General features: G+C 43.4%; 2 long non-coding RNA genes across 2 annotated transcripts; one reads left to right on the top strand and one right to left on the bottom strand.

Annotated features, from left to right (window-relative positions):
• Positions 1-6,693: 6,693 nt before the first annotated feature.
• On the bottom strand, positions 6,694-48,887 carry LOC140850102 (uncharacterized). The gene is made up of 4 exons (XR_012132856.1): positions 48,432-48,887; positions 48,243-48,348; positions 8,580-8,657; positions 6,694-6,943 (listed from the first exon to the last, which is right to left on the bottom strand). It is a non-coding gene; the product is annotated as an uncharacterized lncRNA (long non-coding RNA).
• A 9,030-nt stretch (positions 48,888-57,917) lies between these two features.
• Positions 57,918-64,871, top strand: LOC140850103 (uncharacterized). Its single transcript, XR_012132857.1, has 3 exons — positions 57,918-58,041; positions 58,135-58,359; positions 60,946-64,871. It is a non-coding gene; the product is annotated as an uncharacterized lncRNA (long non-coding RNA).
• Positions 64,872-72,089: the final 7,218 nt, after the last annotated feature.

The following is a 72,089-nucleotide window of genomic DNA, read 5'->3' on the forward strand; positions in this document are numbered from 1 at the left end:
ATGGCATCCATTGTGTGACGTGGTCATTTGCCATGATTTCGAGCCTGGCGCCACAGCATAAAGGGCAGTTAGGACTGCTGCCTCTCACTGCAGAAGTGCCCAGAGAGGTTCAGGCTGCATCCTACTTTAAGATAATTTTAAGGAAAAAGAGATACTTAAACATTTTTCTTAACCTTCACACCAAAGGCATACTCTCCCAAAAAAGAAGTATAAAGTAATTTGAAAATTGTTTTGGAAGATTTATTTTGCTGGGATGCTTTTCCTGTGGCTGGACATACTACTTGGGGCTATCAATGAGGTCATGTAGCATTGTATTTGTTTTGAGTTCCTTCCGGAGAGTGACCAGCTCTCGATGATTACCTATGCACTAAGCAGGCTGAGTCCCATAGTACACTAGCTTTATGCTGGTCTATGTGTTTCCAGAAACCACTTTTTCCTCTCTCTCATTTTAGTATTTATGGAAATGAATGTGTTGCTGCTAAAGATTTGAACTAGTAACTGTAAAAAGTAGGATTATAATGGTATCAAAAGCTCGATTTGTCACCATGGCTCTCCTCTTATTCATCATTTTTCTATTTAGCTGCTTCTTTTAAATCTTAGAAAAGTTTATTTGCAGGAACCATGTACTCTCTCAGCCTTAGAAATTAAGAGAAAAAGAATAAATTCCTTTTTATGCATAATTTCTGAATGACATGGAGCATAGGAATCAAATGATATAAATTATATTTCCTTTTTCAAAGGAAAAGTTTATTGAGGAAAATATACTTCTTTTCCTCACCCACAATTGTTTTGACTGTTCAGTGAATTAAACTTTTAATACAAAAAAAAAAAGTGATGTCTTGTCTTGCAACCAAAAGGATTTCAGGTGCTTTATCAAGCAGATAGTAAGCTCTGAATATTTTTCAAATCTTGAATACACTGAAAATCACTTTGAGCAGATATAGGAAAAGCTGAGGTCACAACACTATTATATTTTAATATCTTTTAAACCAAATGCTTTTCCTGAAATGACTTAAAAGACTCTTTCTTTTGACAAGACAGCATTGCCAACACTGTATACCCCTGCACATACTGGAGTTGGTTTGGGTGAGGGAGGGTGTTGGCCAGGCATAGACTCTGTGTGGACAGGGGTGGTGGGTCACCTCAAACAGGCCTACAGCAGGACCCAGGGAGCTTGGTCTTTACCTGAACAGGTAGGTGGCTCCACGAGGTGGGATCCTGATCCTCTTGTGGGGCACAGAGCACAGATCACCATGTCTGTAAGATGAGGAGGTTGGCAGGGTGTGCATTGGTAGACCCAAGGCTGCAGGCCCAGTGACCAGGACTAGGTTGCCAGGCCTGGAAGATGGACCTTATTTTGGTTCCTCTGGTGGGAGAGTGGGTATGGCTGTGATCTCCTCCTCCGTCTGCTGAGGACTGTTAGCTCAGGTAGCAGGATGTGCCTAAGCTCGGGGACACATGCATCCATGGGACAAGCTGTGAGCTCCTAGGAGTGTCTGGGGCAGGCAGCCATGCAGACATTAAAGCTCCTAAGGCCAGAAGTCTTTAAGTAAGGCCATGCAGAGTCCCCCTGGGAAGCTTCTTATGAATAAGGGCTTTCCATCAAGGGACATGGAGCCTCCTCCATGGGGTCAGTAGGGCATCTGTTGGTGCCAGGAGCATTTGTCATCCCACATTCTAGGGACAGGGCTGGCCATCCTGTTTACCATCCCTGTGAATTGGAGCAAAGCCACACCATGCCCTGTACCTGGGCTTCTTCGTCTGCCCAGTGGCAGAGCGAGGCCTTGTCTGGGGGCTTCCAGCTTTCATGGACACTGGAAAATCAGAAATAAAATGTTGGCTGGTAGAGTTGCTAGCCCTAGAATTGCTTGTTTAATTCAATCTTGGACTAGGGTAGTTCGTGTTTTTTATTGCAAATGGATACTTTTTTTTACAAATTGTGTTAAAAAAATATATATATAGACAGTGGACCTTCAGGAGGAAGGGGTCCCCTACTCAGGGCAAATTCTCTATGACTCACAGAGACTGAATAGAGGCAAGGGAAAAAAGTTGGGGGTAAAGGAGGTTATCACATTTATTCTTATGGTGGTCACATGCAGCTTGGTTCATGTAGCTGGCTTGAATGCACTCCCCAGGCTAGCTACAGGTTCTGCTCCCCAGCACCATCTTAGTCCTCTAGGCAGTAGGTCTCAGTGTCTCCACTCTCTCTGCTCTTCCTGCAGTGCACCAAGCTCCCTGCTCTCACTTTTGGGTTCAATTCTCCAGGTACCTCGGGATGCCACAGCTATCTCACCCCTCTCCCCAGCTGCCCAGGCCCCTGCTCCCACACTCCAGGAGCAACTCTGTGGGTGGGTCCCTGGTGACTAGTGGACGCCTGACCAATTACATACCAAGACACAAGCAGAGGAGAGAATGGGCAGGTACTCCTTTGACTGACCAGCAACTCTGTCGCTGGTAAACATCCCATTAATGTGCAAACATGCTCTTATTATATACACAGTGGGTACTATTAAGACTGGGCAGGAATCCTAGTCAGAAAGTTCCATTTTCTCCACAGTTCTCAAGGATGGTTTGGTTCATTACTGCCACTCCAAGCTGAAGACATTGGCACCAAACATGGTGGCATGACCTCCCAAGGTCAGCCAGTCTGCTGGGGTCAAGCTCAGACAAGAAGCTCATCTTGCACATCCCAGTCTTTCTTCAGGAAAATCGCAAGGCACATCCTTAACTGTTCTCCTTGCATTCTTTACCTCATACCTGTGACACATTTAGGAAAACCTGGAAGAGCTGAGAAATGGGCTCACACTGTGATTTATAAGCTTGGCTTGTAGGGAGAGGAAAGCCTATACCGTTAGCTACTATATTGTTATTTTAAACTCTATGTGTTTCCATTAAAATATAATTTTAACAATTTTACTTCTGTGTTAATGTCATAATGCAGATTCACATCTGTCACAATTGTGAAACTATCCAATTGAATTAAGTATGTAAAACCCCATTTATGTATCCCTGAAGCTAAAATACAGTTTCCATTGACTTGGAGAATGAAATGTGTCCTTTGATTTGATCTCATAGGCAGAGCGCAAACTTCGCTTCACTTGCATTTTGAGCTGCCTTCTTGGAATTTTCTTTCGAGTAATTCTCAATCCAATTATGCATGGGTGCTTTCTCAGTAGAATCTTTGAAGTTTAATTGGAGCTGCAATTCTAACTGAATGAACTCACGGATTCAAAGACTTTGGAAAATATGTAGTGGGGCCCAAAAGGCAACTTGTAATGAGCCTGATTATGTGGCAGGCCAGAAACAAAGGCAGGGCCTGCAAGGCCTTTGGGACAGCAGTGCCAGGGAGTTCACTGGGATGCGTGCTCAGTGCAAAGTGTGTCAGACCAGATGAACAAAACTGAACAAAATTGAACAGAATAATCCCCAAGTGCCCTTGCTTTTCTCATGCCTCCCAGTCATTCCCTGTGTGTACAGGGCTTTCATAGACCATCTATGTGAACCTTGTGATTTCATAAATTCATCATGAGAACTTGCTGCAGGCAGGGGCCCTGGGTGGCTCCCTTGAAGCCTGGTGCCCTCTCCAGACCTCCTGGATTCTCACCCACTCTCTTCTCTCTGATACCCTATAATTATCTTTTTAGTAAGTCCCACCTCCAACTTGGGAAAAGAACAGCACTGAACCCCTTCTGCTGGCTCTCTCAGATAAGGATTCACAGGGAAAGGACTGGGGCAGGGGACACAGCAGGCAAGGCCGTGGGCTGTGGCTCCAAGTGGGGCCTGGGACTTCATGGCTGGGGGATGAGGAGCACCATCTTGGGGAGCAGGTGCCAATGACACAGGGCAGCCTGCAGCAGCATGTGGTAGGACTGCTGGAGTTTTGGTTTTCTGGGGAATTCCTGAACAGCAGGAAACAGGGCGCTCCATGCCTGCTGGGGTGGACAGCTCTGCAGGCATATCCCTGGCCCTCCCTGTGGTCACAGTTTACCCACAGCTGGCCCCCAGGGAGAAGTTCCACCCGGTGTGAGTGCTGGCTCTGTGGAGCCTCAGCCCCTCTTCTGTGGGTGGTGCTGTGGCAGCACTTCTTTCCAGGGCTCCTGGACTGCACATTCAGCGCCGTGTGACTCAGCTCACACGCTGAGAACCTGCTGTCAGGTTGTTAGCTGCCCATGGTTACTGACACACACACACCATGTGAAAAGCAGTTCCCAGCAGACATGCTGTGCCACCCCTCACAGAGGGAGGGATGGAGCCAGAGGAAACCTGAGGAAGCCGGACATAACCTGACATAACCTGATGGAACCTGATGTAACTCGAGGGAGCCCATGTGACCTTCATGTGCACCCTGTGGGGTAGACATGCACATGTCCAGGAGGCACAGTGACCAGGGCAGGCCCAGGCCAGGTACAAAGCCACCAGGCATGGAAGGCTGTCAGCAGGGGGCCGGTGGCTCAGCCCCTCACCTGCTGGCATGGCGGGGCCTCCTTCTCTCTCGAGCTCTCCATGTCCTACCTGGGTTTAAGTCCAGGCACAAACCAACAGACCCAGCCGCACACTAGAAAATGTGCTCATGCTAGAGGAGATGTTTTCACACAGACAGATTTACCAAAGAAACTGCATGGCATTCAGAGTTCTCCTAGTTAAAGACCCCAGTAAAAGTCAGGAAAGTCAAAGTGGGCAGGAGAGGGTAGGCCAGGCTGCTGTTAGGAGGACTGGCTGAGACACTAAATCAGTGAATCTATGCAGAGCGAATTCAAGACTGCAGAACGACTGAGGCCAAGTGAGAAACTAAGTATTAAAATTTAAAAATGTTTCTTGAAAATAGAAAGTATATAATATAGAAATAGTATTAACTGTAGTCCAAAATTCTGGATTATACCAATAAACCTGGAAATTTAGGAATTGAGAATACAATCTCAATTTCTAATATGCAGAAAGGGTATAATATTAATGCTCTGATTTTTCTTCATATAAGGGGAAGGATATTTTTCTTTGCCCCTCATTCTGAACAAGAAGCACTGAATCAAATAATACAGTTTCAATTTTTAACATTAAAGCTATTCATTAGTAAAACTCACAAAGGTTATTTCATTTCTGAATTTCCTGAGAAGTAAAAAAGAGCAAAAATACAATGTATATGAAGTAGTAACAAATCAGTTATAAATATCCTTCAAAGCACTCCCTTCATTGTATACCATAGGTTTTGGTATGTTGTGATTATTTTTTTCTTGTCTCAAAGTATTTTCTAATTTCCCTTATGATTTATTTTTGAACCATTAGCTATTTAAAAGTGTTACTTAATTACCACACATCTGACTTTCCCCAAATCCTTTCTGTTATTGAGTTCTAATTTGATTCCATTGTAGTTAGAGAGCATACTCATATGATTTAATTCTGTTTAAACTTATTGAGAGTTGTTTCATGGCCTGACACATGGTCCATTTCATGTGCCTGGAAGAAGAATGTGCCAATGGGTAGAGGGTTCTGTAGAGGTCTGTTGGGTAAGTGGCAGTAAGTCTTCTATTTTCTTGTTCTTCTGACTAGTTGTTCTGTCCATTCCTGAAAAAATGGGGTGTTAAAGTGGGATTATTATTGTGGGATTATTTATTTCTCCCTTCATTTCTGTTAGTTTTTGCTTCATGCATTTTGAGATTGTTTTTCAGGTGTGTTATAACTGTTGTATCTTCTGATGAACTAGTGCTTTTGTCACTAAAAATGCTCTTCTTTGTTTCTAGTAAACTGCAAAGTTGTTGAAAGACTGTATCTTAATTGTTCTCACCACAAGAAAGAAATGATAATTATGTGACATGGTCGAGTTGTTAGTTAATGCTACAATGGTAATCGTAATGAAGCATGTAAGTGTACCGAACACAGTGTGCACCTTACTCTAGTGTTATAGGTCAATCATATCTCAATAGAAAGCTTTTTATGCTAAAATTTGTCTTATCATTATAGTAACTACAGCTCTCTTTCGATTATTCGTGCATGGTACATCTTTTTCCATCCTCTTATTTTCAACTTATTTGTGTGTGCCTTGAAATCTAAAGTGTGCTTATTTTAGACAGCACACAATTGGATCATTACTTTTGAAATCCATTCTGCCAGTCTCTGTCTTTTGATTAGGGTGTTTACTGACATTAAATGATATTACTGATAAGGTAGGATTTAATTTTTTCCATTTGCCATTTGTTTTCTTTATGTCTTGTGTCCTTTTTATTCCTTTATTCCTTGATTCCTGCCTTCTGTGCTAAATAGGTATGTTCTGGTGTACATTTTTAACTTCCTTGTGTATCTTTTACTAGATGTTTCAAATTATTTTCCTAGTGATAGATCTTTGGATTATAATTACATCCATAAAATAATCTAGTCTGGACAACAGTTTAAGTTAATAGTAGCTTAATCCCAATAGTATATCAAGACTTTGTTACAATATGTATCTGTTTCATCTTTTGAGTTTTGTGCTGTTATTACCATACAAATGACATCTTAATAAACCCATCTGCACTGTTTATATATTATTGCTTTATGCAGTTGTCTTTTAAAACAGAAGAAAATAGTTATTGTTCTCTGGCATATTCTTGTTACTGTTTATAGTCCTTTTATTTCAGTCTAAAAGATTCTCTTACATGACAATATGTGATAAAAACACATTCTCTCATATTTTTGTTCATGTAGAAAGCATAATTTATTTTAAAAGGTGTGTTTACGCAGATACAGATTTCTTGGTTGGTAGTCTTTTCTTGCATTTTGAAGACGACTTCTGGCCTCCACGTTTCTGATGAGAAATTGGCTGTTCATCCTAATAAGATCGTTTGTCCATGGCAAGTCACCGCCATCTCGCTGTTTTGAAGGTTCTCTTTGGCATTGACTTTTGTCAATCTGGCTATGACATGTACAGGTGTAGATCTCTTTGAGTTTAGTCTGCTTGTGTTTTGTTGAGCTTCTGGAATATGTAGATTAATAGTTTTCATTAAATGTGGGAAGTTTTTGGCAATTATGCAAATATTTTTTTGCTTCTCCCCTGCCCCCACCCCCAATCTCTGCCTGGGACTCCTATTAAGCACATGATGATTTGCTTGCTGGTATCCCTCAGGTCTCTGCTGTTCATTTCTCATTATTCCTGAGAATTTTATCATCTGAACTGACCTATCTTCATGTTTGCCAATTCCTTCATTTCACTTATTCAATTCACTATTGAAACCATTTAGTAAATATCTCATTTCAGATGCTGTAATTTTTAGCTCCAGAATTTCTATTTGGTTACTGGCCAGGCATACAACCTAGATGTCCAGGAATACATTGGAGCTTTTCAAAGTTTGCTGCAATCATCTAGTTTTCTATGATTTTCTTTTTAAATTCCTAGTTGGGCCCTTGTTTGCCCCACCTGATATCATGGCCTTTGGCAGTTGAGATGGTGCAAGCAGTAATTGTTTTGGTAATTCCCTGTGAGTAGGTCTCCCACCCCTGCTGAACTGAGCTCTGAGTCAAATCAAATAGCATCATGTTCTAAAATGTAGATTTTCCAGGCTGCTGCAAGTTCAGACAAAACATTGATTGTGATCTGGGGATGGTATGTTTCACAAAGCTCCCCAAGTAGTCATACCTGTTGTCTGCAGTGCTGCGAGGTTCTTGCTACCTCATCACTACAGCCCCAAATTAAAGCATTGTTGCCCCTGTCATCCTGCTGAGGGTTCATTATTTCTCTTAGATGGGTGATTTTCAACTTGTTCTGAATACTGTTTACTGACCAGCATTGTGGAATTGTGAATTTTGTTTGTTTGGCTGTGTGCTTGTTGTTTTTGTGAAAAGAGTAAGTTCACTGATGTCGTCACTCCTCCGTTCTGGAAGTTGATCTTAAGAGGCATTACTTTATAATTGGAAACATTTGGTAATTTTTAAAATGGCTATTAATAAATCAAAGGAAGTTCTTCCTCTCTCTAATTTGCTGAGTTGATATTCATTGTTGTCATAGAAACCAGCATGGCCTGTAATTTATTGAGATCACATATGACTAGAGTGACATGGCACTTATGGTGCAGGGCCAGTCTTTGCTGGGTTATTTCTGTCTTAAAAGTTTCTGTGTTTATATTCATTAATTTTACTAACATCCCTTGAGTAATGTGGAGCCTACATATGTAATAAAAAAATCCAGTCCTTGCTTTCAAAAGGCAAACATCTGAGGTAAAAAAAAAAGCATTCAAATAAAAGTTGGCAGAGGAATTAGAAAATTCTTGACTAATGCAACTTTTAAGCTTCTGTACAGAAAATTGGAACCCTGGCATTATTTTCTGCACATGGAAACATTTAACTCCATTATAAATAAAAATATATTCTCTTAAAATTATGAACACAGGCATCCAGAATTTCAGCACCCAGGTAACCATGCATGACATGGCTTGTTTGTGTTTGAAAATATAAACTGTACAGGTGCTTTAGACTTGTCCCTAGCATTTAAAACTTCCGACTCAAATCACACTCTTTTTCCAAAATTTAAATGCCATTAATACTTTCAGATTAGATGAAAGGTACACACCAGTATATATCTCAGTATTATTTAGGTATGCATGCATAATACCTACCTTTCCAGGGAAAGACATGAGAGAGAAGAAAGCCTGCTCCAGGCTTATGTTCTGCTGTAAAGAGACAGAATGTTCCGACTAGAAAGTAGAAAAAATGTTGAACAGAAGAGAAGCCATTAAACACAATCCTTCCCACACACTTAATGAGAGAACAACATGTCTTATTTTGTTCTCAACAGAAAGGAAAAATGATCTCCATAAAGTTGGAGCAGCTTGGTGATAGACTGGCTGCCTCAGAAGCTGTGAGCAACCTGAACCATGAATAGGGCGGCCTCTGTTCTCCCACAGAGCCCAGCTCGTGAGAACACAGGCCTCTGTGTCCTTCTGTATTCTTAAAAAGTGTTGAGGACATCAGACAGCTATGTTATGTTTTATGTGGATTATGTGTTTTGAACTATTAATTAAAATTAACAATAAAACCAATACATGTACACACATAACATATTCTTAATAGGAATATACTTTATAAAAGAAGGGGTGAAGGGAATGTCTCTCACTTCTCCACAGAACTCATTAGCATATGGCTCAATGGAAGATAGTGCCTTACGTCTGTTTTGTTTCCCCCTTTTATGACGTCACATGTCACTGGCCTGTGGAGACCTGTCTGTATGCTTCTGAGGGGAAAAGCTCGACAGAGGCACAGCTCAGGACTGCTGTGACAGTAGCCTGACTCCTTGGGTGCCTTTAAGGTTCATCATGAACCCCAGAGTCCCAGAGTACACCTTGAGGACCCCAACTCTGGAGTGCACCCAGGAATGCGGTGCTTGAGGTATGGGACCAGAGGCTCCCATGAGTGAGTGAACAAAAGTAGCCACATTTTCGTATCTGATGTCTTACATCATTGGGCCATGATGTAACTTGGCCGATTGCACTCATTTAAGTAGCAGGTCGACTGCAGCCACAGGACCTATCCTGAATCCACCTGATAATGAAGCAGTGATGTGCCCCTAGCCCCCAATGAGCCTCAGTGCATGGAGTGTGCTGAACTGACAGCGGCCCCTCTGTGGTGGGTGTGTTCTGTCACCTAACCATGTACCCCTTGGCTCTGGGGACACATATTGAGTCTGGACATACTTAGAGGGTACTCAGGGCAGAGAAACATTGGAAGACTAGTCCCAAACCACCATGGCCAAGTCAATAGAATAGTCAGCCATGATGCTAACTCATTTATTTGAAATTTTAGGAAACAATATTCAACTTGCAGTGAGTATGTCTTTGGGTCCTGCTATGGCTAAGTCATGTCCATCTGGAGTTCATATGTGGAGGCCTAACCAGTGTGTGCACCTCAGAATATGGTATTATTTGGACAAAGGGTCTTTCTAGAGATGATTCAGGTAAAATGGGGTCATAAGGTGGCCCAAATCCCGTATGACTGGTATTGTCAAAAGAAGAGAAGAGATGGAGATTCAAGATGGTGGTGTGAGAGGTGAGATGGAGAACTCCTCCTCAAACCACAAATAGTACAAATGTATACTTAATTAATACAACTAACCCTGAAACAGCAACAAGAAAGAAGGCTGAACCAGACTTCATAGAGACTTTACGAACAGAGCAGACCTCATGAAACAGAGTAGCATATGAGAGCCTTGATCAGTGGGACCCAAGCCCCTCCCCGACACCAGCTCACCAGCAGGAGGAAGAGAAATGGATCAGGGAGAGGGTGGAAGCCTGGGACTGCTGAACACCTAGCCTGGGAGATCTGCTTTGTGAGCAGAAACCTACATTGTGTGGTGCTTTGAATGTTGGGCAGCTGGGACAGGTGGAGAGCTTGAGAGACTGAGATTCTGGCTGTTTGGGAGGATGGGATATACATCTAGCCACTCTGTGTCAGAGGGAAGACAGGCAGTCTGAGAGGCTTCCTAGCAGCGAGAGAGCAGCTGAAGGGGTGGGGTTTGCATGGAGCTTGCTGTGTGGGGGAAGGGTTAGGTGGACAAGATTGTATGGGCACACTCTGCCCAGTAGGTTGGGAACTTTGAGGAGCTTCAGGTACTCCATCCCACTAGCTGCCCAGCTCCGAGACCCCCACTGTGATACGCAGCCTGCTGAGCCTTCCTCCTGGCCTGACAGCACCGGCTTGCAAAGCTGCAGTCACTGTGTGGCATCAGGCCAGCCAGAGGGAGGCCCTGCTTACAACAGCTAGAGACACAAAGCACAGAGGCTTACACCTGTGTGCTTGGCCCACTGGCTCTGACACTGGAGACAGGCATGGCAGACAGGAATCAGGAAACAGGTCTTTCCCCACCCCAGGCACCAGCTCTGCTCCCCTATGACTGCCAACCTCACTCTAGGGGCTGAGCGGCTCCAGAGACTGGAGCTTCTGGGCACTAGTGGCCATCACACAGAACTATGAAATACCAAAAGAACATGGTCCAAACCAAAATCTCACAAACTCCAGAAAAAGGGCCAAATGAAATTGAACTTACCAATCATCTTGAAAGAGAGTTCAAAATAAAAATCATAAACATGCTTATGGATGTACAGAAAAATATTCAAGAACCCAGGAATGAATTTAAGTTGGAGATTCAATCATTAAGAAATTCCATATCAGAAATGAAACATACAATGGAGGGATTTAAAAGCAGATTAGATGTAGTAGAAGAGATGGTAAATGGAATAGAAATTAGAGAAGAGGAATACAAAGAAGCTGAGGCACAGAGAGAAAAAAGAATCTCTAAGAATAAAAGAATATTGAGAGAACTGTGTGAACAATCCAAATGGAACAATATTCACGTTATAGGGGTACCAGAAGAAGAATAGAGAGAAAAAGGAATAGGAAGGGTCATTGAGGAGGTGATTGCTGAAAACTTCCCCAATCTGGGGAAGGAGATAGTCTCTCAAGCAATGGAGGTGCACAGACCTCCCAAAACAAGGGACCCAAGGAGGACAACACCAAGAGATATAATAATTAAAATGGCAAAGATCAAGGATAAAGACAGACTTTTAAAATCAGCTAGAGAGAGAAAAAACGATCACATACAAAGGAAAACCCATCAGGCTTCTCAACAGAAACCTTACAGACCAGAAGTGAATGGCAAGATATATTTAATGCAATGAAGCAGAAGGGCCTTGAACCAATTGGCAAGGTTATCATTTAAATTTGAAGGAGGGATTAAACAATTTTCAGAGAAGCAAAAGCTGAGAGAATTTACCTCCCACAAACCACTTCTACAGTGCATTTTGGAGGGACTCCTATAGATGGAAGTGTTCCTAAGGCTAAATAGATGTCACCCAAGGGATAGACAAAGAGTACAGAATATGATTCATAACATACAAAGAATGGAGGGGGAAGTTAAAGGAGGGAAAAAAAAAGGAACCTTTAGGTTGTGTTTGTAATAGCACACGAACTGAGTTAAATTAGGCTCTTAGATAGTAAGGGAATTAGCCTTGAACCTTTTGGTAACCATGAATCTAAAGCCTGCAACGGCAATAAGTACATACCTACTGTTAATCACCCAAAATGTAAATGGTCTGAATGCATTAATCAAAAGACACAGAGTCACAGAATGGATAAAAAAACAAGACCCATCTATAAACTGCCTACAAGAGACTCACTCCAAACCCAAAGATATACACAGACTGAAAGTAAAGGGATGGAAAAAGATATTTCATGCAAACAATAGGGAGAAAAAAAACAGGAGTTGCAGTACTTGTATCAGACAAAATAGACTTCAAAACAAAGAAAGTAACAAGAGAAAAAGAAGGACATTACATATTGATAAAGGGATCAAACAAGAGGATATAACTATTATAAATATTTATGCACCCAACACAGGATCACCTACATATGTGAAACAAATACTAACAGAATTAAAGAGGGAAATGCATTCATTTTAGGAGACTTCAACACACCACTCACTCCAAAGGACAGAGCAACCAGACCGAAAATAACTAAGGACACAGAGACACTGAACAACATATTAGAACAGATGGACCAAATGGACATCTACAGAACACTCCATCCAAAAGTAAAGGATACACATTCTTCTCAAATGTGCATGGAACATTTTCAAGAATAGATCATATACTCAGCCACAAAAAGAACCTCAGTAAGTTCAAAAAGATTAAAATTGTACCAACCAGCTTCTCAGACCACAAAGGTATGAAACTAGAAAAATTACACAAGGAAAATGAAGAAGCCCACAAATACATAGAGGCTTAATAACATGCTCCTACATAATCAATGGATCAATGAACAAATAAAAACAGAGATTAAGAAATGTACGGTGGAGCCAAGATGGTAGCATGAGTAGTTCAGTGGAAATCTCCTCCCCAAAACATATATATTTATGAAAATACAATAAATACAACTATTCCTAAAAGAGACACCAGTGGATGCAGTACAACAGCCAGCATACATCTACATCTGTGAGAACTCAACATCACATGAAGGGGGTAAAATACAAGCCACAGCCAGGCGGGACCTGAATGCCCCCTACCCCAGAACCTGGCAGGAAGAAAGGAGTCAGAACGGGGAGGGAGTGAAAGCCCTGGACTGCTAGAAAACCAGCTCTAGAAATCCACACCCGGAGTGCAGACACAAGGTGTATGGGGTGTTGGATATTAGAGAAATGGAAAAGCAAAACCTGTGGGCAGGTCCCCGCAACTGGCACCCCTGAGACAAAAGAAAAGTGAGTGCTTTTTGCAAGTCTTAAAGAGACAGGGAACTCACAGCTGGACAAAGTCATCCTGGCACACTTAGCTAGCAGCTGGGAATCTTGGGAAAGTTTAGGTGCCCTAAATCCCTGGGCAGCAGTGAAGCTCTGAAGCCCCTCATGGCACAAAGCAGCCTGTCAGTCATTCCCCCAACTGGCGCGGACCCTGACACACCGGCCCAGTAGTGGGAGAGCAGCAGCACGTGCTGGGGGTAACAGTGCCAGAGGGGACTGGGAGTGGCCCGTGAGAGCCTGCCACAGTGGTGACTGAGTGGCCCAGGACATGTGCCAGTGGCCGCAGTGCCAGAGGGGCCCGGAAGAGGCCCGCATACACCTGCAGCAGTGCCAGAGGGAGCAGCCATGCTCCCAGCAGCTGATTGGAATCCCAGCCCAATGCACAGCCTCCTGGGCCAGACCCAAAGGCAGCTGCTGGCACACAGCTGCCCAGCAGGGGCGCCACTATCACAGAATAGCGCACCTGGCATGACCGCCACTCACCTCAGGGCTCCGCGCTGTTCTGACAGAGACCCCACCCACAGCAGCTTAGGGGACTAACCCTGTGGCTGCTCCAGGAGTGCAGGTAACTGACATAGGCAGCAAAAAGGGCAAGGCATCCAGGAAGCAGGAAAGGACTTTCCTCTCCCAGCTGACACACCCACAACCTGCCTACAGCCACCACTATCACAATGAAAAGGCAGAAAAATTTAGTCCAGTCCAAAATAGTCCAGACAACCCATGAAAGAGGATCTGCAGAGACAGACCTAACCTGTCTCCCTTAAAATGGATTCAAAATAAAAATCATAAACATGCTGATGGATCTGCAGAGAAATATGCAAGAGCTAAAGGAGCCAGTACAGAGGGAGACTACAGAAATAAAACACTCTGCAAGGACTAAAAAGCAGAATGGATGGGATGCAAGAGGTCATTAATGGAATAGAAACCAGAGAACAGGAATGCATAGAAGCTGATGCAGAGAGAGATAAAAGGATCTTCAGGAATGAAACAATATTAAGAGAACTGTGTGATGAATCCAAAAGGAACAATATCCACATTATAGGGGTACCAGAAGAAGAAGAGAGAAAAAAAGAGATAGAAAGTGTCTTTGAAGAAATAATTGCTGAAAACTTCCCCAAACTGGGGGTGGAAATAGTTGCTCAGACCACGGAAGCACACAGAATTCCAACAGAAGGGACCCAAAGAGGACAACACCAAGACACATAATAATTAAAATGGCAAAGATCAAGGACAAGGGCAGAGATTTAAAGGCAGCTAGAGGGAGGAAAAAAGTCACCTACGAAGGAAAACCCATCAGGCTATCATCAGACTTCTCAACAGAAACCTTACAGGCCAGAAGAGAATGGCATGATATATTTAATGCAATGAAACAGAAGTGCCTTGAACCAAGGATACTGTATCCAGCACGATTATCATTTAAATATAAAGGAGGGATTGAACAATTCCCAGACAAGCAAAAGGAATTTGCCTCCCACAAACCACCTCTATAGGGTATTTTAGAGGGACTGCTCTGGAGGGGAGCACTCCTAAAAAGAGCACAGAACAAAACACCCAATATATGAAGAATGGAGGAGGAGGAATAAGAAGGCAGAGAAATAAAGAATCATCAGACAGTGTTTATAATAGCTCAATAAGTGACTTAAGTTAGACAGTAAGGTAGTAAAGAAACAAACCTTGAACATTTGGCAACCACAAACTTAAAGTCTGCAATGGCAATAAGTACATATCTTTCAATAATCACCCTAAATGTAAATGGACTGAATGCACCAATCAAAAGACACAGAGTAATAGCAGGGATAAAAAAGCAAGACCCATCTATATGCTGCTTACAAGAGACACCTCAAACCCAAAGACATGTACAGATTAAAAGTCAAGGAATGGAAAAAGATATTTCATGCAAACAACAGGGAGAAACAAGCACGTGTTGCCATAGTAGTATCAGACAAAATAGACTTCAAAACAAAGAAAGTAACAAGAGATAAAGAAGGACATTACATAATGATAAAGGGCTCAGTCCAACAAGAGGATATAACCATTATAAACATATATGCACCCAATACAGGAACACCAACATATGTGAAACAAATACTAATAGAACTAAAGGAGGAAATAGAATGCAATGCATTCATTTTGGGAGACTTCAACACACCACTCACTCCAAAGGACAGATCCACCAGACAGAAAATAAGTAAGGACACAGAGGCACTGAACAACACACTAGAACAGATGGATCTAATACACATCTATGGACTCTACATCCAAAATCAACAGCATACACATTCTTCTCAAGTACACATGTAACATTCTCCAGAATAGACCACATACTAGGCCACAAAAAGAGCCTCAGTAAATTCAAAAAGATTGAAATCTACCAACCAACTTTTCAGACCACAAAGGTATAAAACTAGAAATAAATCATACAAAGAAAGCAAAAAGGCTCACAAACACATGGAGGCTTAACAACATGCTCCTAAATAATCAATGGATCAATGACCAAATTAAAATGGAGATCCAGCAATATATGGAAACAAATGGCAACAATAACACAAAGCCCCAACTTCTGTGGGACACAGCGAAAGCAGTCTTTAGAGGAAAGTATATAGCAATCCAGGCATATTTAAAGAAGGAAAAACAATTCCAAATGAATCGTCTAATGTCACAATTATTGAAATTAGAAAAAGAAGAACAAATGAGGCCTAAGGTCAGCAGAAGGAGGGAGATAATAAAGATCAGAGAAGAAATAAATAAAATTGAGAAGAATGAAACAATAGAAAAAAATCAGAGAAACCAAGAGCTGGTTCTTCGAGAAAATAAACAAAGTAGATAAGCCTCTAGCCAGACTTACCAAGAGAAAAAGAGAATCAACACATATCAACAGAATCAGAAATGAGAAAGGAAAAATCATGACAGACCCCACAGAAATACAAAGAATTATTAGAGACTACTATGAAAACCTATATGCTAACAAGCTGGAAAATCTAGGAGAAATGGACAACTTCCTAGAAAAGTACAACCTTCCAAGACTGACCCAGAAAGAAACAGAAAATCTAAACAGACCAATCACCAGCAACAAAACTGAAGCAGTAATCAAAAAACTACCCAAGAACAAAACCCCTGGGCCAGATGGATTTACCTCAGAATTTTATCAGACATACAGAGAAGACATAATACCCATTCTCCTTAAAGTTTTCCAAAAAATAGAAGAGGAGGGAATACTCCCAAACTCATTCTATGAAGCCAACATCACCCTAATACCAAAACCAGGCAAAGACCCCACCAAAAAAGAAAACTACAGGCCAATATCCCTGATGAATGTAGATGCAAAAATACTCAATAAAATACTAGCAAACTGAATTCAACAGCATATCAAAAGGATCATACACCACAACCAACTGGGATTCATCCCAGGGATGCAAGGATGGTACAACATTTGAAAATCCATGAACATCATCCACCACATCAACAAAAAGAAAGACAAAAACCACATGATCATCTCCATAGATGCTGAAAAAGCATTTGACAAAATTCAACATCCATTCGTGATAAAAACTCTCAGCAAAATGGGAATAGAGGGCAAGTACCTCAACATAATAAAGGCCATATATGATAAACCCATAGCTAACATCATACTGAACAGCGAGAGGCTGAAAGCTTTTCCCCTGAGATCGGGAACAAGACAGGGATGCCCACTCTCCCCACTGTTATTCAATGTAGTACTGGAGGTCCTAGCCATGGCAATCAGACAAAACAAAGAAATACAAGGAATCCAGATTGGTAAAGAAGTCAAACTGTCACTATTTGCAGATGACATGATATTGTACATAAAAAACCCTAAAGACTCCAGTGCAAAACTACTAGAACTAATATCGGAATTCAGCAAAGTTGCAGGATACAAAATTAACACACAGAAATCTGTAGCTTTCCTATACACTAACAATGAGCCAATAGAAAGAGAAATCAGGAAAACAATTCCATTCAGAATAGCATCAAAAAGAATAAAATACCTAGGAATAAACCTAACCAAGGAAGTGAAAGACCTATATCCTGAAAACTACAAGACATTCTTAAGAGAAATTAAAGAGGTCACTAACAAATGGAAACTCATCCCATGCTCCTGGCTATGAAGAATTAATATCGTCAAAATGGCCATCCTGCCCAAAGCAATATATAAATTCAATGCAATCCCTATCAAATTACCAACAGCATTCTTCAATGACCTGGAACAAATAGTTAAAAAATTCATATGGAACTGCCAAAGACCCTGAATAGCCAAAGCAATCCTGAGAAGGAAGAATAAAGTGGGGGGGATCTCAGTCCCCAACTTCAAGCTTTACTACAAAGCCACAGTAATCAAGACAATTTGGTACTGGCACAGGAACAGAGCCACAGACCAGTGGAACAGAATAGAGACTCCAAACATTAACCCAAACATATATGGTCAATTAATATACGATAAAGGAGCCATGGTCATACAATGGGGAAATGACAGTCTCTTCAACAGATGGTGCTGGCAATACTGGACAGCTGCATGTAAGAGAATGAAACTGAATCACTGTCTAACCCCATACACAAATGTAAATTCAAAATGGATCAAAGACCTGAATGTAAGTCATGAAACCATAAAACTCTTAGAAAAATACATAGGCAAAAATCTCATGGACATAAACATGAGTGACTTCTTCATGAACATATCTCCCTGGGCAAGGGAAACAAAAGCAAAAATGAACAAGTGGGACTATATCAAGCTGAAAAGCTTCTGTACAGGAAAGGACAGCATCAATAGAACAGAAAATTATCCTACAGTATGGGAGAATATATTCATAAATGACAGGTCCGATAAAGGGTTGACATCTAAAATATATAAAGTGCTCACACACCTCAACAAACAAAAAGCAAATAATCCAATTAAAAAGTGGGCAGAGGAGCTGAATAGACAGTTCTCTAAAGAATAAATTCAGATGACCAACAGACACATGAAAAGATGCTCCACATTGCTAGTCATAAGAGAAATTCAAATTAAAACCACAATGAGATATCACCTCACACCAGTAAGGATCGTCACCATCCAAAAGACAAACAACAACAAATGTTGGCAAGGTTGTGGAGAAAGAGGAACCCTCCTACACTGCTGGTGGGAACGTAAACTAGTTCAATCATTATGGAAAGCAGTATGGAAGTTCCTCAAAAAACTCAAAATAGGAATACCATTTGACCCAGGAATTCCACTTCTAGGAATTTACCCTAAGAATGCAGGAGCCCAGTTTGAAAAAGACATATGCACTGCTATGTTTATCACAGCACTATTTACAATAGCCAAGAAATGGAAGCAACCTCAGTGTCCATCAGTAGATGAATGGATAAAGAAGATGTGGTACATATACACAATGGAGTATTATTACTCAGCCATGAGAAGAAAACAAATCCTTCCATTTGCAACAACATGGATGGAGCTAGAAGGTATTACGCTCAATGAAATAAGTCAGACAGAGAAAGACAAGTACCAAATGATTTCACCCATCTGTGGAGCATAAGAACAAAGAAAAAACTGAAGGAACAAAACAGCAGCAGACTCCCAGAACCCAAGAATGGACTAACAGTTACCAAAGGGAAAGGGACTGGGGAGGATGGGTGTGAAAGTCAGGATAAGGGGGAAAAAGGGGCATTACAAATAGTGCACATAATGTAGCAGGAGGGACTCGGGAAAGGCAGTATATACAGAGAAGACAAGCAATGATTTTATAGCATCTTACTACACTGATGGACAGTGACTGTAATGGGGTATGTGGGGGAGACTTGATAATAGGGAGAGTCTAGGGACCATAGTGTTGTTGAAGTGATTGTATATTAACCATACCAAAATTTTAAAAAACTAAAAAAAAAAGAAGACAAGAGATGAGGACACAGATGCACAGAGGGACTGCTATGTGAGGCCACAGGAGGAGGGCATCTATATGCCCAGGAGAGGCCTCAGGGGGACCCGCCCCTCCACACTGTGACCCTGGCCATCCAGGGCCATGACCAGGAGGGACCAGTGTCTGTGCTTTGAGCTGCCTGGCCTTGTGGTACCTGTGGCTGCCCTGGCAGACTGAAGCAGGTCCTGTGTGTCAGATGTTGCTGCAGACATGAAGCCTACCCAGTGGACTTTCAGAGGGACCCCACACTAGCTAGCAAGATGCTCCCTCTGCCCTGAAGGACCCAGGCTCGGAGGGCAGGCGAAGACTTGCTGAGAGTAAGTGGAATATGGTCATTTATATCAGAAGATGTGACCTCAGGCCACCACTTCCTGGCTGACAAGAAAGTGTGCATTAATCAATGTGTCCTGACATCTGTTGTACGCTGACCTAGATGTTGGAATAGAGCCTGGAGTTTGGTCCAGAGAGGTGCCAGGCTGGATGGGGGCCAAGCCTGCAAGCTCACAATGAAGGGCGGTGGACTTACAGCAGGAAGTCCCTGCCACAGAGCACACAGGGCCTGTTGGAGGGGCTCTTGGGAGGGGCCAGAGGGCTCCAGGGAGCAGGCCTTTCCACACAGCCTGAGGATGAGAAGGCGCTTGTGAGGAGAGGTACTAAGCATGCAAAGGCCCTGGAGTATGAGGTGTGGTGTGTCGGGGTGGGGAGAGGATGAGCAGGGTATGAAATGAATAGGGAGCAGTGTCCGGGGCCCCAGGGTTCCGTCAGCCACATGAGTGGAAGCCAGAGAACCACTCCCTCTGTCCAGGCCCTGGGGACCCCTGCTCTGGAACTAACCTTTGTCCTAGCACCTTGATTTAAATCTGCACGTCACTTTCAAATGGTGTCCTTTCCTAGGAGGAGGGCCCACCTGAACCGTTTAGGGACACTGGATGTGGTCTTCTGCACACTGCCGTATGCTGGTGCGGTCCACTTGCTTTGGAAGTTATTGTAGACACAGTGTGGTGGGATTGCTCTGTCCAAAAGCCCTAAACACCCAGGGGTAAGGTGAAGCCTGGTGTCCTGTTCTTCAGGGAAGATTGGACGGCCACATGGACAGTAAGGCTCTCTTTTGGGAGCCTGGATGGCATTGTCACTTCTGTGTGCTCACCTCCCGGCATGCGTCCGGCACGCAGGTGGGCCAAGGAAGGCAATTGGGTTGAATTTGGTGGAACAAACCTTGGGCTGTCTCTGCCAGTCCTGGACTGCTTGCCAGTTTGATGGCTAGCAGTCACTGCTGGATAGAGGCAGATGATAGTAACATAAACCTGTACACGTCACAGATTTGGCTAAGGTACCCCCTGCATTCACACCACCCCCACCCCTGGGATATGACCATGCTTCTCCTCCTGCAGATGCCCACACCCTGTTTCCTGAATCCCTTTGGTCCTGTGGGCTTACAGCTTTGCTGGGCTTTCTTCTTTTCTCTGCTCTGTATTGGTTTGCCCGCCCTGGCAACCCTACTAAATGCCCCCCAATTCCCAACAAATGTTAATCTTTGGATTGTGGAATGGGTCCTGTGAATTCTTGGAAGATTGAAATGATAAATCCCCCTGTATCTTCCATAGCACTCTATTTCCCATTTTTAAATAATGAGTGGTCAAATAATAAAGTGTTTTGTGATATAGTTAAGCTAAAAGTTTCAGAGATTTTCTGTGAAACAAAAAGATACAATAGTGCAATGCATGGTTAATTACAATTATGAACTAGTTGTGACATGATCATGTGCTTTAACACTATATAAGCATGATCTCCACATGAGATCATCATTGGATAGAACAAACAATCAGAAGGGAACATTAATACAAAATACATGCCAAATAAAAATCATTAAAAAATTGAATGACAGTACCACAGATATTTAATGTCAGCATTTGTCATCATTAAAGGTTAAAAAGCACAAAGCAGACGTGACCTTATCCAAAAGCCCTCATCTTTGTTTCATGACCAATGGTCCAGACATGGAAACACTTCTTTCAGTTTTTGTTGGTCGAATGTCTGCCAGTGGAATTGTCCAAAAAACCATCTTCTGGTCAGGCCTTTGGGTGCATATTGCTCCTTATGAGCTCATTTGCATTCTCACTGGCCTGCCCTGGTTTTGGTTTTGTTGCTGAAGTCAGTATTGCTTCTGCTGCTTCAGTCGCTGCATCCATCTCCCATCTCCCATGAGGTGTTTCATAACGACACTCGCATCTCTTTGTGGATTGCTTTTGTTGAAGCACATTAGTGATTGTCCAAAAGAGCTATTTTTCACAGCAGAAGAGCTGTCCTTTTCCACTTCATATAGACAGCAAGCTGAAAGCACTTGAGCATGCTGCTGACAACTTCAAATATTCCTTGTTATATGAGCAACTGAGCTTCAGCTGCCACAAAACAGCTTTATTCACGTATTGGGCTTTGAAAACTCTTGGGCTTTTTTTTCATAATACTGCACAGTGTGTCTTACTGTCCAAAACGACCTGTGGTTTTATATTTGTTTTTATCATCCTTGAGTATTGTCTTCTGCAAAGAAGAATCTCTCAGTGGAGAATGGTTGGAAGAGTTTTATGATTTTTCTTACACTGCATGGTGTGGAAAACTCCTCACTTAAATAGCGAATGGATTTGATGGCACAGTCTGGATCAGTTACCCCGCTGCCACCCTGACTTGCGAATCTGCACTGTGCTCCCTGCTGCTGCTCTTTGTGCGGTGCTGTGTCTTTCAACCTGTTGCCATGACACAAACATGTTGTCACAACCAGGTGGACATCTAGTTAGTTGTAGGGTAACTGCTGAGTCACCAGCAATAACTTTCTGAACTTTCCCATAATTGCTCCCTGTCTCTCGTAATCTGTATTAGTTCTATGGCTGCTGTGAATTACACCCAAACTTAACAATTTCGAAGTAAAACTGTGTGTCATCTCAGAGTTTGTGTGGGTCTGGACCCCTGGAGCAAGTGTGTGGAGTGGCTATGGCGCCAGGTCCCTCCAGAAGTTGCCACTGAGCTACGGGCCGGGGTGGCGAGCACCTGGAGGTTTGATGGGAGGGGGACACTGTCAGGTGCTCTCTGCTGTCAGGTGCATCCCCAGATGTGCCTTTGCATGGGGTTCCTTTGGAACAAGAGGTCTGATAGGGAGGGAGGGAGAGTTCCTGAACTGAAGCTGTGGGCTTTATAATGACCTCTTCGTGGGGGTGACACCCAGCACATTTGCTGCTGGTGAAAAGCAGCTAGGAGCGCACTGCCCATCCTCTGAGGGATCACCAGGCTGTACAGGTTGGCCTCCCGCAAACCAGATCTGGTTTTAATTCAAAGGTTTCTAGTATTTCCTGAGCCAAACTAGTACTTTTTGCCCAGATTTGCTCCATGGGTTCTTCTTAAACCAAGTTTCCCTCGAACCTCAGTGCAGCCTGATGCTCATTCGTGTGTCTGAATCCCACAATTTGTCCTCATATCCCTTCAAATGTTTATTTGGTTATGTCCACATGAAAGCAACAGAGAACATTGTTCTATTTTATTGTTATGGTGATGTAGTAAAGCCTTAAGTGGAAGCAGATTTCATGCCCATGCAGTCCTTTGCTTCAGAACCTTGTCCCCAAAACTCACTCTTTCATTTTTTTCTCCAAATCCTTTTTTAAAGTTAGAATATAAACATGTGAAAAAATCAGTAAAAATGTTAATATGTATATATGGATTTTAAAATAAACTATGCCTTATCATATTATAACTTATATCCCAATAACAACTTAGGGCATTTTACTTGATTTTTTTGAGATTCAGATCTCATGGACAAGGTGGGCAAAAATTTGCAGTGGAGATAAATGGACATAGCATCATTTTTCTGGCTCAGAACAATGTCTGATAGCTCACAGACTCTATCCCCAAAAGCTTACTGCTTAATTGATTGATATTCATAGAAACATGCATATCACTGTTTTCTATGACATTTCTAAACTCCTCACACTAAGTGTGATCTAGCATTTTAAGTGTTAACAGTGTAGAAAAGATGGCAGTAAACAAAAGCACTGAAACACAGCAAAGTGAACAAAAATCTCAACAAAAACAACATTTTGTCTCAGTTTTCCTCTCTAGAAAATAGAGGCAAAAAAAATCCAAAGTTAAAGCAAACAAAACAAAGCACAAAAAATTAAAAAAACAAAAACAAAGAGATTCTAAGAGAAAGACTCTGACCTCTTGCCCACAAAGCTTAGTGTCGTGGATTTTCCTCTGGTTTCTGAATGAACCAAAAGGCCACACTTTGAGCCAGTGACTTTTTGTTCTTTTTCCGTAATTATTGTGACTGTCTGCAACACAAGTGATTTATCCTGTGTGGATAATCATTGTGCAGCTGGTTACGTTTGTTACTGTAAGTGAGCACACAGCTTCCATAGATGCTTGTGTTTTCTCTTCCTAACAGTTCTGCACAAGGAATCATGGTTACAGCTGCCTAGGGAGACAAGCCCAGGCTGACTAACCAGCTGCCCATGGGCTAAACTCAAGCTACTCTTTATAGAAAATGTCAAATGCACCCAGACACACACACACACACACACACACAGAGAAGGCTAAAACGATCCTCCTTTCTGGGTTTTTCTTCAGCAACCATCAACTTAGGGCCAACTTTGTTACTCACTTTCCCCACCATTGGATTGTTTCAGCCATCTCACATATTATTTCATCCGTATGTATTTCTGAATATGCTTTGGATAAGATAAGAGATAAGAGCTCACATATATGTTACAACTAGTTGACACACATTTGCAGGGTTATTTCTCTTTCCTTTCTCCTCCCCTTTTTTCCTTCCTTCTTCCTTTTTCTTCTTAAACTTTTTTTGCAATTTATTTGTTAAGGAAACCAGACTGTTTGTCCTGTTAATTTCTCACTCTGGATTTCACTGCCTGCATCTCCCTGTGTAATCTGACATGCACCCTTTGCCCCTGTACTTCTTGCACACTGGAAGTTAAGTGCAGAGGCTTTATCAGATTCAAATTCAATTTTGTGAGAGACTCTTGCAGCATGGTCTCAGGAGCAGCCATCAGGTGGTGTCTCCTCTCCTGAAGTGAGCAGCGGGGAAGATCACCACATGCATCTCTTATTTCAGAAGACTGCAAGGTGATGATATCCCCCTATTGTTTCTTACTCTCTCCTAGCTAAAATATTCCAAAGTACCTTTATCAGTTTCATTACCCTGAGATAAATTCCTTTGGGAAAAGCAAGATAAACTGATTTTTCCCCTTTATGTTTTAATTTTTAAATAATGAGTTGTCTACCTCATATCATCCAAAAGTGACAAACAAGGATTTGCTGTCAAAAGAATCATTAAGATTGCACGGACTGAAACATACTTGATCTATTTCAGTCAATGTCGGTGTTTATTCTTATTGGTGCTCAAATTGTCTCAACTCTGACAGAAGCTTCCAAGTTGGCTTCTGAGTCTTTCTGCAAGACCTCACTGTGACACAAAGGAATAGAGCTCAGTGACCAAGAAATTAACTTTGAACTAGAAAGCATATCTGCTGGTCTGAAGTACTGATCCACTACCCCCAGTGCAGAAACCTCACCAGGAATAACTCAAAGGTGAATAAAGATCTAAAGATGTGTGCATTTATTCAAAAATATCAGCAAGGCTCTATCTAAATTCTGCACGAGAATTAACATTTAGAGAGCACTTCAAACACTCCATGGAAGAAGAGAATAGACATTATTCTCAAGCACACACAGAGCACACTCCAAGATGGACCATATTCTGCATCTTCAAACATGACTTAGCAAATTTAAGGAATAGAAAGTATACAATGCATGTTCTCAGAACACAACAGAAATTAAACTAGAAACTAATAACAAAGCTAGATGGAAATTTCCTATTTGGAGATTAAACAACATTCTTGAAAATAACTCTTGAATCAAAGAAGTCTTAAAAGAAATTGAAAATACTTATAACTAAATGAAAATAAAAACACAACTTATCAAAATTTGAGGAATGCAGCTAATACAGTTCTTAGAGGGAAAAGTATTGTATTACATGCATATGTTAGAAAAGCAGAAATACATAGATTGATAACCTAAGTATCCACTTTGGGAAACTAGAGGAGGAAGAGTAAATTGAATCTACAGCAAGCAGACAAAAGAAAATTATAGAAATTAGAGCTAAATCACTGAAATTGAAAACAAGAAAATCAACAAAAATAAAAACAGGTTCTTAACACAGATCATTAAAGATGATAAACCTCTACCCAGGATAACCAAGAAAAAAGAGTATATGTGAGTTCCCAGCATCAGGAATGAAATGGGTCATCACTACTGACCCACATGCCATAAACTTGATAACTTCCATGATAGGGGCTGATTCCTTGAAAGACTCAAACTACCAAAAGCAATTCAAGCAAGAATAGATACTCTGTCTGTCCTTCCATCTATTAAAGTAATTGAATAGTAGTTAAAAACATGTCAAGAAAGGAAACATTAGGTCCAGATTGTTTAACTGGTGAAATTTACCAAATGCTAGAGTAAGAAAGAAAATACACAAACTCTCCCCAAAAATAGAGAAGAGGGAGCGCTTCCTACCTGACTTTATCAGGCCAGAACTGCCCTAACACCAAGACCAGATAAAGATGTTACAAAGAACAACAACAAACAAAACTACAGACCAGCCTCTCTCACTAACACAGATGCAAAATCCCTAACACAATGTTAGCAAATGCAGTTTTGTTAAAAAGGCTAACCCAGAAATCAGTATCTGAAAGAGACATTGGTAACTCCATGTTCACTGCAGCATTAGTCTCAATAGCCAAGATGAGTGTCTGTTGACAGATGAATGGATAAAGATGTGGTGTGCACATAAGAAGGAATATTAGTCAGCCTTAAAAAGAAGGAAACCTGCCATTCACAAGGACATGGGTGAACCTGGAGGATATCATGCTAAGTGAAATAAGCCCCATGCAGAAAGGGAAATACTGCATGACTTTCACTTACAGGTGGAATCTAAGAGCCAAATTCATAGAAATGGCAGTGGAATGGTGGTAACCAGGGACTTGGGCAAATAGGGTTCTGGGGAGATGATGTTCAAGGTATAAAATTTCAGTTATAAGTTCTGGGGTCTGATGTACACCAATGTGACTAATCATATTGTATACTTGAAATTTGTGAAGATCTTAAGTTTTCTCACAAACATAAACATGTACAATTAAAGCACTCAGATAAGGAAAAGGGTAACACATCATAATCCTACTGTTTATTTCTAGAATGCAAGGCTGGTTCTGTATCCCTAAATCAGTTTATCATTGAATTAATAGAACAAATAAGACAAAGCATAATTGCAACAAACATAGAAAATGGATTTGACAAATGTAAAAATGTGTAGTAGGAATTCTGAAAAAAAAACACCTTTCAAAGAAGGGAACTTTCACAACTTAACAAAGGGTCTACACATAGACTCCCCTACAACTAACACACTGGTGAGGGAAGTACAACTAACACACTGGTGAGGGAAGGAGCATGTTGTCTGTGAAACTGGGGATAAGGAAGTGATGTCTGTCCCCTCTGCTTCTATGAAGCATCACACTGAGAACAATAGGGCTGTGAGATGAAAATAGTAAAGGATATGCAGATTGGAAGTGGACATAGAACTGTTCTCAGACAACAGGATGTGTGTGGCAGAAAGACCCAGAGAACCTATACCTTATCCAGGAAAAAGGGAGGAAAATGACCTGAGAAATAAATGGTAGTGGAAGGTCATTCATCAGAGATAGCACTGCTCAAGTGGATGAAGTGGTGACCTTGAACTTTACCCAAGACAAGGCAGCACACGCTGAAGGTCACTACACACAACAAGGCAGGACCAAAGTGAGGTGAGGGGAGTAAAGTTGCTTGTGTGTTGGGAAGTGACAAGCCAACCTTCTTTAAAAAATCAGAATGAGGAAGAATGCAGTAGGAGACTCAAGTTTAATGAGAGATAAGGTGGACAAAAATAAGGGACGTAAGGATTAATGAATACATTATCAGGGCAAGTCTAATTAATGTATTAATTTCTGCAGTGATAAAATAGAAAATACACTTTCTTTTCAACTGCCCATGGAAATTGTGATAATAGACCACATATCTGGTCAATAAATTCCACAAACCATAGTGGAAATACTACCATGTTCTCTGACCAGAGTGCAATACAACCACAAATTGATAAAGGGTTTAAACCAAAACCATACTATTTAGAATTTTAAAATACCACTGATAAAAAGCAAAACTATCTTTAAATCTCCCCTTGGAGTCCAAACCTACTTTGAACAATATAGAAAAAGAAAATACTCCATGTAGATATTAAGAACTATAACAGTATTAAGAAGAAAGTCCATATCATTAAATATATCAATTAATGTTAAAGTGGAAAACATATACAAATTGATTGGGAATTTTATTGAAGGACTTTCAGATACAAATAGTGCAATAAGCCCAAGAGAAGAGATTGGAAGGTTAAGAAGGACACAAATCAGTGAGTTATAAAGTAGAAATGTTTTCTTTAAAAACAGAAAACAGTAAAAATGATTGAGCCAACTTTTCCATTACAAAAATAATCACAGACCTTTCCACCTGAAAAACCTCAGAGGAATTCTATCTAGCACACCTTAAAAATTAGGCAGTGTCTTCTGCCTAGCCTGCCAACACCAGTTCACAAACTTGCAGTCACTGTGCTGGCATCAGGCCAGCCAGAGGGAAGCCCCACCTACAACAGGTAGAGATGCAAAGCACAGAGGCTTACACCTGTGTGCTCGGCCCACTGGCTCTGACATAGGAGACAGGCACGGCAGACGGGAATCAGTAAACAGATCTTTCCTCCCCCCAGGCACCAGCTCTGATCCCCTACAAACCCCTAACTCACTCTAGGGGCTGAGCTGCCCCAGAGACTGGAGCTTCTGGGCACTAGTGGGCACCACACAGAAATATGAAAAGTCAAAAGAACATGGTTCAGATCAGAATCTCACAAACCCCAGAAAAAGGGCCAAATGAAACTGAACTCACCAATCTGACTGAAAGGGAGTTCAAAATAAAAATCATAAACATACTTATGGAGGTACAGAAAAATATTCAAGAACTCAGGAATGAATTTAAGCTGGAGATTCAATCATTGAGAAATTCCATATCTGAAATGAAACATACAATGGAGGGATTTAAAAGCAGATTAGATGTAGTAGAAGAGACAGTGAATGGAATAGAAATTAGAGAAGAGGAATACAAAGAAGCTGAGGCACAAAGAGAAAAAAGAATCTCTAAGAATGAAAGAATATTGAGAGAATTGTGTGATGAATCTGAACAGAACAATATTCACATTATAGGGGTACCAGAAGAAGAAGAAGAGAGAAAAAGGGGTAGAAAGTGTCATTGAGGAGGTAATTGCTGAAAACTTCCCCAATCTGGGGAAGGAGATAGAATCTCAAGCCATGGAGGTGCACAGATCTCCCAAAACAAGGGACCCAAGGAAGACAATATCAAAACATAGAATAATTAAAATGGCAAAGATCAAGGAAAAAACAGAATTTTAAAAGCAGCTATAGAGAGAGAAAAAAAGATCACATATAAAGGAAAACCTATCAGGCTATCATCAGACTTCTCAACAGAAACCTTACAGGCCAGAAGGGAATGGCAAGACATATTTAATGCAATGAAGCAGAAGGGCCTTGAACCAAGAATACTATACCTGGCAAGGTTATTGTTTAAATTTGAAGGAGGGATTAAACAATTTTCAGATAAGAAAAAGTTGAGAGAATTTACCTCCCACAAACCACCTCTACAGTGCATTTTGGAGGGACTGCTATAGATGGAAGTAATCCAAAGGCTAAACAGGTGTCACCCAAGGGATAGACAAAGAGTACAGAATATGATTTATAACATACAAAGAATGGAGGAGGAAGGAAAAGAAGGAAAAAAAAAGAGAGAACTTTTAGGTTGTGTTTGTAATAGCACACAAAGTGAGTTAAATTAGACTGTTAAATAATAAGGAAATTACCCTTGAACCTTTGGTAACCACGAATCTAGAGCCTGAAATGACAATAAGTACATACCTATTGATAATCACCCTAAAGGTAAATGGTCTGAATGAACTAATCAAAAGACATAGAGTCACTGAATGGATAAAAAAATAAGACCCATCTATATGCTGCCTACAAGAGACTCACTTCAAACACAAAGACATATAAAGACTGAAAGTAAAGGGATGGAAAAAGATATTTCATGCAACTAACAGAGAGAAAAAAGCAGGAGTTGCAGTACTTGTATCAGACAAAATAGACTTCCAAACAAAGAAAGTAACAAGAGAAGGAAAGACATTACATAATGATAAAGGGATCAGTCCAACAAGAGGCTATAACCATTATGAATATCTATGCACCCAACACAGGAGCATCTACATATGTGAAATAAATACTAACAGAATTAAAGGGGGAAATAGAATGCAATGCATTCATTTTGGGAGACTTCAACACACCACTCACTCCAAAGGACAGATCAACCAGAGAGAAAATAAGTAAAGAGACAGAGGCACTGAACAACGTATTAGAACAGATGGACCTAATTGGACATTTACAGAACACTCCATCCAAAAGCAACAGGATACGCATTCTTCTCAAGTGCACATGGAACATTTTTAAGAACCTCAGTAAGTTCAAAAAGATTGAAATTGTACCAACCAGCTTCTCAGATCACAAAGGTATGAAACTAGAAATAAATTACACAAAGAAAATGAAAAAGCCCACAAACACATGGAGGCTAAATAACATGCTCCTAAATAATCAATGGATCAATGGCCAAATAAAAACAGAGATCAAGCAATATATGGAGACAGATGACAACAATAATTCAACAATGCAAAATCTGTGTTATGCAGCGAAGGCCGTGCTAAGAGGGAAATATATTGCAATGCAGGCCTACCTCAGGAAAGAGGAACAATTGCAAATGAACAGTCTAAACTCACAATTAATGTAACTAGAAAAGGAAGAACAAATGAGGCCCAAAGTCAGTAGAAGGAGGAACATTATAAAGATTAAAGCAGAAATAAATAAAACTGAGAAGAATAAAATAATAGAAAGAATTAACAAAAGGAGAAGCTGGTTCTTCAAGAAAATAAACAAAATAGATAAACCCATAGCCAGACTGATCAAGAAAATAAGAGAGTCTATACACATTAGAATCAGAAATGAGAAATGAAAAATCACTGCAGACACCACTGAAATACAAAGAATTATGAGAGAATACTATGAAAAATTATATGGTAACAAACTGGATAACCTAGAAGGAATGGACAAATTTCTAGAAAAATACAACCTTCCAAGGCTGACCCAGGTAGAAACAGAAAATCTGAATAGACCAATTACCAGCAACAAAACCGAACTGGTAATCAAAAAACTACCTAAGAACAAAACCCCTGGACAAGATGGTTTCACTGCTGAATTTTATCAAACATTTAGTGAAGACCCAATACCCATCCTCCTTAGAGTTTTCCAAAAGAAGAAGAGGGAATACTCTCAAACTCTTTCTATGATGCCAACATCACTCTAATACCAAAACCAGGCAAAGACACCACAAAGAAAGAAAATTAGCAACCAATATCCCTGACGAACATAGATGCAAAACTACTCAACAAAATATTAGCAAACCAAATTTAAAAATACATAAAAAAGATCATCCATCATGATCAAGTGGGATTCATCCCAGGGATGCAAGGATGGTACAACATTAAAAAATCCATCAACATCATCCACCACATCAACAAAAAGGACAAAAACCAAATGATCATCTCCATAGATGCTGAAAAAACACTTGACAAAATTCAGCATCCATTCTTGATAAAAACTCTCAACAAAATGGGTGTAGAGGGCAAGTACCTCAACATAATAATGGCCATATGTAACAAACCCACAGTGAACATTATACTTAACAGTGAGAAGCTGAAAGCTATTCCTTTAAGATCGGGAACAAGACAAGGATGCCCACTCTCCCCACTTTTATTCAACATAGTTCTGGAGGTCCTAGCCATGGCAATCACATAACACAAAGAAATAAAAGGCATACAGATAGGCAAGGAAGAAATCAAACTGTCCTTGTTTGCAGATTACATGATACTGTACATAAAAAATCCTAAAGACTCTACTCTAAAACTAGTAGATCTAATATGTGAATTCAGCAAAGTTGTGGGATACAAAATTAATACACAGAAATCTGTTGTATTCCTATACACTAATGATGAACTAGCAGAAAGGGAAATCAAGAAAACAATTCCATTCACAATTGCATCAAAAAGAATAAAATACTTAGGAATAAACCTAACCAAGGAAGTGAAAGACCTGTACCTTGAAAACTACGGGACATTCTTAAGAGAAATTAAAAACAGGACACTAATAAATGGAAATTCATCCCATGCTCTTGACTAGGAAGAATTATATTGTCAAAATGGCAATCCTACCCAAACCAATCTACAGATTCAATGCAATCCCTATCAAAATACAGCATTCTTCAATGAATTGGAGCAAATAGTTCTAAAATTCATATGGAATGACAAGAGACCCTGAATAGCAAAAGCAATCCTGAGAAGGAAGATTAAAGCAGGCATTTAAAGCTCCCTGACTTCAAGCTCTACTACAAAGCCACAGTAATCAAGACAATTTGGTACACAAGAACAGACCCGTAGACCAGTGGGACAGAATAGAGAGTCCAGATATAAACTCAAGCATATATGGTCAATTAACATACGATAAAGGAGCCATGGATATACAATGGGGAAATGACAGCCTCTTCAACAGCTGGTGTTGGTAAAACTGGACAACTACATGTAAGAGAATGAAACCAGATTACTGTCTAACCCCGTATACAAAAGTAAACTCTAAATGGATCAAAGACCTGAATGTAAGTCATGAACCATGAAACTCTTAGAAAAAAATATAGGCAAAATCTCTTGGACATAAACATAAGCAATTTCTTTATGAACATATTTCCCAAGGCAAGGAAAACAAAAGCAAAAATGAACAAGTGTGACTATATCAAACTAAAAAGCTTCTGTACAACAAAGGTACCATCAGTAGAACAATAAGACATCCTACAGTATGGGAGAATATATTCATAAGTGACATATCTGATGGAGGGTTGACATCCAAATTATATAAATAGCTCATGCACCTCAACAAACAAAAATCAAATAAGGCAATTAAAAAATGTGCAGAGGAGCTTAACAGACACTTCTCCAAAGAAGAAATTCAGATGGCCAACAGGCACATGAAAAGATGCTTCACATTGCTAATCACCGGAGAAATGTAAATTAAAACCACAATGAGATATCACCTCACACCAGTTAGGATGGCCACCATCCAAAAGACAAACAACAACAAATGTTGGTGAGGATGTGGAGAATGGAGAACCCTCCTACACTGCTGGTGGGAATGTAAAGTAGTTCAACCATTGTGGAAAGCAGTATGGAGCTTCCTCAAAAAACTCAAAATAGAAATACCATTTGACCCAGGAATTCCACTCCTAGGAACTTACCCTAAGAATGCAGGAGCCCAGTTTGAAAAAGACATATGCATCCCTATGTTTATCACAGCACTATTTATAATAGCCAAGAAATGGAAGCAACCTAAGTGTCCATCAGTAGATGAATGGATAAAGAAGATGTGGTACATATACACAATGGAATATTACTCAGCCATAAAAAGAAAACAAATTGGTAGATTGCTTTAGGCAGGATTGCCATTTTGACAATACTAATTCTTCTTAGCCAAGAGCATGGGATGAATTTCCATTTATTAGTGTCCTCTTTAATTTCTCTTTGGAGAAGTGTCTGTTCAGCTCCTCTGCACATTTTTTTAATTGGCTTATTTCTTTTTTGTTTGTTGAGGTGAGTGAGCTCTTTACATAATTTGGATGTTAACCCCTTATCACATATGTCATTTATGAATTTATTCTCCCATACTGTAGGATGTGTTTTTGTTCTACTGATTGTATCCTTTACTGTACAGAAGCTTTTTAGTTTGATATAGTCCCACTTGTTCATTTTTTGCTTTTGTTTCCCTTGCCTGGGGAGATATGTTCATAAAGAAGTTGCTCATATTTATGTCCAAGAGACTTTTGCCTATATTTTTTCTAAGAGTTTTATGGTTTCATGACTTACATTCAGGTCTTTGATCCACTTGCAACAACATGGATGGAGCTAGAGGGTATTATGCTCAGTGAAATAAGTCAAGCAGAGAAAGACAGTATCAAATGATTTCGCTTATCTGTGGAGTGTAAGGACCAAGAAAAAACTGAAGGAACAAAACAGCAGCAGAGTCACAGAACCCAGGAATGGACTAACAGTTACCAAGGGGAAAGGGACTGGGAAGGATGGGTGTGAAAGTCAGGATAAGGGGGGAAAAGGGACATTACTATTAGCACACATAATGAAGTGGGGAGGGGAGACAGGGGAAAGGCAGTATATACAGAGAAGACAAGTAGTGATTCTATAGCATCTTACTACACTGATGGACAGTGACTGTAATGGGGTATGTGGCAGGGAACTGATATGGGGGGAGTCTAGTAACCATAATGTTGTTCAAGTAATTGTACATCAAAATTAAAAAATTAAAAAAAAATAGGCAGTGTTAGTGGTATTTAAATTAGTGTAGAATCTGAAAGAAATTAAGTTTCATTTTTTTTCTAATCAGCGAAACATGACTACCCTAAAAACACAAAATTGAAAGGGTATCTCGCCACAACCCTCCTTACCCAGAATGACTCAGGAGACACGGCCAGGCAAGAGACTTTATTATATGAAGGAGAGAGTGGCTGCCCCAGATGGGGGTGGGGAGAGAGAGAGAGAGAGAGCTAGAGAGCAGAGAGAGAGGGCAGCAGCGTGGTGCCTTTTACTGTGGATCTGCTAGGCCTGCTGCTTTGGGGGAGGGTAGGGATGTTTAGAGATAAGGCGGGGTAAACCCAGTCAAGCCCCAGGCAAGCCCAGCCATAATTCTCACTGGTTTATGTGCTTGGGATCATGGGGCAAATGGAGGATAAATTACTATTTTCTTACATTTCTCCCTTTTCTGTTTTATAAGTGGTAGAGGATTTGGGAAGGAGTGAAGGTTAGTATTCAGTAACTGCTTCCTGCTGATCGGGGTGATAAAGTTCATTTTTGTATTATTGATGGGGGCGGTCCTCAGATAAGCCCTTGGTCTGCAGTGGCAATGGCATTTTCCAGGTTCAATAAGGATCATCATTTTTGGAGAGGGGTTGGTAATCCTGTAATATAAGCTGGTTAAAGGTTTGGTTAGAAATTTTTTACGTTTGGGCTGATTGCTGTGTTTACATAGGGTGGCTGAATTGATAGCATTCTTTGGGGACATATGTGTAGACAGCAGAGCAACCTGTAGGGCAAAGGGAATCTTTGATGGTGCAATCTTTTGGACAGTCTGAAAGAGAAGAAAGGGCTGGCATTGGGAAGATAGGTCTGGTGAGAGAGTAAGTGTTGAGACCAGGGTTAATAATCCTGAAGCATGACACATGGCGGTTGTAAGGGAGGTCTTAGGACTCCGTGTGGGCAGAAACTTCTTCAGTGATGAGTGAAAGTGGAGATGAGCAGCGCGAAATGCGGAGTAAGAGGTTGCGTCAGGGTATAGGAGTAGGAACCTGTGGGAGATTTGGTGGGAGGGGAATAAGCTGAGACAAATGGCTTAAGGTGGGAGTTGTGTATCTAATGGGGAAGACCCTGGAGTTTAACTGCAGTTGGCGTGGAGAGGATTACTGTGTATGGTGCTTGCCATTTCGGAGTTAGGGATGGTGTTGCTTGGTGTTTGGAATGGGCATGGTTTGGAGAAATTTTTTCCTGTCTATGGTAATGGCCTTGTAGCACAGGGAGAGCTGAACTCTCACGTATGTGACCTGAGCAGCAGACAGCTGAACTTTGGAGGGTGAGACCCAATAGCTGTGTTCTGAGAGACAGTTTAAAAGGAGAATAATATCCTTTTGAGAGGTTTGTAGGGAGGGACTGCAGGGGAGGAGGTCATCTACATATTGAAGGAGGGTGGAGCTCAAGAGAGTAAGGGATTTGGGGTCTTGTGCTGGAGCCTGTCCAAAAAGGTGGGGATTATCTCTAAAGACTTGGGGAAGGACTTATTAAGTGTTCTCTGAATATTAAAAATTAACTTAACATAGGAATTTCCTGCCTTCATTTTTCTCTGGGATATCGGAGTCTTGGTCTGGGAGCATATAAAAAGGCTGCCTGCTCAGCTCCCAAGGTGGGCTGAGGTATTGTCTATTTGCTAAAGAATCCTGCCTTTTACTATGCGGTCTACAGCTGGGTCTGCATGCTAAGTTAGTTGCTCAGTTTGCAAAATTACCTCCTCAGATCTGAAGGAGGAAAGACAGCACATAGGCCTGGGCCTTTTAGTATGCTAAAGTGAATCTTATACATGATTACAAATGATTAGCATAATAAAACATGTGCTACTCTTCTTTATCTGTGGAACATTAACTGATCTCACTGAAGAATGATTCTAGAGCTTAATGTTCAACATAGTTTTAGTAGGGGGTGAGTTTCCTAGCATGTAGTTTTACATTGCTCTGACTGCAAATACCCTGCATTGCTTTCTCCAGAGGCTCTCACCTTATTCTAAGCCTATGGTCCCTGTCTCATTCTCCCCTCTACAGATGGAGACCCTAGCTACTGCTAGGGAAAGGGGGCGATGACTGCTCTGGCTGCTTCATGCTGAGAGGGGGGCGCAGTAAAGGGTGCAGGTAGGTCTCTATCACTGGTCAGTTGAGAGGGCCTCGGAAGGTTGGTGCTTCTATTCTGGGTTTCATTTCTATTACTATTTGCGGTTTTGTGGCTTCTAGGCCAGATAGAACAAATTGTTATGAGGTTAAGTAGCAACATCTGGAGTTGGATTTTCCATTCTGGAAGGACAAACTTGACGAGATTAAGAATGCATGGCTGAATATGAGAACTAGAAATATGAAAAATCTAATTGAGAATCATAGCCAGGTAGCATAGGAAACTAGAATTCTGGATTGAGTTTTCATCTCAATGACTAGTATTAGGATTTAGTACAGATAAGACTGCATTATTGAAACAACACTTTTCTCTAAAATCACCCTCATTTTTATTAGAAGAAGCCAGATTAAGAAAATAATTAACAGTTGGTTTGATTACTTGCATAAGTGCAGCAAGAAGAGCAATTGATTACATAGTATCTTTTAGATGTGCTTTGCTGGAACTTTCTGTAAGGAATTTCAGATTGAACTTTTAAGGGCTTCTTAAAGCCAGAAAGCCAAGCCAGACTTGCCATCAGCTTATGCCTGCAGTACCTGTGTAACGGAGTGCAGAGAGCATCAAGAGTCAGGAAAAAGAACTAATGACACTTAACCTGACTGCCTAGAGCGAGAGCCACCCAGTCTTTTCTTGTGTAAATTACCCGAGGCTTCTGAGAAATGCGCCTACCCTAAGTTAGATAACTAGAAGTGAGCAACAGCCTGGGAACGCCTGGGGATGTAACCCATGATAAGTCACATAGACATGCTTGGGTAAGCAAGAGATAACAATTGAAGCGGGCAGGCAATTGGCGCGTTCCCTAAAAAGGTTACAATGTTTCCCATTGGTTACAATATAGAGTGTGTTTTAAACCTATTAGTTGTAGAACTGCGCGGGCTTTGGTGTAACGGCTGTGAAGATCCTATATAATCAGTACCCAAAGTTGCTTCGGGGTTGGCAGCCTGGACTCGGCCTGCGTGTCAGGGGAGGGGCTGTCGACCCCAGCTTGCTGGCTGAATAAAGACTTTGCTTGGATTTTCATCTCCGTGTCTGTGTGTCTTGTTCTCTGGGAAACCCCGGAGTCCTAGACCCTAACATTTGGGGGCTCGTCCGGGATCCGTGCGGCTTCCCTGAGAACAAAGGATGGCTGGAGGCAAGGTCTAATTGTCCGGATGGGGCAGTGTAATTCGAGGGTCGCCCCCTCGTGTCTGCATAAATCCATTATAAAGCGGGAGTCGCCATCCCGTGTATGGTCTCGGGTTAGTGACCCCGAGTGAGAGAGTCCGGGTTGGTAATCCCGGCCCCCGGGTTAGTGACCCTGGGTGAAGTCCAGGTGACTAATCCTGGCCCTAGGGTCTGAGTGACTCGGCCTTAGGAAAGCAAGTCCGATCGGCAGGAACCTGGCACCCGAGGAGGAAAGGATCGAGCTCATCACCCTGCGGCAGTCTGAGTGGACGCCTTTCGGGAGAATCACGAGAGTTTTTGAGGATCCTGAAAGTGGTGAGGGTGGTGCGCACCAGAGTGAAAGAAGGACCGGTCCGAATGAGTGCGATCAGATGTGGTGTGTGTGCTTGGTGTTATCATTGATTGTTTTATTGTGTTTTGGTTTCGGTTTATATATTTTTTTGCGCTTCTCATTTTAAGTTTCCTTGTTCTAAGGTTCTCCTGCTCTCTCCATTCCTCCTTTCTGCCACTACATCATTCCCCGCGGGCATGGGTCAGGCAATTAAGAGCCATTAGGGCGCCCGCTGCTAGAAGACTCCCGTGACAGGATAAGGGGGTCACAGCCGCGAATCCCAAATAAATTCATGTCCCCCGCAGAAGAAAAACTGTGCAACGATAGGCACCCATTCACAAGCACATACAACAGTCATCTTGTTTGAAGTGGCATCTTCATCCTTCGCCTTTGTCTCCCTCATATTCTTTTTCTTCTTCTTTCTCACTATGGGTCAGACTCAGGCTACTCCTAAGAGTCTGATCCTTTCCCATTTCCCGAAGGTCAAGGAATAGGCCTTAAATATGAGCCTTGGCATCAAGAAGGGTAAGCTTGACACCATTTGCTCGGTCGAATGGCCTTCCTTTAGAGTAGGCTGGCCGACCCAGGGGTCTCTTTCCCTGGACCTTATCGGCAAAGTCAAAACCATTATCTCCCGACCAGACCCTGAGGGCCACCCTGACCAACTCCCCTATATCTTGGTCTGGGAAAATCTAGCCGAGAATCCTCTGTCCTGGCTGAGGCCCTTTTTGGTGGGGAAACCTCATACTGACCCACTAAAGACCTCCGTCCTAGTTGCTCAGAAAAAATTAAAGCCCTCTGATCGCAGGGCCAGAAATCCTGTGCACCCGAGTGCACCGCCTGTCCTCCCCGACAGTTCACCTCTCTACCTCCTTCTGCCAATTGAGCAGCCACCTCCATATGTGGAGGAGAGGGGTGAAGCTGCCGGGAAGATAGAAAACGAGGCTGGAGAACCCAGCAGGAACCAGGCGGCCGCAGCTTCCCCAGACTCTTCAGCAGAGGGAGGCAGGAGGCCGGAAAGAGCTTCCCCACACTCCCCCACCCTGGCCCCATGCTGGGTGCCAGGTAGAACAGGAGGAATGCAGTTAAGGCCTCGGGGGGCCAGGGAACAAGAAGGGGAGGCTCCCTCCTCCACCTCAGAAGGAGCAGTGCCGGTTCTGCCTGTGCGTGCCATTGGTACAGGCATCACTCAACAATATCAATACTGGCCCTTTTCATCTAGTGACCTCTATAATTGGAGGACTCAGAACCCTCCCTTCTCAGAGGACCCCAAGTGTCTTATAGGTCTAGTGGAGTCCATTATGTTAACCCATCGTCTCACATGGGACGACTGCCAGCCATTGCTCCGCACTCTCTTCATGACAGAAGAGCGAGAGCGTATCCTCAATGAAGCCAGGAAAAATGTCCTCAGAGAGAATGGAAGACCCACTACCCTCCAGCCCATCATCGATGAGGCGTTCCCACTTACGAGCCCGGATTGGGACTTTGGGATTGCAGAAGGTAAGAAGCGTCTCTGGGTCTACCGCCAGACTCTGATGACCGGTCTCCGGGCGGCCGCCAGAAGGCCCACTAACCTGGCTAAGGTAAAAACTATTGTTCAGGGGGAAATAGAAAGCCCAGCCGCGTATCTGGAAAGGCTGTTTGACGCTTACAGGCAGTACACCCCCATAAACCCAGAAGCAGAGGAACATAGATCAGCTGTAGTCCTCTCATTCATCAACCAGGCAGCCCCCGATATCCAGAGAAAACTCCACAAGTGGGAGGACCTAGGAGAGATCTCTATTAAGGAACTGCTGCAGCAGGCGGAGAAGGTCTTCAATTCTAGAGAAACTCCGGAGGATAGAGAAGAAAGGCTGAGGAAAGAGAAATGGGTAATGCAGGAGAAAAATAGGAAGGAAGACAGAGAATTTCAGAAGAGGGAGAACAAGAAGCAGAAGGAGGAGATGGCCAGGATATTCCTGGCCAGGGTGAAGGAGGGCCCTAGGCCACCTTGAAGAACCGGACCCCACCAATCCCGACTAGGACGAGATCAATGTGCCCTGTGTAAGAGATATGGACATTGGAAGAGGGAGTGCCCCCAAAGGAGGGAACAAGGAAGAGGGAACCCTGTTAAGACCCTGGAGGATTGATGGGGATGGGGCTCGGCACCCCTCCCCGAGCCCTGGGTAACCCTGTGCGTGGAGGGGACTCCCATTGGGTTCATGGTAGATATTGGGGCACAATATTCAGTTCTTAACCAGGCCCACGGTCCCCTGAACCCAGGACACACAAGTATAGTCCAGGGAGTGACAGGGTCCAAGAAATGTGCCTGGACCACTAGCAGAAAAGTGGACCTAGGAAGGCATCAGGTCTCTCACTCATTTCTGGTCGTACCTGAGAGCCCTGCACCGTTGTTAGGTAGAGACTTACTAACCAAAGTTGGGGCGCGCATTCATTTTGAACCCGAAGGGATAAAAATCATGGACAAAGAAGGGCAGCCCCTACAACCGGCACATGTGTTAACTCTGTCCCTGGCTGATGAACATCATCTGTTTCAGGCGGATCAAGAAAAGTGGGGCTGGGGAGAAATAGACTTGGTTACAGAGGTTCCCTTCCGCATGGGCCGAGACCGGAGGAATTGGTCTCGTTAAACACCTATCCCTGGTTGTTGTTCAACTCAAAGCCGCGGCTCTACCCATCCAGGTCCGGCAATATCCAATGCCGGAAGAGGCTAGGAAAGGGATAGCACCCCATATCCATAGACTGTTGGAGACAGGAATCCTTAAAACCTGCCAATCTGCATGGAATACGCCCCTGTTTCCAGTGAAGAAGCCTGGCAGTAGAGATTACAGACCAGTGCAGGACTTGCAGAAAGTCAATGAGAGGGTAGAAGACATCCATCTTACAGTGCCCAACCCTTACACCCTACTCAGCCACTTGCCACCCACGCATGTGTGGTATACTACTCTGGACCTGAAAGACGCCTTCTTTAGTATCCCACTCTCTGAAGTTAGTCAGCCTTTGTTTGCCTTTGAGTGGCAAGAGCCGGGGGGGGGGGCGTGGCGGGGAAGAAAAGGGCAGCTTACCTGGACTAGACTACCACAGGGCTTCAAGAACTCTCCCACCTTATTCAATGAAGCCTTAAGCCAGGACCTGGAGCTCTTTCGCAGGAGCCACGCCCGTGTGACACTGCTGCAGTATGTGGATGACCTGTTGCTGGCCACGGAAACCCGTGAAGAGTGCGAAAGAAGCCACGGGGAACTTGCTGGCTGAGCCAGGTGAACTGAGATATCGAGCCAGTGCCAAGAAAGCCCACATCTGTCAGAGGTCAGTAGTCTACTTGGGGTACAAAATATCTAATGGGGCCAGGTGGCTAATGCAGGCTATGAAACAAACTATCCTGACTATCCCCATCCCTTCCTCACCCCGGGGAGTGAGAGAATTTCTTGGCTCAGCCGAGTTTTGCAGGCTCTGGATTCCAGGGTACGCAGAAATAGCCCGTCCGCTATATGAAGTGACCAAAGAAGGGCCGGGCTGGCAATGGACTCAGGAACAACAAGAGGCTTTTGACAGACTAAAAGAAGCTCTCCTCTGGGCCCCTGCCCTATCTCTGCCAGACCCAGAAAAACCCTTTATCCTGTTTATAGATGAAAAGAAGGGAGTGGCTAAAAGAGTCCTGGCTCAGCAGCTGGGCCCGTGGAAAAGACCTGTGGCCTATTTGTCCAAGCGGCTAGACCCAGTGGCCTCCGGGTGGCCACCTTGTCTGTGTATCCTAGCAGCTATCGCTCTACTGGTAAAGGAGGCAGACAAGCTGACTTTTGGCTAGAACCTGAGTGTAACAGCCTGACATACCGTAGAAGGGATCCTCAAGCATCCTCCAGGAAAATGGATGACGAACGCAAGACTCACCCGCTACCAAGGGCTTCTACTAGATTCTCCACGAATCACCTTCTCTGACCCGGTAACCCTAAATCCTGCCACCTTTCTGCCAGACTCAGATCTGACGAGCCCCATCCATGACTGTAGAGACATCCTTTCTGAAATTATCCAGGTGCAAGCAGACCTGAAAGACACACTGTTACCAAACTGTGAGCTAAATTGGTATACAGATGAGAGCAGCTTTGTGCAGGAGGGGGTCAGGAAAGCAGGGGCAGCAGTAGTAACCCACGAAGGGGAAGTTGTCTGGAGTGCAGCTCTGCCCCCTGGCACCTCAGCACAGAAGGCGGAACTTATTGCTCTCGCTGAGGCCCTGGAAAGAGCAGAAGACAAGCGGGCCAACATTTACACAGATAACAGATATGCCTTTGGCACTGTCCATGTTCACGGTGCCATCTACCGAGAAAGAGGATTCCGTTCCGCGGAAGGGAAGAGACTGAGGAATCTGCAAGAAGTCCAAAGACTACTAGCTGCTGTCGAAAAACCCAAAGCGGTAGCAGTTATACATGTACCGGGCCACCAATCAAAGAAGACACCTGAGGCCATCGGCAACAGCCATGCTGATGCAGAAGCTAAGAGGGCAGCCCTCTCGGACTCTCTTGTACTTGCAGCCCTCGAAATACCCATACCTGAACTGCCCGCCTTGCCACCCAAAGCTGAGTATTCCCCCCAGGATCTTGAGTAGATTAAGAAACAAGTGTCAGGGAAAGTGTTTGGGGAGGGAAATTGGAGTAGGGACCAAGAAGGTAGGTCGATCCTGCCAGAAGCATTGTGGCAGTACATGTTTGCTAATCTGCACAAGTCCACCCATCTAGGCTGGAAAAAGCTGCTCAGCCTTTTCCAGTCCACGCAGTTGGTGTTTCCCCACCAGAATGAGGCAGCTCGTCAGATCACGAAAGAATGCAGTAGCTGTGCAATGCTAAGACCAGCCCCAAGAGGGCTGCACCTGGCAGGTACCCGGGAAAAGGGGAGGGCTCCAGGGAAGAATTGGGAAATAGACTTCACCAAAATAAAACCAGGGAAGTATGGATACAAGTATTTGCTGGTTATGGTAGATACTTTCTCTGGGTAGGTGGAGGCCTTTCCAACCAAGCATGAGACTAGCCAGTAGTAGCAAAAAGATTAATTGAGGAAATCATCCCCAGATATGGGGTCCCTGAAGCAATAGGTTCCGATAACGGCCCGGCTTTCATTAGCAAAATCCTGCAAGGACTAGCCCTAGCTTTGGGAGTAGATTGGAAGTTACATTGTGCTTATAACCCACAAAGCTCTGGGCAGGTAGAAAGAATGAATCAGACCCTGAAGGAGACCCTTTCTAAATTGGTATTAGAGACTGGCAGAGACTGGGTGACCCTCCTTCGCTTAGCCATCTTCCGCGCTCGGAACTCCCCCTATGTACATAGTTTAACTCCATTTGAGATAATGTACGGGGCCCCTCCACCCATAACCCGGCGAGTGCAGCTTCCCAGTGCAGAGGACCCGTTCCCTGACTATCTGAATGTGTTGCAAGCTCTTGCTAAAGTGCAGCAGGAAATCTGGCCCCTGATCAGAGCATATTATGAGGGCGGGAAAATTCCGAGCCCAGAACATGGCATAGTCCCAGGGGATATAGTATGGGTCAAAAGACACCAAGTGAGGACTCTTGAGCCCAGGTGGAAAGGACCTTACGTTGTATTGTTTACCACCCCCACTGCTCTCAAGGTTGATGGTATCGCTCCATGGGTGCACCACACCCACGTTTGGATCCTACCTCGTAACAATCCAAGGAACCGAAAAGAAGAGTGGAAGGTGCAGCAGCATCCTGCCAATCCCCTAAAACTACACTTAAGCTGAAGATGAAAGAGATCCTGATAATAAGCTCCTTAGTATAGATCTTCACGGGAGCCACATCTGTGGGGATCAGAGGCACCAACCCCCATCAACCAAGGAACCTGACCTGGATGCTGATTGATAGCGACAATGGGGAAGTCATCAACTCCACACAACACAGTGCGCCAATCAGAACCTGGTGGCCTGACCTGTATTTCTGCTTTCGGCAGATCAACCCCATTTACCGATCCACCCCTCCAAATTTGGCTCGCTCCCATGGGTTTTATGCTTGCCCAGGAACAGGTAAAGGAAGGCACTGTGGGGGGGGGGGCATGACTTCTTTTGTGCCAGCTGGGACTGTGTAACCTTGAACGATGGGGATTGGAGATGGACAGTTACAAAAATCGATTCTGTGAAATTTACTTGTCAACAAGGGCATCCCTCGTCACCAGCCTATGACCCTTTACAAAACAAGGCTTGTGACAAAACGGACCAGGATTAGGTAAGAGTTCAATTCACCGAGACGGGCAAAAACACTGAGGTATCGTGCTGGATAAACGGACTAACGTGGGGAATAGTGTATTATAAATATAAGGGGCATGCCGGCTCGACCCTCATCATTAAATTAACCGTGTCAACTCCCACCGCCGCCATAGGTCCCAACCTGGTTATAAATCCCCAGAAACCTTCAATTCAGGACAAAGGCCTGAGCAAAAAGGATGAGAAAATGCTGACCAGAACGCTTGCTCCAGAGCCCACGAGAGGACTGGGTCCATCGACCTCTGGGTTATGGGCCCAGCACACTCCCTCTGGGTTAGATAATCCCATGTGGGAAAGGGTTCAGGCAGTAGTAGAGACTCTTAACCACACCACTTCCTTCCTCACCGATCCCTGTTGGCTATGCTACCCAGGTTCAGCCCCCTTCTATGAGGCAATCGGGATAAATGGCTCCTACACTATCAACAACTCCCATCCCACTTACTGGGACGGGAGACCATGGAGCCTTACAATCGCTCAAGTCTCAGTCATTGGTATGTGTGTAAGCACAGTCCCGATGACCCAGAGCCAGTTATGCTCCTCCTATAATAACACTACGTGGGAGCAGGGAAAGTAGATTATACCCTCCTCAGGCTGGTGGCTCTGCTCAAAGACAGGCCTCACTCCAGCCCTATCCACCTCTGTGTTCAATGCTAACAGTGAGTTTTGTGTGCTGGTGGCCATTCTACCTCGCCTAATGTATCGTTCTCATGAATCTCTCCTTTCTTATTGAGGAGAAAGGCCGAGCCCCCACCGGAGCAAGAGGGAAGTTGTTACCGCCCTGACCATTGGGACCCTCTTCTCCCTAGGGATAGCAGGGGCAGGCACTGGGGTCGCAGCCCTTGTGACACGGGAAAAAGGGCTCACAGCCCTGAGGCTGGCAGTTGACAGGGACCTAGAACAACTCCGACAGTCAATATCAGACCTGGAGCAATCCCTCACCTCCTTGTCAGAGATGGTCCTACAGAACCGAAGAGGCCTGGACCTCTTGTTCTTAAAAGAAGGTGGGCTATGCGCAGCCCTAAAAGAAGAATGCTGTTTCTATGTAGATAAGACAGGTGCAGTCAGAGATTCCTTAGCCAAACAAAAAAAAGATCTTGACAGGCGGCGTAAAGAATATGAAAGCAGCAGCAGCGAAGGCTAGTTTGAGTCTTAGTTCAAGCACAAGCCATGGTTTGCTACCCTCCTCTCGGCCGTTGCAGGGCCACTGGTCATCCTGCTGTTTTTGCTTACCATCGGCCCGTGTATAATAAACAGGCTGCTTAAGTTTGTGCAAGAGAAGTTTGACACCGTCCAACTCCTGGTCCTTTGCCAAAAATATCAGGCCCTAGACACTGCTGCAGAAGATTCCTTAGTCTGATCAAGAAAAGGGGGGAAATGTAACGAAGTGGAGAGAGCAGCAAGAGTCAGGAAAAAGAACTAATGACACTTAACCTGACTGCCTAGAGCGAGAGCCACCCAGTGTTTTCTTGTGTAAATTACCGGAGGCTTCTGAGAAATGGGCCTACCCTAAGTTAGATAACTAGAAGTGGGCAACAGCCTGGGAACACCTGGGGATGTAACCCGTGATAAGTCACATAGACATGCTTGGGTAAGCAAGAGATAACAATTGAAGCGGGCAGGCAACTGGCGCGTTCCCTAAAAAGGTTACAATGTTTCCCATTGGTTACAATATAGAGTGTGTTTTAAACCTATTAGTTGTAGAACTGCGCGGGCTTTGGTGTAACGGCTGTGAAGATCCTATATAATCAGTACCCAAAGTTGCTTCGGGGTCGGCAGCTCAGACTCAGCCTGCGTGTCAGGGGAGGTGCTGTCGACCCCAGCTTGCTGGCTGAATAAAGACTTTGCTTAGATTTTCATCTCCATGTCTGTGTGTCTTGTTCTCTGAGAAACCCCGGAGTCCTAGACCCTAACACCTGTAGATTTGGGTGAATTCCTCTCTTTTGAGGTTCCTGCACCTGCCAGGAAGTGACCTTCCTTACTCACCTGATAAGGCTGCTGGGAACGCTGTAAGCAAGGTACCAGGCCAGTTCTTCTAAGGGGCTTTGTTGGCCTTATAAAGTCAACCTTAGTTCCTTAAAGCTGTCTGTTCATATCTGAGTTTACACACGTGTCTCTCTGGTATGATGTTCCAGTCAAAGCCTTGGTAATATAACCAGTGTTTTTAATTGGTCCTCTTACAAGGAAAGCAGATTCTTATTGAACTTGTGCAAATAAACGTACTGCCATGAAATATAAAAATAGTCAGTGAGAGTTTTTAAATTCTGGAGGGATCAGGTAGAGAGAAAGATAAAGTTTCAATTCTGCTTATAAAGGCAGTTATTTACTGAACTGTTGTCAGCTTAAGAGAAAAAGCTTAAAACACTTTATCAACAACATTTGAAACAAAAAGCCACCAAATCATCTTCTTTAGTTTACTTAATCCTATGTAACTAATACCTGTTCTGCTGAAATCTAGTTTTTACTAGTTTAGGAGTAATAAAACAGTGAGTATAGATGACAAAAGACTTACAAATGACAATGGTTAAAGATCTGATGAGAGCTTACTGTAAGACAGTTGTCATAAGGAAATTTTGTTCTTTCTGTAACACAAAACATTCAGTAACAAAGTTTAGCATCATTCCCTGTAACAGTGCCTTCTAGGTAATTAAGCAGGTAAATAGGCCAAATTAGCCAAATATTTTCTCCAATGAGAAAAAATTCCTCTGACATGTTCCAGGGGCCCTCTCGAAAATATTAGAGTTAACTAGAGGTAAAAGCACCTTTTTGCATTTGATTTTGGGAAGCTGTTAAAAGTTTTAAGGCACTTGCTTAAGTAGTTACTCACATTAGACAAAGCTGCACTTCACTTTAAGCATTTTTCTTTGAAAGGTTTAACAGATACCATCAACTTAAATGACTTTAGGTAAACTTAGGCAGCTGATAACCATAAGGACATATCTATTCAGTTCAACTTAAATTAGCATTAATGCTTAATATTTTCTATTAGAATTTTCTGGAAATTTTAGAATGCCCAATTTTTACGAGTGCTTGTCCTTAAATCAATTTTTATTAATACCATCTGGAGGCAGAAAAATATTTTTCATTTACACACTTAGACACAAACATACAGATTGAGATGCAATGATACAGTGAGAGGACAGACAGAGCCCCTGGCATGAGCCAGGAGGGGACAAGAGAGCCTGTCGTGGTGCATTGTCTAGGACTTTTATAGGCAGTTGAGGATATTTGGGAATGTGAAAAAAGCTTAGGGGTGTGGACTTTAAGGCAAGTAGTAGGTATTTAGGATTGCAGGGGAGACAGAGAGAGAGCTTGGTTCGGAGGTAGGAGAAAGCCTGGATATATGGGATCTCTTTCCATTTGCCCGTATGCTCACAGAAGTTGTATGTCACGGAGAATTTTAGAATCTAAAGAGCCATTGGGGGCCATTTAGACTGATTGTCCAAGGGATATTGTGGCCAGATCTCATTACAGTAGTGAACAGGTTTGAGGTCTGGAGTGAGGTGGAGTGGCTTTAGATTATTGACTAAGCACCCTAGCGGTGAATCTGCGGGAATGGAGGGACCAGATCCCATGGTGAGAATGAGACCATTTAGAAGTCGCTGAAGGGTCCCTGAGTGATTGAGAAGGTCACGGAGAAGACCAGGCACAGTTAAGGGGTTGTCACTGTAAGAATACAGTAATTTATCCTCCATTTGCCCCATGGTCCCAAGCACATAAGCTGGTGAGAATTACACCTAGGACTTGCCTGGGCTTACCCTGCCTTATCTCTAAACATCCCGACCCTCCCCCAAAGCAGCAGGCCGAGCGGATCCACAATAAAAGGCACCACATTGCTGCCCCCTCTCTCTCTGTCTCTCTCTTTATCTCTGTCTCTGTCCCCCTGCTCTCTCTGTCCTGCTGCTCTCTCTGCTGCTCCCCCCACCTCTTTCTCTCTCCCCAACCCCCTCTGTGGGCAGCCACTCTCTCCTTCAGATAACAAAGTCTCTTGTGTGGGCCCGTGTCTCCTGAGTCATTCTGGGTAAGGATGGTCACGGCGAGATACCCTTTCATTGGTGCCATGACTCGGATGAGGCTCTCCCATTGACTTTGCTCTTCCTCCAGGAACCTGAGCTGCTTTGGGAACCCTCACTGCCTGATCCTCCTCCACAGGCTCACCGTCCACTTCCCCGGTCACTCTCTTGCATGGGCCTGTGTCTCCTCAGTCATTCTGGGTAAGGAGGGTCACGGCAAGATACCCTTTCAGTCACCACCTCTAACTGTGGGGTCAAGGCAAAAACGCCAGGGAGGCTTGGTACCTGGTACCAAGAGTTTTTGAGTCGAGTAGATACGTAGACACAGGGAGACTGGGCCTCAGTGGATGAGGATTCTCACCATGGGGAGGGAGAGAAGGGTTGACTATGGGGATCAACCATGACTCTGAAAGTCGTGGTTGGGGGTGCCCCTGTCCCAGAGGAGCCCTTGGGGTTGCTGGACACTCAACGGTCACTTTCCAGGTTCCAAAGGGACATTTAAGTCGACCATGAAGGGGAGACTCACCAAATCGAAGGCCGGTGTTGGGCGAGAAGACGAGTGACCAGGGAAATGGACGGTGAGCCTGTGGAGGAGGATCAGGCAGTGAGGGTTCCCAAAGCAGCTCAGGTTCCTGGAGGAAGAGCAAAGTCAATGGGAGAGCCTTATCCAATTCATGGCACCAATGAAAGGGTATCTCACCGTGACCCTCCTTACCCAGAATGACTCAGGAGACATGGGCTCACGCAAGAGACTTTATTATCTAAAAGAGAGAGTGGCTGCCCCCAGAGGGGGGTGGGGAAAGAGAGAGAGAGAGAGAGAGGGAGCAGCAGAGAGAGCAGTGGGACACACAGAGAGAGAGAGAGAGACAGAGAGAGACAGAGAGAGAGCAGGGAGAGCAGGGGGACAGAGAGACAGAGACAAAGAGGGCAACAGAGAGAGAGAGAGGGCAGTGAGACAGACACACAGAGAGAGAGCAGCAGAGTGAGAGAGACAGAGAGAGAGAGAGACAGAGAGAGGGACAGAGAGACAGACAGGGGGGTCACAGAGAGAGCAGCGAGATAGAGCAGAGAGCAGAGAGAGAGAGGGAGAGAGAGTAGGGAGAGCAGGGGGACAGAGCCAGAGACAAAGAGAGAGACAGAGAGACAGACAGACAGACACACACACACACACACACAGAGCAGCAGAGAGACAGTGAGAGGGCAGCAGCGTGGTGCCTTTTATTGTGGATCCTCTCGGCCTGTTGCCTTGGGGGAGGGTCGGGATGTTTAGAGATAAGGCGGGGCAAGTCCAGTCAAGCCCCAGGCAGGCCCAGGCATAATTCTCACCGGCTTATGTGCTTGGGACCATGGGGCAAATGGAGGATAAATTACTATTTTCATACAAAAGTACTCTACAAAACTGTGGCCCAACCTTATTTATGAATGTAAATGCAAAAATCGATAAATATTTTTAGAAAACTAAATAAAGAAGCACAATAAAATATATTCTAAGTAAAAGAACTTTATTTCAGAAATAGTTCAATATAGTAAGATAATATGTTAGCATAATATAACATGTCACCATGCAGTACAATATAATACTTTCTAATTCATCACAAAGAACAAATTAATGTTATCATCAACAGAGATGCTGAAAAGGCAGTTAACACATTCATTCCTTCTTCATTAAAAAGGCAACAGAAACCTTTTTAATGAAGTTAGAATAAAAAGATTCTCCTTTCATATGATGAAATACCTAGGGTCGTGGGAAAACAGTTTGAGCATTTTCAAGAAAGTCCTAAAGTGACAGTGATGAAAAGAAATTAGAAAATATTGAAGTGTAAAAGCTGGAAAGAAGCCAAAGCTTATTCACTTGCAAATGATACAATTGTGTGCATGGAAACTGTGAATCAACTGGAAATTATAAAACATCATTATAATGCACAATATGGAAAGGAAGCTGAATGTAAATATGCAAAAATCCTCTCTTGTGCATAAAAAAGAACAAGTGAGAAAACAAACCAAAGAATATATTTCATTTGTAATAGCAAAAACCACATTTACATAGCTAGAAAAATCATTAAAAATAAATTTGCAGTATCTGTATGAAGAAACTTAGAAAACAATAGTTTTCATATTCCAAAGATGTCACCTCTCCACATTAACTTACGAACTTAACATGATCACAGTGAAATACCTCTGTGCCTTTTTTTTTTTTTAATTTGATGAGTTGGTTCTAAACCTCATGTTTAGAAGTAAGAATATTCAGAAATAGTTTGAAAAATGGAGGAGAAAGGGGGTACGGCTCTGGGTGGATTCAGAACCTACTATAAAGCTGCTCTAATTAAAACAGTGTCAGAGCTGCAAGCATAAAGGGCATAAGTAATAGCATGGAGTAAAGTCCAAAAATAAACAATATAAACAGAAACATATGGTCTGTAATATGCAAGAGGGGAAATGATTGACTTTCCATAAACGACTCTAAGACACTGTTGGAAAGAGAAGTTGACAGTGAATTTCTCATAACAAAATAAATTTCAGATGGATAAATTGTTTAAATATAAAAATAATGGCCTAAAAGTACTAGATGTAAACATGGAGAAACACAATTTTTTACATTCTTAGTGAATAGATGGCATGTATTAGCCTATAAGCCATCTGACAAACTTTTCATAAATTTGACTACATAAAAATAAAAATTTTATTCCTTGTAAAATAAAAACAAGAAATTCAATGGCACATACCAACATAGGAAATGCATTTACACTCCTTATCACAGAGTGAGTTTCCTTGATATTGAAATACCTCCAGAACGAGACAAGCAAAACCTTCTAGATAAATGTACAATGGCCCAAGCAGGTTACAGAAAAGACATGTAAATGTTCAAACTCTTGACAATTAGTTCAATTTCAGACATAGCAGGATAAGTTTATACATTTTTTGAAAGTTATAAGATTGGGAAAAATAGAACAATTAGAAAAACCTCCTAAATTAGATCCTGTCCTAAATTGATAAAACATCTATGTATAGTAATGGCCAATACTCATCAAAGCAAACTTGCATGCTTTTACCAAGCAGTTCTGATTCTGAGGGCTTTTACTCCAAGAAATCTTCCCCCGTCTGAAATGACAAAGGTACAAGTGTGCTGGTAAGTGCTGTTTTCACGTGGCTCACTGTTCCTTTGTATAAAAAAGGCTTCTTAATCTTGGATCCCACATTACCCCTGGCGCCTCCCATCTTCCCAGACCAGAGCCCTGAGGTTGCCCATGTGTTCCCTGCAGGACAGAGCACTAGCTGATGGGCCAGAAGGGGTCCCTTCTGTGGGTCCCTGAGAAGCACCAGGGTCCCCAGCCACTCCCGTCTGGTTTCCAGGTCGCGCAGAGGAGGACACAGGGTTGGCGGGGTTCTCAACATCAAGCAGGTCTAAGTGTCAACCTTGTGGGAAGAATCTGACCTCAGCTGAGCATGGAAACTTTGCCTTTGCCTTGATTTTTCTTAAATCCAATTCTTTCCCATGGTAACTGGTGAGTGCAAAGCTGTTGTACTGGTGGTAAGAGGAGTTTGTTAATAAGGACAGCTGACAGGTTCTGAAAGCCCACCACGGGGGGTCATGGGAGGGCATGAGGACATTCAGTCTGCAACATGTGAGGAAACATGACTGGGCTGGGTGTGGGGGGCCATCTGAGAAGAGCGTTGGGGGGCCATCTGAGCTGAAGTGTGGGGTGCCATCTGAGAAGAGTGTGGGGGGCCATCTGAGCTGAGTGTGGGGGCCATCTGAGCTGGGTGTGGGGGGGCTATCTGACCTGGGGTATGGGGGTGCTATCCACAGAAGAAACCCTGCCAGCTCAGGAGCACAGAGGTTCTGGGGGGAATGAACTGTTCCCCTGGCTTGGGGGCCCTGCCCAGGCCTGGAAGCAATGTGGTGCATTAGCCCAGCCTAGATCCTGGCTGCTGGGGTGCAGTTGGCTGGGGCAGTCTGCCTGTGAGAAATGGGGAAGGCTGGCTCTGAGGCTCCCATGTGAGGCAGAAGTGTAATGTGTGCCAGGCACCCCAGGGTCTGCATGAGGCAGAGTCCCTTGGGGATCTGAAGAGTAAATGGGTGAGTCCACACAGGCAGCGGTGGTCCTGGGGCCAGGAGCTGTCCAGGCCACCAGCTACACGGCCTCAAGGAAAGAGGCCGACCAGGCAGGTGTCTCCTGGTGGGTCTGCCTCCTTGTGGTCAGGTGTCCTCATTTTCCCTGAGGGAGTGGCTGGTGCTGCTTTTCTCTGTCACCCACAGAGTGGACACTGTCCTTCTGCAAGCCTCTGGCCCATTCCTCTGTGGAGGACCCCTCACCTCGGCTCCCCAGCTTGTCTGACTTTGTGTCCTGTGCAGAAGCTCACCTTCCAGTCTCAGCTTTCTCCTTGTCATCCAGACCAGGAGGGTTAGAGCATCGTGGCCCCTTGGAGGGGACTTGGTCTGGGGATGGGGGAAGAGGGCTTGGTGGCCCATCCATTGCAGAGCGTCCCTCCAGAGAGTTGGGTGCCAGCTCATGCCATGTCTCCATGGTGCGCGCTCCCCCACCTGCACAGTAGGTAGCACGCATAGCACGAAGGCTGCCCTTTAGTAGTTGACACAGTAGCATTTCAATATGTGAAAATCCAGGCGCATCTCACTACTTTCCTGTTGTCCTGGAGCATCCGAATGTCTCTGTCCTGTGCCTCTGGGGTTCTGGGGCCTGGTCTCCCCGGGTGTTCTTTCTCCTGCTGACTTGAAATGCGGCATCTGGGCTGCTTCAGGAGGGAGGACAGAGGAGCCCTCTTAAGTGACCTGTTCTTGGCAGTCTTGCTGGAGCTCCCACACAACCTAAGCCTCTATGGGCTTCATGTTTCTGCTTCTTGGTAGGCGGGTTGATTTTACAATTTATTTTACATTTTGCGATTGTTTTCCCTAGAAACACATCTCTTTAAATGAAAGGGAAAGTGTCCATGAAGCAGGTGTGAACTGGAGTCAGGCATCATGATATGAAGACGAAAGTTGCCTCATTTTACAGCTGCGCACAGCTGCCATGGGCCCCAGCATGACAGCAGCAAATTATAACTATGGAATCCGAGCTGGGGGTCTGAGTGCCACCTGGCAAGTCTCTAGTTTCTGGCAGTTGGGAATTGCCTTTCTTGGGCAGACATTCATCTCTATATGTGTACTGCTGTCACCAGACTGGCCTTCCCTGAGGCCCTGAGGCTGCCCGGAGTCTTCCCAAAGGCTGCACAAAGGAAGGGAGAGGCTAACTATGAGTGCAGTGCCTCCCGGACTGAGGCTTGCCCGCCCTCTAATATTTGATGTGGGATGCTCTCCACTTTGCTTGGCCTGGGGGACACTGGCAGGTCCCTGCTTCCACTGCCCTTGTAGAACTTTCTCTGAATACCAGCCTCTCCCTCTCCCGACCCCTGGGAAAGTCTCCCCATGTGGCTGAAGCTTTCTTTGCCGGATGGCCTGGGACCTGCTCCTGTGGATCTGCATGGCTCTGGACCTTGGTGCAGCCCGTGTCCCTGCCAGCCCCTCCCTGCCAGCTGCCCCGACCCTGACTCCCTCCACCCACGCTGTGTGGCTGCACTGACCTCTTGCACCCATTAAGCTGAGACATCTGTGAACCGTCGACTTTCAGTTCTGAGGCCAGAAGTCCAAAATCACAGTATCTGCAGGGCCGCGTTCCCCTGGAGATTCTTGGGCAGGGTCCTTGCCTGCTTCCAGCTTCCTGTGACCATGGCCAATCCTTGGTGCTCTGGGGCTTGTACATACTTCCACCTCTGTATTCACATTGCCTCCTCCTCTGGGTGTCTCTCCATGTCTCCAACCTCCCCCTTTCTTCTCTTATCAGGACACCTGTCATTGAGTGAAGGTCCTCCAGGTAATCCAGGAGAGCTCATCTTGAGATTCTCACACCTGCAAAGAACCTTTTCCAAAATAAGGTCCCATTCACAGGTTCCAAGGGTCAGCACGGGAATACCTTTTGGGGGTCACCTTTCAGTGCACTGAAATTGGGGTTCAGGTGGCCTGTTTTCCCCCATGGACTAGGGAGGTATACAGGGCTTCTGACAGTGGCCAGCTCTCATTCTGCAGCGAGACCTGGTTTCTCTCTTCCAGGTCACCTTAGGGAAGAGCTACCCCAGCCCCAGGTACATGCTCTGACCTCTGGTTGGCCTCTGAGCTCATTCATCACCTGGTGGTTTAATTCACAGTGAGCTGGGTGGGAAACTGTGCCAAGAGACCCTAGAATTCATATTTGTTAGCACTTAACTGATATCTCACCACTATGTTACAATATACAGAAAGATGTACGTTTTATTCCTGGGATTGACCAAATGTTCATGTTTACTTCCTAACTTTATGCATTGGTATCTTCTCTGTTATTCCCTCTCATAGCTTAGCGATTCTGTTGTTTTGTATTTTTTTTTGTGCTTTTTCTATAAGCCTGCTCTTAGATCTAGTGATTCCTCTATTTTTAAATTTCTAATTTGTTAATATGTTTTAGTTTAAAATTCTTCTGTCTTCTTTTTTGTGTGTGCATATTTTAAAGATTTCTGAGTTAAAATTTTTGTTCTTTTGTGAGGAATCATTTTTGTTAATCAGAAAAGCATTTAGGTGATTAATTTTTCTTTGAATATAATTTTGGTTATGAAGTATACATTTTCTATGTCGAATTGTCTACCTCAAAATTATATTACAATTAGTTAAAGTATGGGCCATTCATCTTCTATTTCAACATTTTTCATATGTGCAATAATTTATATAACTATGTTAAAATATTTAGAATTGTGCTGATATTTTGCTCTGCTACTTTCATTGCTCACTATTATTTGTTTTTTAAAATATCTTTCTAGATTTGAAACTTTTATGTTATTTCATTTCCCCACCAGGAACATTCAGTCATTTTTTCCGGAGTAGAATGCTGGAGTGACTGCACAGGTGTTCCCTTTTAGGAGCTCCTCACACATCTTATTAATGAATCAAAGATTCTTTCCATCATGACCCAGAGAGTGGGAATTAGATTGAATGGGTAGAGATTAAAGAAAACGAGAGTCTGCAAACCAAGGTAAAGCAAACTGAACAGACACAGAACTCTTAGATCCCTTTCAAGGCCCTAGATAAACTCTTAATGTGCACCGTGAGCATGTACCATCCTGAGTCGGCCCCAGCATCCCTGAGTTCACAAGTACAAAATGCTGAAAGCGGCACTTGGCTCCCCTTGATGATCTGCCACGTTATTTTCATCCTCTGTGATGTTGTCCCTTGAAATGGCATCGTGGGGGCTGTGAGGAGTTGGCACCAAACTGTGACCCAGAGGGGCACTGGTGTCTCCTCCACCAGAGGGCAGCTGGGCGAGTCAGAGCATTGTTTCGGGTCTTCCTTCTCCTCCCGTGCATAATGGGGGGATAGATTTAGCAGGTTTAGGTCAGAGCCCACCCTGCTCCTGGACTTGCTATTAACTGTCCTCATTTCATACTTGATCCAGTATCTTAACCAAGGCAGTCTTGCATTTCATCAACTGCTCCCATTTTAAGCAGACCCAAACTTTAAAAAACCCAGAAGAATTTAGCAGTTACTAATGCCCCTTTCAGTTGGGTGAAAGTGATCATAGTGATTCAGTTGCATCCCTTCTGGCAGCAGAACCTCTGCTGGCTGCTTCCCCTGCGGTATGGTCCCTGGTCAGCAAAACTGGGTACTGGCTACTTTGAAGGATCACCAGCTGAGGCAAAGGCAGCCAGTTACCAGGTGCTCCACTAACCAGTGGCTCTACAGGTGAGGAGAGGGATGTAAAAGCCAAGCACTGGACCCAGCATATTAGCTAGACAGTTACCAGGCAAACTGAACTGAAGCGTATTTCTTGCAAAGGATACTCCCCATACTTGGTTGGTATCTGTTTGCTTCAATCTCCTTCCTGTCTCTCTTTCATCCCAGCCAACCGTAACGCCCACTAAGGGAAGCTCACAGGCCCCTCACAATGACAGCTTCATCTATGTGGAGATGGGCAAGAGGTCTGCAGGTGGAGGCCACAGTGAGTGGCTGTGTGGGGGTTGCCCAGCCTCTGAGAGATGAGCAGGAAGCCAGCTGCAGGGGACACCCCCAGGGCCTGCACTGCCCAGCTGGACTGGCTCTCAGGGCAACCCCAAGCCCATGAGTGCTACCCGAGTCCTTGAGGGAAGGAGATGAGATGGGGCAGACCTATGAACCAAGTCGGGAGCAAGAATGCCCCCAGATGGATGAGGCTGGGAGATGAGGGGTGGGGGTGCAGAGTCCTGCCCTGGGACACTGAGAGGCTCTCCCTTTATCCTGGAGGAGGTGAGATCCCATCAAATCCTTTTTTCTTTTATTTAATTCTAGTGTTTTTGTGAAATATACACAACAATTTTAAAAGCTGTTTGTACCATCCAATAATACGATGGCAACCAGGGGACCCCGTGCCTAGCTTCAGCAGTGGAGCTGAGAACAAGGGAGGCCCCACTCCAGCCCTAGGGTGAGGGTCTGGGAACCAAGGCAATGTCTGAGCTCAGGTACCAACTCTGTGAAGCCATCCTGGGTAGACTGGTATTTTTCCATGAGGCCACAGCAAATGGTATGGCTTGTCTTGCTTGTTTATCTGTAATAAGGATAGTGACCCATCCAGCTCCAGGCCACTTGACCAGTTCAGTGGGATAATACAAAAATAAGTGTTCACAGTTCATTCATTCATTCATTCAACGAATACTTATCAAACACATGTTTTGTACTAAGTTAAAAATCTCCCACAGAGCTTTAGTTCCAAGAGGAATACCTGTATAGAAAAATATAATTCCACAAATAAGCATTTCATCATATTTTTTAGGATGTGCAATGAACAGAAGTATAAGATCTAGAGAGATACAAAGCCCTTGACTTAGTCTGGGGGCCACAGAGGGATATGATTTATGGTTGGGAACATGTTAGGTCTACATTTTGGATACTTGTAACCTCAGAACAGCTGTTCTCTCTCATGGAACATTCTAGGGCTGACGTTTGGTCAGCTGACTTCTCCTCCATGTGGCCCCTCCAAGGTTAGGATGGCAGCTGACCCCTCTTGTCTAACATGTGGCTCACCTGGGCCATGGGTGTCACTGTCTCCCAGGAGAAGAATCCCAGCATGAACTGGGTGAGGTGCATCCCCATGACTGCCTTTGCCAGAACTCCATGGCAGGGAGTCTGCATGGCCAGGGCTGGTGGGACACATAGGCCAGCTGTGCACACCATCTGTGCAGGATACGCAGCAGCTGACAGATGAGGAGGCAGGAAGTGGGCTCTGGGGGAATCAGCCATGCCTGGGTGATCTGTGCAATATGGGGCCTGACCTGCGAGGCTCCTGGTGGGGACCTGCCAGCACCACGTCTGGGCCTGAGGCCCCTGGAGGACACTGTCCTTGTCTGAAGAGGGAAGGTTGCAAACCAGGGGTTTCTTTGGGCAGGTCTGCTTTCATACCAGCCCTCTTGGTGCTGAGGGGGTGGGGGTGTGGGCTGGGGAGAGCATGAGGTGGCAGCTCTGTGCCATCTGGCAGGTGCAGTGCTGAGGGGGTGGGGGTGGGGGCTGGGGAGAGCAGCACAGGGTGAGGGCTTCATGAGGGTGGCAGGGGCACTGGCTCTCTGGCAATGGTCTCTTTCTTGCACAGACAATACAATGCTCTAGGATGCTTCCCAAGTGAACTGAGATGCGAACAAACTAAAACATGAAGGAAAGGCTGGGAAAGATGCTTGAAGCCCCCTCTCCAGAGCACACTGAGGAGGGCAACACTTCTGAGTGCACTGACTGCTTGTGGTGTCCGTGACCTAGAACACCGGATTCTGTGAGGTGGGACATACCTTTCCATGTGATGCCATGATGCAATTCCTAATAACATGCTGTCCCGACTCCTGAGGCAATAGCATCAGAACAGTGGGTGGATTTGGTGGAGCTCTTCCCAGGGGCTCTGAGTAGGAAACACCGCTTCCCTCTGCTGCCCCCCAGCGTCCTTGCATCTGGGCGTCTGATCTCAGTGTGCCCTGCTTCTCCTCCCCCAGTCACTCAGGAGGGGCCTGCTCCTTGCACCCTGAACACAACAAAGAGAAAGCTGGTCCCTTCCAGGGGTGAGCCACAGGGTGTTCTCCTGAGGCCATCGGGTTTGCACGCAGGCTGGCTGTGGCAGAGCCGCCACTGGGGAAGAAGGCGGATGTTCCGGTTGGCCTTGTCCAGGGCTTTGGAGATTCCTTGCAAGTTAGCGTTTGACGCACAATGCAGCTGCTACAGCTTGGTTTTAAAACTGCTCAAATGGCCATTCATCCTTTTCCTCTGCACAAACCTAAAATGATTGTAGGCATCTCAGGTATGTGATGCCACAGACAGGCAATTACCAAGCAAACCAGGAAGGGGGCTTCCGCAAGCAAGTGCCAGCCCCCCACTTTCTGCTTCTTTCTAGGATTGCACAAGTTAGCTATGTTTGTGGGCAACTCATCAGTCCCACACCTGCAGCCTGTGTTATCTGCAAAGTCCCGCACCCAGAAGGTCGACCCCAGCTGCTGCATCGAGGTGTCTGGGACAGCTGGGTGGCTTCTTCCTTCACTATGCCCTGGGAACGTCTCTTGGAGATGAACTCAGACATCGCCAGCCACTGCGCATGATTCCTGTCCAACTGCTGACTCTGGTGAGCTGGACTCACCCCCACCACATTCCCCAGACACTATGAGCTGTGGTGCGTCCCTGTGAAGGGGGTGGCCTGGGTTCCAGCAGCACATGTTCACCCCGCTGCCTGAACTCTGCCCTCCTGCCAGCTGAGGGCTTGTGGGCTTGGGGAGGCTGCTCAGGGCCAGTGTCTCAGCAGCGAGGAGAGGGCCGTGCGGGGCAGGGAACCTCTGTCAAAGTCAAAACAAAATGCTTAATTGAAAGGAAACAAGAAGCATTTAAAGAATAGCACAAGGATAAAAACAAGTTAATGCAATTCCACATTATTAAAAGCTAGAGTGGCAATACTAGTATCAGACAAAGTAGACTTCAAAACAGGAAAGAACCAGGGATTCAAAGGAATGTTTCATGATGGTACAGTGGTCACTTCATTGTAATGACACAAGGAACAGCTCCACATGTGTATCTACCCACCAAAAGAACTCTAAGTTATGCAGAAAACTTGAAAAAATTGGAAGAAAAAATAGGCAAACTCATAACTATGGTTGGACATTCTAGCATTTTTCATCCTATAGTTCATTGAAAAGAAAAAAGTAGTGAAATTGTAGGAGACTTGAGCAAAATTATTAATCAACTTCAACAAATTGACGATGATAGAGAACTCTACCCAAGACCTACTGGGCAACTTCCTACCAAGAGCGATACTCATTGAGGCCACACAGTAAATTTCATAAAGTTCACAGTATTAGAGACTGTATGGGGTAGAATTTATATTATAAATAAATTAGAAATCAGTAATAAAATAAATTGAGAAAGCCCCATTTTTAAAAATTAAAACTTCAAAATTTTACTTGCAGTAAAAATAAAGTGTCACAAGGAAAAAGGTATTTTGGGTGGAATAGCACTAAAAGTAGTATCAAACTTCACAGGTGCAGCAAAAGCTGTATTTAAAATGAGATTTGTAAGTCTATTTGCTTATGTTAGGTAAAAAGAAAAGGTGCCAAATGAATTATCTAAGCTTCTATCTAGGGAGAGAAGAGTAACTTAAACCCTAGTAAGTAGAGGAAATGTAATGATAACGAATAAAATCTGAAACCAGTGAGATACAAAATACACAATAGAGAAAATCATGAAAATGAAAGCTTGTCATTAAAAAAGATCAACAAGTTGGTAAAACTTTGGCTAGACTAATCAAGAAAAAGCTCAGAGAATACAAAGTTAGAATCAAGAGGAGGAAACAGTTACAGAACCTGCAGACATTAAAGTAAATAAATAAATAAAAGGAATATTTTGAACAAGATTTTGTCAACAAAATTGACATTTTAGTGAAATGGCAATTTCCATAACGGGCAGAGCTTACCAGCTGAATCCTGAAGAACAGAATATATAAGTAGCTCCAATTAATGAAGTTGAATTCATAATTAAATCCTGCCTGCACAGAAAATCCCAGATCCAAATGGCTTCTCTGGTGAAACCAGTCATTTCTTTAGGAAAAAGTACCGATTTGATATAAGTTCTTCCCGAAAATACAAGGGGGAAGATGCACTTCTCAATTCTTTTGAGATGATCAACACTAGGTTAATACTAATACCAGATGAAGACTTTATGAGAAGTAAAAATTATACACCTACAACCTTCATAGAGAATCACAGTGAAATCCTTCATAAAACATTAGCAAACAGAATTCAGCAGGTTGCAGAGGGAATGGCCAAACAAGCTTTATCCAGTGAATTCAAGACTGTATCAGCGTTTGAAAATCAAACAATATAATTTATGTTAATGGAATAAAGGAAAAAAGCTGTACAACCATCACAATGGCTGCACAAATTTATGTCTATCTATCTATCTATCTATCTATCTATCTATCTATCTATCTATCTATCTATGTAATCTATCTATCTCTATATATGGATGGATAGATTAGATAGATAACAGGATAACAGACAGGTAGATAGATAGACAGACAGACAGACAAAATTCAATACATATTCATGAAAAAAAAACAAATCTTGGTACACTTGGAATAGAAGGGAACTTTCCCAACCAGATAAAGGGTACTTCCGTAAAGCTTACAGCTAACATCAAACTTAGCAGTAGAAGACCCTATGCTCCTCTGGGCATGGGACCGAGGTTTGGATGTCCATTCTCACTGATTTTATTAAGCTGGGGTCCAGGACAATTAGACAAGATAAAGGAATGAAAGAGACGTCTATTTGAAAGTAAGTAAAATTGCCTTTATTAACACAAAACTTGTTTAAATTTATGGAAAATTCCAATGAATTTACAAGATTCTATTAGACTTAATAAGAGTTTGGCAGGGACACAGTATATAAAGTCAATATACAAAAACCAACATACACATAGTAGCAAAGAAAATTGGAACAAAATAAAAAATCAATACCATTTAAAACAATACAAATAGAAATAAATTTAACAAAATACATGCAAGGTACAGGACATTACCCAGAATAATGAAAGGAATTCTAAGCGAAGAGACATACCCTGTTCCTGAATGGGGAGACTAGACATTATTAAGATTTAATCCTCCACTTATTGATCCGGAGATTCAAAGAAATCCCAGTGAAAATCTCATTATTGTTTGTTTTAGAAATTCATAACCTGACTGGAAAATTTGAGCGGACTGCAGAGGATACAAGATATCTAAAACAATTTTGAAAACTAAGATGGATGTTGCAGAGGTCACAGCATGTGTTTCGAGACTCACCACAGATCTGCAGTGATATTGGTGGGGCCAGCACTCCTCCAATCCCCTTGCTTGTCTGAACCCTCCCACTCCAACTGCAGAAACCAGGCTCCAGCACCTGCCTGCCACCCTATTCGTCACGAACAGTTGTATGCAAATAGGCACACATTTGTACCCGATCCTTCCCTATTTCCTTAGACCACCTTCGAAGGAGCTCAGCATGTGTCTGAGGGAGAAATGGTTGCAAACCGTAGAGTTCTGTTAACAAGTGTGTGATGGTGTGGTGATGGTGCCAATGAACACGGCAGAGGGCAGCCGGAGGGAGCAAAGAGTTTGCAGACTAAATAAGACAGGAAGTGAGCACAGTGGACTGTGTGTGAATTGTGTGTCATTTGCAAGTGAAATAGAGGATAACAAGGCTCTAAGCCACAGCCCTTCTCACCCTGTGAAAGCCTTAGGTGGCACAGATTGCTGGCACAGAGAATGATGGCTTTCCTGGGGCTTAGGGGCAATGCAGAGAGATGAAGTGGTCACTGGATAAACTGGTGGGAGAGGAGAGCCAGTAGAAAACTGTGGGTCCTTTAAGCAAAGGTTTCTAAAAGCGCTGATATTTTCTCTGCTTATTTCCCTATACTTTTAAATGTTCCTCAGTGGCAATATGTCATCTTTGTAATGTAGAGGAAACATGTATTGAAGAGTTCTTTTGCTGTGACTCATCACTGCCCCTAGAGGACACAGTCTGATTTCCACTCTTCAGTCCCATAACCACTGAAAGGCAGACAGGCAAGTGCGCTCGTGCTCCTCCTCCTGTAGCTTTACTGCAAATTTAGGAAAGCTGCCCTTTTGCTGCCGATGTTAAGGTGGTAAGGCAAAAGCAAAATTTCAACAAGGAAAGGGAGGTCTTGCTACTTTGGGGTGTCCCATCAGCCCTTAGATTTGGTGGGGCAGATGCAGACCCTTGCCTCCCAGAGCCTGCCATGTTGCTGACTGGGGTGGAGGGCGGGATTGTAGAATCATTCTGTGGTGGTTGCTCTGTGAGCCAGATAGTCCTGCTATCCTTGCACGGAGCACATGGAAGGCCAGGGAGCAGCATCGGCAGCTTTGGAAATGAGGGTGGGACTCAGCGCAGTAGCATCCCTGCCCAGTCACTGCACAGGTGAGCACAGCAATCACATGTGTGTGTGAGCTGAGGATGGCATGTAAAGAGGGGAGCTGGTGGTGTGGCTGGGAGGAAGGTCTGCTGTCTCCATGGAAATGGCCCAGTGGGCCCTGTCTAAGCTGGGCTGCCCAGAGGTACTGGCAGGACCCCCTGTATGGATGTAAACTTACATTTGTAAGGGTGCAGTTGGATGCATTCTGACAAATATTATAGTAGGACCACCACCCAACTCAAGCTGCAGGACATTGCTGACCCCTCAGCAAAGTTCCCAGTGCATTTTGCAGCCAGTTATTGGCTGTGCCAGCCCCAGATGAGCTCTGACTGGGTTCTGTCCCATAGTCACCATCCATGCTTCAATTTCATACAACTGGGATTCAGCTGTTTGGTGTCTCTCATGATTGGCTGGTTAGGAAATACGCCCACGAGTGTTTTCAAGGGTTTTTGAGGGAAATGTTTGGGCATCTGGGGCTGCAGGGGACTGAAGGCAGCCTCACCTGGGACTTAACCAGTGGGCCTGCAGAGACATGACAGTTTATAGCCCCGAGCTGCCAGCTTACATCCCTGAGGGTGCTGACCTGCAGCCTTGGCCTCTGTTTCCAGAACAGGACAGATGGGTGGGGGCAGCTGTGCCAAGCACCCACAGAGGCTGAGACTTCGGCACAAAACCCACCAGGCCCAGCTGGCCCAGCTCTCAAGGCATCAGTCTGTGGGGCAGGGCAGGAGGACTGGTGTTCTGTGAGCACTGGCCTCTGACCTGAAACTACCTGTAAATAAACACACAAGCTCAAGCTTCACTCCCAGGTGGGTGTTATAGACTCATCGTGTTGTGCACCACACACACGTTGCTGAGCAGTGTTGAACTGTACAGACACACAACTCAGCCACATGCGAGGCTGTTTCCAGTTCTGTACCCAAAATGTCTTAGCCCAAAGCCAGGTTTCGCTATGTATAAATATCCCTGTGTGTGTTTGTGTGTGTGTCTCTGTGTGCAAGTATGTCATCTTCCTGTGTCGCCCCAGCATTGTCCTGTGGGTTCATACCCAGCCTTCAGGGGCTAACATTCACATACGCCAAGAATGTGTATGGACAGCACACAAATAATATACACATGATTCCCACATTTTCTACTTAACACATTGTGCAAATGACAGCCATTGTGTTTAGAGGCTTTTTTAGAATTCCTTTCTATAAACTGATTATAGCTGGTGTAAGTATTTTCCTTTGATGATATTTAAGTTGCTTTCTATCTTTTGGTATTGAAAAAAAAAGTGACTGTCATGTATCCCAAGGTAGATCCCTGATTTGTCCCATGTGGCACTATGTGTGTTGGTTTAAATTTTTGAAATGGCATCCTGGACTAAAACTATATGCATGTTATAAGCCAATTATATTTAATTGTTTCAATATACATCTCTGTCACTATGAACGTGGTTGAGTGTATGTTTATTGTCTTTCTATTTTATGGGTAATCTGATTCCTATGCTTTATTGCCCCAAAGAGTTATTTTATCTTTGAAGTCTTGTGAGTTTGTTTTTCAGATTTATAGACATGCTTTGTCCTGCATAATCTTTTCCTGAGACTTAGAATGTCATTTTAATGACTAGATTCATCTTGTGTTATTTCTGCAAAATTTTCTTGAGTTGTATCTTCATTTTTTCCATTCTACCTCAATAGTTTACCTCTACAGTTACACCAACTGAATACTCGTGAAGCCCCTTTGTTTTCCCTGCCTACCTTTTATCTTTATCTGTTTTACCTCTGTTCATTTCCATTTAATTTTACATTTTGGCATACCCATTCTGAAATGTTATCTTCTGTTTTCTTGTCATGTGTCTGTTGGATGTTTGGGTTTTACTTTGATATTTTCAGAGTGATACGTGTGTAAAATGCAAAACCTTTCGGTTTTTTTACTCTGGGAGGCACTTAGAAATGACTGTCAAGAAGATGAATTACTAAGAGGTGTTTATTTCTATAAAACATAACAAATACATTTTCTTTGATATTTTACATTTAATTTTTCTATTCTGTTTACATGAAAATGTGATTTATAAATGGAGTTCTCATTTTCTTCACTGTACTTTTTCAATTTCCAAATGAAAAAGGATTAAATACATGTTTTCTTTGACTCTTTGAAGAGTTGAGGTCTTTTAGCACACTGACTGTCTTTTTCTTAGAGATAGGTAGGTAGGCTGTGACTGGTTAGATCCATGGGATGATTCACAAGTTCTTAAGGCCATGATTTGGGATTAGAGTCCCTAAATGCCTTGCTAGCCTACAGCTGCCCTTGGGGTGATCTGAGGGATGTGACCCCCACCTCCCTCAACCTCAGTCTCTTTACGTGAGAAGAGTTGAATGACAACTGCAGGACTGTCTAATCCTTACCAAAGTGTGACTCTAGGGACATTTGGTTTGTGCAGGATGCTCTCCCCTGGCCCTCAGGGCCTGTTCCCTACCATGCTGACCTCTACAGATGGCATTTCTGAGCCCCCTTACTCTGCAGCCTCTGGCTGGGTATGGCCAGCAGATTCACTGGGATCAGGTCTGAAGGACAGCTCTATCGCCACTGTTGGCACTGTCCGGTGGGCTCTGGAAGAGTGTCTTTGTGCTGTCACTTAGAGAATGCCTGGCTCCCTGTCTCAATCAAGTAAATGAAATATGAGTACTCTTCAGTTTGGACATTCTATGAATCATGAATGCAATGCAATAAAAATTTTAATCTATAATGTTTCATGGTAATTTTCTGAGAATTATTATTCTTTCCTGTCTTGAATTCTGCAAAACATAACGTTCCTTACAACACACACACACATAGTATTTTTAGACTGAGTAGTAAAATAATGAACATTGTTTTAAAATATTCAAGTGAGACTGTATTCCCGACTTTTCTTCCAAAAAAAAAAAATGCAGTTTCTTTCCCAGTAAGGAAGAAAAAAAATCCAGGATTTAAATATGTCATTTCAAAATAAATGTTCTCAGAAATGAACAGTCTAGGTATTATAAAACAATGAAACTAATCTACTTATGATGATTTCTTTGATTTGTCTAAAAGTACTTGCTTTTCCCTTTGTGCTTCAGGACACAGAAATGTAGTCTGTATCAGTCAGTACAGTGCATCTGCAATGTTTACATTCAAAGTTTAAGAAATTCCTTTTCTAAACATGTAACTACACCAGTTATAAGAACCTTTCTGGCCGTAGAGACTGCACTCAGGGGCGTGTAAGGTTAGTGGATGCTGGAATGGACCATTGTCTAAGATTGGCAGCTGTGGCAATAGAGTTTAGTCAGACCACCAAATTGTATAACTTCATTTCAACACCACCCACCCCCACAGGAAGTGTAGGAGCCAACATGGAATTCCTGAAATTTATGAGTAGAAGCACGTGCAGTTTATAAGAAAACACAGGGGGACCCAAATCAAAACTTCACAGCTGGATGAATTCACTCACCCCAGACAGCTGTTGCAGATGGTCACGGTTTTGACAAATAGTGGGCAGGTGACCGTGTTCTCATGGCTTTGTTAGGGAGATGGGCTGTAATTTGAGAGTTTCTGTCTTCATCAACTTTTAAAATATGGTTAATAGGCAAGACGACAACTCATGAGCAAAGGAAGTTTTTAGAAGCAAAAAACATTTGTCAGGGAAATCTTAAAGGATTAATTCATTAAATATTGGGCTGACATTGATTATTGTGATCAGAATAAATAAATGAGGCTAAGCCATGGTTTTAAACTCTTTTGTACAAAGTCTCCTCTGTGTGTTCACTCATAAATGCGCAGGAGACAATTTGTTCAATCATATTATCTCTTACTAGGTTCAGGTTGGTTGACAGATGTATACATTACTGCTTTTTTGTCCTTGGGTCTATGTTTTGCCTTGCCGTAAACAAACTAAAAAAAAAGTACAAAAATCCAATGTAAAAATATTGTTTAAAGTGTGTTACCTGTGTTTTATAGACATAAACTCAGAGTTCCCTTAACTGATTGATTTATCAACTTAGCAATTATCTGTTAAGTGACCACCACAGTAAACAAACATAGAACACTTTACTCTTTACAAAGTGCTCATTTCATCTGTTTTATTTGTCCCTTGGCACCAAACAGGTTGGCAGGCGAGTGCTACCACTACCCAGTGTTGCAGCGAAGGCACAGAAAATGCAGGGCTTGTCCAGTCCCACATCCAGAATAAAGACAGGAGCTGGATGCAAACCCAGATCTTTTGGGCAGAAATCCACTGTTCTCCCTGCATCCCAGGCTGTGCTGAGGGATGAGGAACATCAAAGGGAAGACGAGTGGTGCCTCATGGAGCCTCGGAGAGCCTTACAAACCTGTGGAGTGGAACAGCACAATGCTTAGGAAGTGGTCCAGTGGATATATATATTTAGAATAAATAGATGACGCGACCAAGATGTTTTTAATGTTTGCATTGGGGGCCAAAAGTAAAAGTAATGGCTTTCCAGTCTACTGCTGGGCAGGAAGTTGAACATGATTTTGCATTTTGTATCCAGAACTCACTTTGTGTGTCTTCTCTTTGCAGTTATTTAGCTCTACAAAAGCTCAGGTTCTTCATTTGTTAAATAAAGAAAACAAATTGTACCTCACATGGTTGCCATGAGTATTTTAGAAAGAAATTCTTGACATTCTTTGCCCTGTCTGCTGGCAGATTCCTTATCGATAAAGAATGAGTTTATAGTTTCAGCTTGGGTGCAGAGGTTTCTAAAATTTTAAAGTCCTTGAACACTTTTAAAATGTGACAAATGCTTGAGCCTGCTCTCTAGATTATGTGTGCATACTTTTCAAAAATACTTCTGGGGTTTCACAGGCTTGTCCATGTTTCAACCCCCAGTTAGAAAAAAAATTCTTGAAATTTCATCTGATCCAACTATATCAGTAATCACTTTGAATATGAATAGTCTAAATATACTATGAAAAAACAGAAATTATCAGAGTGGATCAGAAAACAAGACCCAATTGTATGTTGTCTCCAAGAAACCCACCTTAAATATAAAGGCACATATACATTAAAACTAAATGGATAGATAAAAATATACCATTATAACACTAATCAGAAGAAAGCTGTAGTAGCTACATTAATTCAGACAGAGAAGACGTCAAAGCAAGGAAAGTTGTCAGGGATAAAGAGGGCAATTGCAACATGATAAAGAAGACACAAGAATTCTTAATGGGTACATGCCTGACAACAGACCATCAAACCATGTGTGGCATAACCGATAAAGAGAAATAATGGATCAACTATTATAGCTGGAACTTGAACACTACTCCACACAAGAGGACAGACTCAGTAGGCAGAAAATCAGTAAGAATAGAGTTGAACTCAACAGCCAACTGGATGTAACCACATCTATAGACTGAGTCATCTAAGAATAGCAGAATTCACATTTATCTCAAGATCATGTGGAACACATACCAAGATAGAACACATTTTGGGTCACAAAACTCACCTTAACAAACTAAAAAAAAAAAAATCACACAATATCTACTTTCAGATAAAATTAGAAAACAAAACCAGAAAGATAACTGAAAAATCCCCAAATGTGTGCAGATTAAACAACACATTTTGAAATAACACATGCATCAAAGAAGAAATCTCAAAAATTTGAAAAGATTTTGAAGTAAATGAAAACACAACTTATGAAGTTTTTGAGATACAGAGAAAGCAATGCTTAAAGGGAGGTTTATAACATTGATGTGTAACCAGAAAGAAGAATGATCCAAAAATCAATCACCTAAGTTACCATCTTAGGAAATTAGAAATATTAAGAATTAGAGTAGAAATCAATGAGATTGAAAACAGGTAATTAATTAAGAAATCAATGAAACTGAATACTGCTTCTTTGAAAAGATGAATAAAATCAACAGACTTCTAACTAGGCTAAAAAAAAGAGGGAGAGAGAGACAGAGGACACAAGAAATGGCTAGTTTCATAAAGAAGAGGACCTCACTATCCCATTCTGTGAACATTAAACACACAATTTTGGTAATCTAAAAGAAATGGACCAATTTCTTGAAAGACATGATCTGCCAAAATTCACACAAGAAGAAACGGATGACCCTAGTAAGTGTATATCCATTAAAAAATTGATTCAATCATTAATAACCTTCCCGAACAGAAAGTACCAGGCTCAGATGGGTTCACTGGTGAATTCCACTAAACATATAAGGATGAAATTATGCCAATGTTCTACAGTCTCTACAATTTCAGAGAAGAGAAGCAGAGGGAATACTTTCTAACTCATTCTATGAGGCCAGCATCAGTGTAATATCAAAACCAGGCAAAGACATGACAGGAAAAGAAAACTATAGGCCAATATCTCTCATGAACATGGATGCAAAAATCCTCAACAAAGTATGAGTAAATTGAATCCAAGAAAATATAAAAAGAATCATACACCATAACAAGTAGGATTTGTCTTAGGTATACAAGGCTGATAAAACATTTAAAAAAACCCAGTTGAATAATGTGATCTATCACATCAACAGACTGAAAAAGAAAAATCACATGATCATACTTATAGAGGCAGGAAAAGTATTTGACAAAATCCAACACCCATTTATGATAAAAACTCTGTGAACTAGGAATAGAGGGGAACTTTCTCTACTTGATCAAAATTATTTACAAAAAATCTATGGCTAACATCATTCTTAAATGTGAGAAAGATTTCCCACTAAGATCAAGTAAAAGGCAAGAATGTGCCTCTCTCCACCTCTTTTTAACAGTGTACTAAAAGTCCTAGCAAATGCAAAAAAGACAAGAAAAGGAAATTAAATGTGTAGAAATTGTAAAGGAAGAAATCAAACTTCCTTTATCCTCAGATAACAAGATCATCTATGTAGAAAATCTGAGAGATGGACAATTAAAAACCTCAAGGAACTAATAAATAATTGTAGCAACATTGCAGGATACAAAGTTAATATACAGAAGGCAGTATATTTCCAAAATATTAGTAACAAACAAGTTGAGCTTGAAATTATAAACACAGTACCATTTACATTAGCATCCCCCAAAAGTGAAATATGTATCAATCTAACAAAATATGTACAAGATCTATAGGAAGACAACTACAGAACTCTGATAAATGAAATTGAAGAATTTAATAAATGGAGAGATATTCCATGTTTGTGGATAGGAAGGCTCAACATTGTGAGGATGTCAATTCTTCTTAACTTTGTAGATTCAGTGTAATCCCAACCCAAACCCCAGCAAGTTATTTTATGAGTATGGACAAACCGATTCTAAAGTTTACCTGGACAAGCAAAAGAATATCCAACATAATATGGGGGACTGACACTAGTTGACTTCACAACTTACTGTAAAGCTGATTAATCAAGACAGTGTGGTATTGGTGAGAGAATAGAAAATAGGTCAATGGAAGAGAAAAGAGAGCCCAGAAATAAATACTCATGTAATTGTAGCTGAATGGTCTCTGACAAAGGGCCTCTGCACCTCTGGCCCACCTGCCACGCCTCCCAGGGTGTTTGCTTGGCAGTTTGTGGGCTAGCTCTTGCATTTGGATCTCAGCACAAATGCCATCATCTCCTTGAGGACCCCCTGCCCCCACCAATCCAGAGCAACCTCCAATGACCACTCACTGCACTGTAACTGCCTGAGTGCTTCCGGTTCATTTATTTCTCATCTTGCCCCCACAAAGAGAGGGTGCTTCCAGACCTGCCCCTACTTGTTTCCATGAAGACCCCACCCAGTGCCTGGGGCCTGCCCCACACACTGCAGAGACTGAGGGAAGGCTTCTCACTTGGGGAACTTCTCTGGGAGTATTTCGAATGAACCTCTGAGTTGTCTGGATGTATTTCAATATGCATGACTTGCTTACTTATCCTCCAGACTATATGATGTGAGCTTATGGAGAAAACAAGCTGTAACAGTACCCTCAAGATGAATTCAGCCGTGAAAGTGCACACCCAGCGACAAATAGCTCATGGGGTTAGGAAGCGCTTCAACGAAGCCAGAACAGCCTTCTTGATTTTAGCTGTGGTTTGCTACTTGAGAAGACCAATAATTATTTAACCTGCTGTTTTTTTCTGTTTCTTTCTCCTGACTCATTATAAGGACAAGGTAATGTGTTACAAAACTAAAATTGTTTAGAGTTTTTTCTGAAAAGTTTCACATTGCCACATTGATTTAAACACTCTAAAACTCAGCAAAATTGTCTATAAAATGTGGTTATATCTTTATTTCCAGAGTACTGTTGTTAATATCAAATAAACTAAGTGGGAAAATTCCATATGAAAGTTTATTACATTATTATCCCTGAGACATAGCACAGTGCTATGAATTTAGTATATGTTCAGTAAAACTGCTGGTTATTTCCTTTCTCCTCCAAAAGGTTTTCAAAAGCACTAGCTAAGATATGAACCACATCGGGGCAGGGCCTGGCATCACGTTTCTTGCTGGCTCATCCTAAAGGAGTGCTTTCCGAAAGGCTACTCGGCCTTGCTAGGTTCCATGCCCGTCAGGAACATAAGCAGGATGGCGGGCTCTGGCCCGCCTCCCCCATGTCTGTCTTCAATAGTGGCTTCGTGTCTCAGGCCACAGCAGGATGGTCAGTGTCCTTGGACTGTGGTGAAGACAGGCTTCGACAGAGTGGATGTGTCTGTCACATGGCACCTGTCTCTGGTGAAGGACACAGGAATCGTTTGCACCACAAGGTGAGTTCAAACCTGGAACATCATTGGCCGTTTCTGCCTTATTTACATTCAACATTTTCTCAGGTAAGCTTGCTGGTGGAGTCTGTGCATTCAGGCAGGGCTGGGAGCCTGGCTCGGTATCTTCATCCAAGTTCTCCAGAGAGGCAGCACTAACAGGAGATAGATAGATAGAAAGATAGACAGATGGATAGACAGGTGATAAACATAGACAGATAATAGAAATAGAGACTTATTTTAAGGAATTGGCTTATACAGTTGTGCAGGCTGGCTGGCAGGCTGCTTGCTTTCCAGCCCTGGAGTCCTGAGCCTTCTAACCCCCTGGCACTGGGTGTTCTGAGGAAGCTCTGATGTCAACTTAAAGAATCTCATTGAACGTCCTCTCTGAGGGTCCCTGCCTGGGGGAGGAGGTGCTCCTCCTGAGGAGCAGGTATCCTAGCTTGTAAAGGGCTCTGAGAACCAGCCCCACTGACCACCAAGATTTGGTGTCTGTTTGTCTCTCCCCACCAGGGTCAGAGCACAGGACCTTGCCCGAGCCGTGGTATCACTTCTTAGGGCTTGGGAGTGAGAGGGGGCAGGCAGATTAGCCCTCAGCCTCCCCACCAGCAGAGTGATGCCCTACCCTATCTCTGAGGCTGAGCGTGGGGACATGCCATGGTCCCTAGGCACCATGAGAGGCAGAGCCCTCACCCTCTGGTGGCCTGGTTGGGCCTCCCTGGGTGGTTTCTTGGCAGACATGCTCCAACCTCATGTGGTAGCACTTGCCTCCTCGTCACCAGCCACGTGGACTGGTGCTCACTCCTGGCTCCCTGTGGCCAGGAGTCTTCCTCTGCCTCCACCAGCCATCCTGCTCATCCTCAGTCCTGACTGTCACTTACCCCAGGGGCCCAAGCATCCCCAGGGCCTAGCTGGCTTGGAGCCTTGCTGGCTTGACTGCCTTTGCTTCCTGTCACTTGGGATGTGCCACCTCTGTCAGCATGTGTTGAATACGTGGAGAACTTGCTGGTAACAATGACTGAGCTCGGGGGGGGTTCCCCTGATGGCCTCCCCTGATGGCCTTCCTGATGGCCTCCCTTGATGGCCTCCCTCATGGCCTCCCTGATGGCCTCCCCTGATGGCCTCCCCTGATGGCCTCCCTGATGGCCTCCCTTGATGGCCTCCCTCATGGCCTTCCTGATGGCTTCCCCTGATGGCCTCCCTCATGGCCTCCCT

The sequence above is a fragment of the Manis javanica genome, chromosome 6 (genome assembly GCF_040802235.1).
Source record: "Manis javanica isolate MJ-LG chromosome 6, MJ_LKY, whole genome shotgun sequence".
NCBI classification, from domain to species: domain Eukaryota; kingdom Metazoa; phylum Chordata; class Mammalia; order Pholidota; family Manidae; genus Manis; species Manis javanica.